The sequence below is a fragment of the Cryptomeria japonica genome, chromosome 1 (genome assembly GCF_030272615.1).
Source record: "Cryptomeria japonica chromosome 1, Sugi_1.0, whole genome shotgun sequence".
In the NCBI taxonomy this organism is placed as follows: domain Eukaryota; kingdom Viridiplantae; phylum Streptophyta; class Pinopsida; order Cupressales; family Cupressaceae; genus Cryptomeria; species Cryptomeria japonica.
This window is the reverse complement of record NC_081405.1, coordinates 482,614,254-482,686,342: the sequence shown is the minus strand read 5'-3', so window position 1 is coordinate 482,686,342 and position 72,089 is coordinate 482,614,254.

Here is a 72,089-nt window from a genome sequence, read left to right as displayed (position 1 = left end):
GCTATGGATATATTGGCATCTATACCATAGCTACAAGAATTTGAGTACTACTATGAATTCCTGGTGGAAGAGCTTCATTGTCCTTCTTATGATTCCCTTGAGTCCTAGATGGTCTGTTCTATCATTGGAAATGACTTATCTCGCTATAATCATATCTACTCTTACTTACATGACCAGATTATCCCTGATAACCTTACCCATAATGAGAAAAGAAACCTAATCTGAAACGCTTCACGGTATATCATCATTGCTAACTATTTGTATAGGCAAGGTTTAGATAGTACTTTTCTTAGGTGTCTAGAACCTGAAGAGTCCCAACATGCATTATTTGAAGTCCATGAAGATTTTGTGGATCTCACTCAAATGGTCTCACTTTAGCTCGAAAACTACTAAGGGCTAGTTACTATTGGTGAGATATGGAAAAAGATGATATAAAGTTTTCTTAAACTTGTGAGAAATGCCAGCTACATGAGCATCTCATACATGCTCCACCAAGAGAGATAATACCTTTTATCACACACTGGCCTTTTCAGCAATGGGCATTTGATCTCATCGACCAAATGTATCCTACATCCTCTAATGGACACAAGTTTATTATAGCTACCACTGAATACTTCACCAAGTGGGTTGAAATGGTTCCACTAATCAAAGTAATCGGCAAACAAATAGCTATGTTTATTCTTAACTATATCATCTACAGGTATGGAATACCTTCTTCAATTGTGACTGGCAATAGAGGGTAGTTCACAAACAAGGATCTATATGAACTCTATGAAAAGTTCAAAATCAAACAACATTGGTCTTCTATATATTACCCTCAAAGTAATGGACAAGTTGAAGCATCTAACAAAAATCTATTGACTATCTTGCATAAAATGGTCAACCAATCTGGAAAGGATTGGCATCTATAGCTCAATTCAATATTGTGGGCTTATCAAATAAGCATCAGAATACCTATAGGAGCTACACCTTTTGCTTTGGTATATGGGGATGAAGTAGTCTTGCCTATAGAAGTATAAATTCCTTCTTTGAGAGTTTCTTTGCAAGGTCTTATTACTGATGAAGATCACATAATATCTAGATTGCAAGAACTAGACTTGTTGGATGAATGTCGACAAGTGGTGTTTGATCATCTGAGAGCTTACCAGAAGAGAATGTCTAGAGGTTATAACAAGAAAGTTTGACACAAAGAATTTCAGGTTGGTGACCTTGTTTTGAGAGAAAATCCTAAAAATCAATAGTTTTGAGAACAAAAGGGGAAGTTTGAACCCAACTGGCTGGGCCCCTACATTGTTACTGTAGCCTTTGGCTCTGGCACTTATCAACTCTCAACATCAGAAGGAGAACAAATTCGTGAACCGATCAACACCATCCACTTGAAGAAATTCTACACCTAGCATTCTTTGCTCCAAAAATCTGTACAACTCAAAAGTCCTTAGAAAAATCCTAAAAATCCTAAAAATCCTAAAAAGTTCTAAAGAAAAAAAAAAAAGAGGAAAGAGAAAAGAAGCAAAAAGATCAAAATATGAAAGAAAAATGCCTTGGTGAAAACCTGGTAAACAGGCACCTTGGTAGTAAAAAAAAGAGAAAGAATCTTTTCTAAGCAGGTGAAGACCTAGTAAACAGGCACCTCTTATACAGAAGTACTCTATCTATCAATGCAACTTTGGCATTTCCTACTTTATTTCCACTTTTCTACATCTTTTCTTTAGTTTGCACATATCATTCAGTCACTTTCATGACACCTTGGCTCTTCTTTGAACCCTCATGGCTTGAAACCGATCAATATCCTAGTCTTAGGGTAATCAACTAATCAATTTAAATGTCCTAAGAAGTTTTACCAAGTCATATTTCTATTGGTAGCACCAGGTCATCCAATCTGAGTCAGTCACCTATCTCCTAACCACTACAGAGTTTTACCATTGAGTAAATACACAAAGCAAGAACACTGAACACAATCACTGAAAAAATGTTTGAACTATGATTGAAATTTTCTTTGAATTTTGTCTTTTAAATTGGTTTTCAATTATTATTCCCTCTTTGTAACTCAAGGAAGTTTATCTTGACTAAGAGGAGAAAGGACTAGGGGCATAATAGTTTTTTTTTTTTTGCTTGTAGTAGTGATTCTGATGATCTGGAAACATATCATAAGCTGGGTGTTTGTGATTAGTACCTTCACATCAAGGTGAAATCATCACACATACCTCGACTCCATTTATTTGTATGCTACAGGGAGGATGGAATCAATTCTTTGTTTGTTTTGAAAAAAATTCTTTGATATGCAATCTAGATACATGCTTAATCTGTCCTAGGATATAAACGATACAAGGATCATTGCAGACAAGATAATAAATATTGCATATAACAAGGAAGCAACTCTGCTTTGTCTGGTGTGTTTGCATGCAAGCAATATTCAAGTCATCCTGGCTCTTTATGCCTTGATGCTTATGTTTGCTTGCAATATTAAAAATGATGTGACATTCAGGTCATCTTGGCTCTTCGTGCCTTGGTGCTTATATTCCCGCTCAGTGATAAAAAACAAATTAAAATCTAGGGACTCGGTTTTAGGTTGCATTCATACTTAATTTTGTGCATTACAAGTAATTTCAGCATAATACTATTTATCTCTTTGATTCTTTGAATTAGAGCTTGAATTCGAATCAATCATCATTTCTTCACCATGTGGTCAACTAAATTTATCGACATGATTGAGTTATCAAGAATTGAAATCTAAAATCTTACATGAGATGTTAGTTGCATTCACGAGCATATAATATATAGATCCATAAGTTCATTAAGCATTCATTTGCATTTATATTATTGCATGACAAACAAAAAATATACATTTACATCATTATCTCATCATTTTTAGCATATGAAAAAGAAACAATAACATTCATATTCATCTGCATTGCATACATACTATAAAAAATGCATTCATATAGAACAAATAATATAGAAGGACATCTCACAAAACATCTCATATAAATCAACACAAGATCAATGAGATCGAATCATGTGTCATATATATATCTCATCAAACTATCACTTTCAAAGGGGTACACATGATATAATCTATCGTAAATAATGTCTATTGGGGAAAGAATTACATAAACTAAACAAATGGGGTATACAAAATAACACAAAGCCTATACAAATATAGCTCTGGCCCTCTCCCTCATCGCCTGGTGGAGGAGGAGGTTCTTGTGCTTCCTCCAATCTAGACATGTACTGTGAATAAGGGGCCACCCATCTATTTGTTGGTACTACTGCACTGCATGCTGCCACATAATAATTTGCTTGGCTAAACTGATACAAAACCTCATGCCAGGAGGAAGCTAACTCTCCTCACAATATCTGTACCTCCTAATCATGCTTTGCAACCTTGGTCTGCATGACTGCCAGCTGTGTTTGGAGATTCCTCACTCTCCCTCTCAGTGTACAAATCATATCTAATGGCATTTGTCCATGGGGTATCTCCTCCTCTCCTCCCTTAGCTGGCTCATCCCTCCACTATCACACCTATTAAGGGGAAACTCTCTCTCCCATCTCCTCCTCACCACCTATATCACCTCTAGCCTCTGCACCCCAAGCTCCACCTCCCTCACCTTTGACTATACCAAATGACTCACCCTCTCCTCTCCTCCATTGTTGATTAGCCACTGGTGCCCTACTGCTGCTCGCACCAGGATCACCTCCTGCCCGCCTTGGTGGATCTACTCTTTGTCCCTATGCCTGAGCCTGTACATCATCTCCACCCTCATCAATCTGAGGTGCTCGCTCTGCAGGATCTGTAAATCATGGGAATGGATGTCTCAAGAACTCATCCCTATACTCTAGGGTCACCCCCACATCAACAATATCCTCTAAATAGTCCCAACATTGTGGCTGGAGGGATATCAACTCCAGTGTTGTCAGGATGTAAGATAACTTCAGCTCCCATTTCTTTCTCTCCTCATCCCCAAACTGGGCGTAAGCAATAAACTCTTGTAAAATGGCCTGAACTTGCCCGTACTGCCTCATAACCCAACTAACAACAAAATGTTCAATGATAGTTTGAGATCTCCCAATGAGTGGGCATGTCATAAACATCAATCTCTGCTCTCACCTCTAGTCATCCCATTCCTCTAAACCCCTATAAGGTCTCTAGACAACTGCAGTTAGGTCATCCATGTGGCACCTCCAGATACCTGTCTTCCCCAACTGCAGATGCATCAAATAACCTAAGTACCGACACATGATGGGCTGATGTGTCTCTCTATAATCATCAACAAATGGCCTACAAACTAGGATATGCTCCCATGCCCATATCTATAATATAAGAACCCCATTGGCCATGCTCTTCCCATCTTGGTATGCGATCTCATGCACCTCATGGTACATGTTTGCTAACAACCAGGATCCCCAACCCAATCTCCTTGATTGAGAAAGTAATATCTCCAATATCCTCCCCCAGCCACACAAGAATCCCTATTGTCCTTTGTCTGGCATAACAAAGCATCCTATAAGTCCAACGAACACACAAGTGACAGGAAATCACCCTCCATATTTTCTCAGCATGTCATCCCATGAAATGGAGCGCACTATAAGACTATCATGGAATACCCTATGTAATTCTATAATCCCCACCCGATGAGAAGAATCATAGTCCACCCTATTGCCTAAAAATTAAATCCTCAAAATTCTATATACCTCCTCTGGAGTTATCGTCATCTCCCCGATAGGTAGGTGAAAAGTGTTATGCTTTGAATGGAATATTTAGACTAACGCACTAAGCAATCCGTGATTCACACAAATATATGGCATATGGAGCAACCATCCAAATCCACATGCCTCAATATGAGCCCTCTGAACATCTAAGAGCTGCCAAACTAATCTCATAGTAGGCAGATAGGTACATCAAAATTGTATGTTCGACAAGCTAATCTGCAAAATTGAATGACAACTCATCAGTATGCAATACAAATTGGGTTAGAAAGCTATCAAAAGTGCTCAAGAATCCAAATAATCAATCACGGAAATCAAGATTTCAAGTTTCAATGCTAAAAACTGCTCACTATTTTTAAAACAAGTAAACATAGAGGGGCATAAACTCTTACGAGTAAATATTTTGAGTAGTACAAGTAAACAAACTAATACGACTAACTTGTTGAGATAGAATGACTAAATAGACACTGCTAACATGTCTCGTACGACTCAAGGGTGCCCATAGAATGACAAAACTAATAGCTACATATGACAAAAGATATTTAAATAGTTTGTCATACGACAAACCTTAGTTCACCATACGACTAAATGACTGAAAATGAGATAAAACAAAATTTCAAACAAAAAATTCATGCAAAAATTTAATTTTTTTGAAATTTAACAAGTTAAAGATCGATCACTTACCCCAAGGGGATAGTTCCTAGGTTGATTATGTCATCTTTGTAGCTTGAATCAGTGGGTATGCTCAAGAATCACCATTTTGCTTTAGAGAAAGTTTTTGAAATTTTGAGCTTCGAGCGGTGAAAATGAAATGAAAATGACACATTCAACCCCTTATATAGAAAAACCTAATATTTAAACTTTCTCCGATGAATGTGAAAATTATACCCTTGACTAAATCAACCATCTTGAGTCCATTTTTGAGATCAAAATCAAAATCTGAGATCATTTTTCTAGTCAAAATCTCACAACGTTGACCACTTGGTACTCTTGTCTTCATATCACCTTTTCTCATCATTTTTCACTCAAATCACCTTTGATTTCAACTTAATTCTCCAATAAATCTTCATGCTCAAATTATCATCGCTAAATATTTTTATCATTTCAATTGCCTACAATCACTGCGACCTCACTATCTTTCGATTTCTCTCCCAAGGGGGTATAATCATTATATCATCATTATCAATGTTTGCATCATAAAAATTCAAGATTTTTTTCCTCCAAATCTTCATCGAAAGTTGAGAAGAAAATCTTTTTAATCAAATAAAACCTCATTGTTCTTCAAAATTGAATCAAATTTTAGGGGCATATCAGTTTCATTGCATCAAATCTGTTAGATTCAATGACAATCCTAAAGACACTGAGAGGGGTGAGGGGTGAATCAATTACTAACTGGTTGAATGAATATTTAAACTTATTTATAACTTTGCAACCCAAAACAGTGTACTGGTAAACAAGAATTAGTGCAGTAAACACAAATAACAGAGACAACATAGAAACACACCATAACACAAGATATTTTAACGAGGAAACTTGGTGTGGGAAAAACCTCGGTGAGATTTGTGACCCACAATATTTACTCACTGGCCAATGAATAAATACTACTTACAATAAGGGTCTGCACATGCATGAAGGCCAATTGCTTGGAGCACACTACTCAAAAGAGTCTCACTAACTACAATATGAATAATTAAATCCAATACAATGTACTACTCAAAATATCATCTCAAATGCCTAGTTTAGTACTGGTTTAAGCTTAGTTAGATACCTTAACCAAAACCTGTGTTGTCCACTATATCACCTCATACAATAATTACATTCTTCCATTATTACTTACTCAAAATGACCTATGAGATCTCGTACATATATGAGTCTATAAAATATACCAAGTCGGCTTACAAATAGTTAATTACATTTACAAAACAACTCACATAAATAACAATTTATCCCATGTCGGCCTGAGTGCTGATATACTTGATATTTAGTGTAATCTAGATGCCAGTGAAAGTGTCTGTCAGTGCTGGTGCCTGCCAGTGTATGATATCTATGATATTGGTGCATGTGTAGAAACCTATTTCCATTTGGTTGCCAGTTGGTTGCCATCAATGACAACATCAACTATTCTCATTAGAGTGTAGAATGCCAACAAAATCAAGCTGATACTGTCTTCATCTGAATCACACTTAATTCAAGTCAGTATTAAGTTTCATCACATCAAATCAAGCTTGACATTCGTATACATATAGATTAAATCCTTCATTTAGGTGTTGTCTAGTCACTGGTGTTGTATAAAGAAATCTGAGAGAAAAACTATAACTCGCATCTACTAGAAGGAAATAGGTCGCTTTTTAATGGTTTTATTATTCATTGATTATTGATTTACTAACTATGCATCTAATGACTTAATTGAAGTGTTGTGTATTTTGATATAGATACAAATCCACTTTTCACACACACAAAATGAACCAACTGGTTAATTAGTCTATTGACCAGAAAGGAAAGAAGAAGGTAGATGTGGAAGAAACCAAAAGTGAGATGCATAAGATATGGAGGAAGAAATGTGATGAGAAACCATCGAAAGAATCCAATGCTTCACATAGTGTGGAGAATCCCTCACTAAAAAACTAAGCAATTTATTAAGCTTAGGGGGAGCATATTGTCAGATACATTTTCAGACCCCCTAAATGGTGTGTGGTAAGTCAATCTAAATACTTTGATGCATAATGTTGTTATGAAGTTATTTTATGATCAAACCGATATATTGGATGTGATATATGAACTAGTAACAAGTTTTAGGGTTGAACGGTGATTAGGGTAAGTTCAATCGACATTGTATTAAATGTAGTTGAATATAAAGGTGTTTTACAAGTTTCATTTCTCACCTAGTATTTTCAAGAACACAGTTGTGGAGAGATAGAAGAACAGAAGAGCACTTGATTGCTATATTGGCAAATTCGATAGATGATTGGGAAGATTTGAGAAGAAGTGAATCAGTGAAAGTGCATACTGACTAGAAACCCTAGCTATGAAGAAGTTGAAAGGTATTTATCTGTGAATCATATTCTGTGTTTGATTTTTCACAATGGATACACCACACATTGTTGATGTTACTAAAAGGCCTCAGCTGGAATTCAAGAGGCATACTCATAAGTTAATGGAAACCGATTTAGCTGGAGCCCTATCTAGCATACCCTATGGTGTTTTGCATGTCAAAGACCTCTGATCTTACATTCATTGCAAACTAGAGGATTTGGGAACTTTTGTAATCTTTAATCAATACCAAACGCTATGTGATGAACAAGTTGTGATAAAGGATCACTTCAGAAGGGTTACCAATAAAGGTTTTCATCATGCTTTGAACTTTCTTGATAATTTTGAAGATTACATCAGATATGTTTTGAGAAGGATTTGTGATCAATTTATGTGGTTAGATAGACCACATAAGATCACAAAGGAGGCTATCCATGCAGTCACCAGATTAAGGGCAACCAGTGAAGTTCCTATTTTGAGAACAATCTCGAAGGATGAGGTTACTCGATTGACAAAGTCTAAATGGGATGGTCGTGCTATGATAGTGAATGAGATTGAAGATCCAGAGGTGAAGTTTACATCTATGGTCATCGGTTACAGGGTATATCATTCGAATAGAATAAATAACATTCCTGGAGCTCCTATCCACATAATTTACTGGATGTTGAAGGAGAATGTTGATTATGTCCTAGCAGAAGCCTTGACAACCCAAGTGGCACTAAATCTTGAATCAATCAAGAAGGATAAGCGATCAAAATTAAAATTTGGCCAGTTGATAATTGGTTTGTTTTTCTACTTCTACAATTTCTTTCCTGGTATAGGTGATATTCAATGGTTTGATGATACACCAACAATGTTGCAAATTAAGAACAATATCAAGATGATTGGTAATGAGTTTACAAAGACAATCTAGGGATATTTCAAAGATTTCCAGAAGAGAATACATGATAGAGAAAGGATATCACCACATGTTATAAAGAGGTATGGAGACTCTATCTGTTTTATGGTTGATATTGATTCTTGTCAGATGGAGGCTACAAATCCAAGAACTTCATGGGTCATGCCTATGGGGTATGAGTTAGGAGAATATATATTGATTATTTATGTTGAAGACCTCCCATCCAAACTAGTAGATCCTAGTGTAACTAGGTTTGGAACTTTTAAAGAGAAATCAATAGAGGTATATGCTAAATTAGCTAAACTGGTAATAGTCAAAAAGGTCAGAAAAGAAGTTGAGAAATTTGATGTGGAACAAGGCTTCAGAAAGAAAATGATTGATGAAGCTAGAGCAAGATTTGAGGAAAAGAAGGTAGGAACCTCTAGTGCACCTACCGATAGACAAACCAGAAGTACAATTGTTAAGGAGAATCCCCCTCCTCCTTCTAAGATACAAATCAGAAGAAAAGCTAAGGAGATTGCACCAAAAGAACCTAAGGCTACTAGTAAGAGGAATAAAGAACAAGCACATAGAGCTACTATAGAGGAAGAGGTAGAGGAAACATAATCTAAAGGTGACAAGAAGGAATTGAGGGAAAGTGGTAAGAAATCCAAAGTGGTTGGAGCACCTACTATTAAATCAGTAAAACCACAGGTAACTAAAGCCACTATACTTGAGAAATTATTGAATAATATAAGGGAGTATGGTATGTTAGTTGGTGTGCATAAGAACTATAATCATTTTGATGAGGAAGAGCAGAAAAAAATTAAAGATTCAGTTGTTGGGTACATGAATCATTATGGAAAAGCACTGATTGAGTTACAAGGACAGATACCTAATTATTTGTATAATAAATTAGAAGCTAAATGGCAGATTGCTATTAGAAAAGACAAAGAAATAATTGAGTATGTATTAATTAATTTGCAACCAGAGACATCTAAGGAAGAAGTGTAGGAAATTATTTTAAAATCTAACCTATTAGTCCAGACTAAGAAGAGGTTAACAAGATTACTTATTGGAGAATATGTTAGGATAACTGGTGGACAATTGAGAGTGGGGGGGGTTGAATCAGTTGTTAACATATTATAAAATTTTAAGCACACAAAAACATTTATCAAAATGCATAAACTAAATACCAGAATAGTAGATATAATAATTAAGTATAAACATAAATCACAGAACAATTACCAACCATCCATAACACATGACACCAAGATTTGTACATGGAAAACCTAGTAAAGGGAAAAACCACAGTGGGAAGCCTACCCACAGTCAGATAATACTTTTGTAGAAAGTATGTGATTACAATAAGAGGGTCCTACACATGCAGGAAAGGCCAACAACCTAGAGCGTACTGCTCATCACAAAAGGAGCCTCACTGACTACAAAAAAAAATCTAGACTACAATCCAGAAACATGAATGAACTGCAAGAATATCATCTCCCATGCCTGAGTATAGTTCCAATTAAGCTCAATACCAGAGGTCTTAAACCTCTTTTAAAAAACCAATTTGATCACCTATGATCAAACAAAATCTTTTCATATGATTACAACTGTATTCACACACAGATAATCCCATAGCCCATACCACATGATCTACAAAGAGATCTTACATCATATTTATACCAACTTGGGACCTAAACAATTAGGTTGGCCACCTAAAAGATAATACAATAGATCCATTATATAATCCTGCAAACCAATGATAAACTAAGTCGGCCTAAGATCGAAACAACATAAACCAAACAATAAATCCAACATGTTACATAAACTGGTCCATAACCTAACAGAATAACCACTAGACCCAAAATAAGTCGCCATAAGCCAAATGAAACACCACGAACAAATGGAACAGTAACATGATAACCATCAACATCCTGATAACCTTCTAGAATCCACACCAACACCACTTATCGGATTCACCAAAAGATATTCAACAGAGCGCTACTAGTAAAACCCTTACTGATAGCCAAAAGGATTACTAAAACATATGATAGCATCCAGATCATCAAATCCCAAACCAGCTGAATATGATACACATTAGGAACACATTAATAACCAATCCAAACAAATTCCAACATGCGGACCAAAACCAAAGACAAATCTCCATATCAACATCAAAGATCAACCACTCTACTAGAAGTTGGTAGATAGAGAAACAACTAGTGTTGACATCAATACAACACAAATCAATTCCTCCAAATTGCAAAAAATCTCCCCCTTTGGCATTGATGGCAACACTAGATGTGAAAAACATCCAAGTTCCAAGAAGTGCCAAACAAATCTCCACCAATGGAAGACATCCAAGAAACTCTCCAAGATGATATGACAATGAAGTTATGAACCAACAGACCTAACCCCCCCTGTGAATGATATCCCTATTAAGCTCTATTTTTCACATAAACATCTCTCCCCCTTTGACATCAATGCCAATAATCTGACATAAACATCAAAGAAAAATCATAAAACCTCTGAACCACATAGCTAAATACTCCCCCTGAGTAGTAGCACCACCATGTCAATCCAGAATGAATGATAGTTTTGATAATGCATGTCAGATTGATGCCAATCAACATCACTCAAGTTTCTACTGGAGGGGTAGAAACTCCCAACTTGTCTCTGAAGTACTCAAATGATTCCTATAGTAAATATTTAGTGAAGATATCTACAATCTGCTCTTTAGTGTTCACATAAACTAGTTTGACTTCATTTGCTTCCACCTTCTCCTTCATAAAATTATGCTTGATAGAAATGTGCTTAGCCTTAGAATGAAATACCTAATTCTTTGATATATCAATAGCAATAGAGTTATCATAGTGAATAACTACTAGTTCATTGCAATCTACCCTTATGTTCTTCAACATTTGCTTCATCTATGGAACTTGTGTATAGTTAGTAGCAGCAGCAACATACTCAACTTCAGTAGTAGATAAAGAAGTACATGACTGTTTCTTGCTGATCCATGAAACAAGTTTCTTTCCAAGAAAGAAAGCTCCACTGGATGTTCTCTTCCAATCATCAACATCTCTAGTCCAGTCAGCATCTGTATATGCACATAGTGTAAAGTCATCATTTTTAGGATACCACAAACCATACTCAATTGTTCCTTGCAAATACCTGAAAATCCTTTTCACCACACTCTCATGATTCTCTCTAGGATCACTCTGATATCTTGATACAATACAAATTGCATTCATTATATCTGATCTAGTCTGAGTCACATATAACAAACCTCCAATCATATATTTATACCTTGTAGGATTTATCAGAGCTGTTGCATCATTCTTTGTCAATTTCTCACTTGTGACCATAGGGGTACCAACCGGTTTAGAATTTTCCATACCAAATTTCTTCAACAACTCTATCATACTTAGTTTGAAAGATGAAAATACCTTTATCATTCTAAGTAATTTGCAAACCTAAGAATTTTTTTATCTCCCCAATCATAGACATCTCAAATTTATTCTTCATATTTTCAGAGAATTCCATACATTACTTATCCTCACCTCCAAAAATGATATCATCAACAAATACTTCAACAATCAATATGTCATCATCATTATCTTATAATATAAGCTACTATCAACATTACCTTTAGTGAAACCAAGCTTCCAAAGATATTTGTCCAATCTAGCGTACCAAGCTCTAGGGGATTGTTTCAATCCATATAAAGCTTTCCTTAACCTAAAAACCATGTTTTTGTCATCTGAAAGTGAAAATCCATCAGGTTGCTCAATGTAAACTTTCTCTTCAAGATCTCCATTAGAAAATGCACACTTAACATCCATCTGATAAACCTTGTAGTTCTTATGGGCAACATAAGCAAGAAATAATCTAATATCTTCAATCCTAGCTACCAGAGAAAAAGTTTCATCATAATCAATTCCTTCCTTCTGAGAATATCCTTTACATATCAATCTAGCCTTATTCCTCACAACTTGTCCATCCTCATTCAATTATTCCTAAAAACCCATTTAAGTCCAATAACATTATGATTTTTAGGTCAGGGAACTAAAGTCTATGTGTTGCTATTTTCTATCTGATCTAATTCCTCTTCTATAGCTTCCATCCAGCATTCATCTTTACAAGCTTCAATAACTGATGTCAGTTCAACTTGAGAAATTAAACATACCTCATCAGCTACCAACCTTCTTCTTATCATTACTCCTTTGTTCTTGTCTCCAATGATCTGATCTTCTCAATGATTTAACCTTACATACCTAGGAGTCTTTTGACATTCTATTCCTCTACTCTAATCTTCAGTTACTATTGATTTTTGTGATACTATCAGGGTAACTGGTTCAAAATTTTGTTCTGGTAGAGGTGCTACCAGTTCAGTTATGATCATCTCCACTTCTAGTTCTCTCTCATAAGTTTTGATTTGACCTTTATACAGCTCATCCACCTTGACATTATCACTCTCCATAATTCTCTGCAATCTTTTGTTATAACATCTATATGCTTTGATTTCATTAGAGTAACCAAGAAATATCCCTTCATCACATCTAGGATCAAATTTTCCAATAGAATCATCTCTTTTTATATAGAATTTACTAACAAAGATTCTGAAATACTTAACTATAGGTGTATGACCAAACCATAACTTATAAGGTGTCTTATCAATGTCTCCTTTGATATGAGCTCTTTTGAATGAATATATCATCATGCTCATAGCTTCTCTCCAATAGATATGAGGCAAATTAGCTTCCATCATCATAGTTCTGGTCACATCTAAGATAGTTTTGTTCTTTCTTTCCACAACACCATTTTGTTGAGGTGTCTAGGGTGCAGACAACTGTCTCCTTATCCCATGCTTCTCACAATAACTATTAAATTCACCGGATGTGAATTCACCACCAAGATCTGACCTTAAGCATTAAATCTTCAATCATGTCTCTATCTCAACTTTAGCTTTAAAGATCTTGAACTTTTGTAAAGCTTTAGATTTCTCCCTTAGAAAAGTAACCCACATCATTCTAGAATAGTCATTAATGATTAGCATAAAATATCTATCACCCTGAAAACTCTTTATTCTAGCAAGACCACACAAATTAGTATGAATAAGATTAAGAACATCATTAGATTTGTCTTGTATACTCTTAAAAGAAGTTCTGACGTGCTTTTCCATTTGACATTCCTTATATATCGAATTATAGGGCTTCACAATCTTAGGTATTCTCTAACAGCCTTAGTTGAACTGATCTTTATAATGCAATCAAAATTCACATGACACAACCTCTTATGCCATAGCCAACTCTCATCAACTTGTGCAATCAAACATGTCTTCTCACCAGAGTTCAAATGAAAGATGTTACCTTTAGTCTATGTACTAGTTGCAATATCCAAACCAGATCTATTAATGATCTTGCATTTTTCATCCTTGAACTGTAATTGAAACCCCTTATCCACCAACTGTCCTACACTCAAAATATTATGCCTTAAACCTTCAACATAATTAAAATTATCAGTGTTATTCTTACCATCTAATGATATAGTTCCTCTTCCTCTGATCATACATGCTTTGTCATCTCCAAATCTAACCAGACCACCATAAAATTCTTGGAATGATAAAAACTTCCTTTTATCTCCAGTCATATTATGTGAACATCCATTGTCTATCACCCATTCATCCTTGTCTTCAATTTTAGTAGCAAGGGCCTTTTCCTCATTTTGAATAATAGGTGCCGGAGCATCTTCCTTGATAGCCAAAAATACCCATTCCTTTCAACTGCCAGATCCACTAGCTAAATCTTGTGCTAGTTCATCATCAGAATCAGTCACACCTTCCTCATCTGCATAGTAAAAAATGATTTGTCTTTGCTCCTCCTGTACTTATGCATGTTTTGATAATCATGGTTAGGTCTAAAAGATCTTCTATCTTTCTCTTTAAATATTGAATTCCTCTCAGGACATCTAGATGCAAAATGACCTATCTTATTACATGCAACACATTTAATAGGTGATTTTACTTTATACTTACTTCATGTCAGACCTTTAGGTACTCTTCTATAAAATAGAGCTTCAAGTTGCTCAAACTCATCATATTATTTTCTCATTTCCTCTAGTTCCTTCTCATATAAAGCTTTCCAATCACTCTTGCCGGTTGATGATGCAGATGTGTGAAAAGCAGATTCACTCTCTACAGCTCCTTGAGGACCAAATTATTCAAGCTCAGAAAAAGATAATTTTCCAACCAAAGTATCCCTATTAACAAAAGTGTTACCCATTGTTCTCAGCTCATTAATTGTAGTAGCCTTCATCTTGTAAGCCGGTGGAAAATATCTCAATACTTTAGAAACAATCTCATCTTCACTCAGAGATCCACCACATCACTGAATTCCCATAACAATTTCATTAACTCTTTCCATAAAAAAAATTAATCCTTTCATCTTCTTCTATCTTCATATTCTCATACCTCACTCGGTAACCATCAAGTTTAGCAATTTTAGTAGTAGGGTCACCTTCATTCAGAGCCTCCAACTTATCCCATATAGCCTTCACAGATGATTGGTCAATTAATCCCATAATTTGTTGATCCGAAAGTGCACTCAAGAGTGCTTCTCTAGCTCTATAGTCATTTTTAATGTCCTTATCCAAGGTTGTCAGAGGAGGATTTCCAGATGTTGAATTATGAGGTGTATAGCATTTCTTCATGATCTCCCAAATCTCTTTCCCAATACATCTCAAATGAGTCTCCATTTGAATCTTCTATAACCTGTAATTTGTTGAATCAAGCTTAGGGGTTTCTCTCTAGAAAATAGATGTAGTTAAACTATTAGTTGCCATAGGATCTTCCTCAAGCAGTTAAGATTTTGTAGAGAGGACCAGGCTCTGATACCAATTGTTAGGATAACCGGTGGACAACTAAGAGGGGGGGTGAGTCAGTTATCAACAAATTATGAAAATTTAAGCACACAAAACCTTTTACTGGAATGCACAAACCAAATACCAGAATAACATATATAACAATTAAGCACAAACATAAATCATAGAACAATTACCTACTATCCATAGCACATGACACCATGATTTGTACGTGGAAAACTCGGTAAAGGGAAAAACCACCATGGGAAGCCTACCCACAGTCAGATAATACTTCTACAGTAAGTATGTTATCACAATAAGAGGGGCCTACACATGCAGGAAGGCCAACAACCTAGAGCACACTGCTCATCACAAAAGGAGCCTCACTAACTACAAAAAAAATCCAGACTAAAATCCAGAAAGATGAATGAATTGCAAGAATAACTTCTCCTATGCCTGAGTATAGTTTCAGTTAAGCTCAATACCAGAGGTCTTAAACCTCTTTTAGAAACCCAATTCGATCACCTATGATTGACCAAAACATCTGCATATGATTACAACTTTATTCTCACAAAAAATAATTCCATAACCCATACCACATGATCTACAAAGAGATCTTACATCATATGTATACCAATCTGGGACCTAAACAATTAGGTCAGCCACCTAAGAGATAATACAATAGATCTATTACATAATCTCACAAACCAATGATAAACCAAGTCAGCCTAAGACTGAAACAACATAAACCAAACAATAAATCCAACCGATGATGCATCGGGAGCATCAACCAACACATTACATAAAGCGGTCCATAACCTAATAGAATAACCACCAAATCCAAAATAGGTTGCCATAAGCCAAATGAAACACCACGAATAACTGGAACACAAACATGATAACCATCAACATCCTGATAACCTTCTAGAAGTTGCACCAACACCACTTATCGGATTCACCAAATGATCTTCAACAAAGCGTTGTCGGTAAAACCCCTATCAGTAACCAAAAGGCTTACTAGAACATATGATAGCATCCGAATCATCAAATCCTGAACCAATTGAATGTGATACACATCAGGAACACATGAATAACCAATCCAAACCAATTCCAATAGTCAGACCAAAACTAGAGATAAATCTCCAGATCAACATCAAAGATAAACCACTCTATCAGAAGCCGGTAAACAACAAAACAACTAATGTTGATATCAATGACAAACATCAATGCAACAAATAATCAATTCCTCCAATTTTCCAATAGAATCCCTGTCGATTCAAGATGAGATTGGGGAGACTCTGAAGAAATTTTTAGGGCAGGAGAAAGAGGAATCAGAACAGATTGTATCTTCCGAGGAAGAAGATATTCCTGATGCACCAATAATTGAAGGAGAAATAGCGGATGTATTTGAGATTGATGAGATATTTGCTCAGATGGAGAAAGAACCAGAAGGTGGAACCACCTCCATTCCTACTACTAGATCACTGCCTAATGTTCCTACTGTCACAATAGAAGAACCAGTGATATCGATTGACATTCCAACTGGTAAAGATAAAGAGGAAATAGAGACAGAAGTGAATGCACAAATGGATGATGTGCAAATCACTGAGCCACTGGAGATAGGTGAAGAGATGCAGAAAGATACTCAGGAAAGTGAACAAATTGATGTTGAGCAAACAAAAAAGTCACTGGAGAAGGCATAAGAGAAGCAAAAAGAAGAAGAGAAAGAGAAGAAAGTGACTTATCAGTCAGTTACTTCTAAGAAGATTGTTGATGATAATGAAGATGATGATACAGTATCTATTCAAGGACTGATTAATATGGATATGTTGAGTCCTACTAAACTGATGGATATTGCATCTACAATGCAATCCAAGGCCAAGAAGAAGATAATGAGAGTACAAAGGAGAGAAGCACAAACTATATAGACTTCCATTGAGATATTTTCAAGTCTATTACCGGATACTGAGACTAATAGTCTCTCAACCCCTATTGAGAAATTGGACCACTTGGTTACATCTGCAGGAGAGCAAATGAAGAGTATTGGAGAATCTACTATATATAATGTTGAGAAAGAATATGAAAAGAGAAGGATTCAAACATTGATTAAAGATATTGATAGAGACAAAGTAGGTCTTACTGTTAATATGGAGCAAATCAAGGAAGCATTATAGATCAGAGGTAAATTTTTGTCTACTATTTGAAACTTCTCATTGTTTGTTGATGATATTGATAAGAAGAGAAAGGCAGAGCAGTAGGAGCTAAAAGTTTTAAGCGGTACATTTGACCCCTTAAATGATTCAGTTACAATTTTTGGTAGAGCGGTTATAAGTATACAACATAAGCTTAAAGAATATGAAGTTGAACAGGTAAAGAGGACTACATCACTGCAGGAGTTACAGACTCACCTAGTCCCTAAGTTACAAATTTTGGAGAGAGGATATAAGGAGACAAAGGCAATTTTGGCTACACCAGAGATGAGTACACCTTATGACATGGAATAAATTGCATACCAAATCCAGATACATATAGAGATTACATCTACTCTTTTGGAGACATGGGAGAATGATTTGAAATTCGTGAAGACTAATTTTTCTGACAATTTTCTCAAAATGTAATATTGTAATGAACTCCTATACATTTGGTAATGCAATTTTGGTGTGTTGTATATGTATTTTCTTACCTTTTCCATTGCTGTCAAAGGGGGAGTAGTATAAAGTCAGTCAAAATTTGGTAATAGCATGTAATTGCTAAGGGGGAGTTTTGTGTTTGAGTTGAGTCAGTTGAGTCATAATTTTTGTAATGTGACACTTAGACAAAATATTTCCTAAGTGTTACTATCAATGCTAAAGGGGGTGATTGTTGACTTGATGATGATGTAATAGGTTGATTTATGAATTTATTTGTGTTATCATTGATGGAAACCATTTTTTGTTAGTCATATAAGTTATCTAGACCAACCGACAAAGCCTAACTAGTAGTGGAGTCAGTTAAACAACAAAACTGCTAAGTTGTTGTTAAACTGGTAAACAAGAACATAACAATGATCAGATAAATAGTACGGAAGATTGGAGAAGACTTAGATGTTGCAGTTTGGTACATATATTTATGACATTAGTATGAGTCTTTGATTGAAACCGCATTAGCATATTCAAAGTATTGAGCCAGTTATGATCAATAGAACAGTGACAGTCTTGAAGAACATAAAATGGATAAAGCATAGTTACTTTGATCAGTTACCAGTAGAGTTTATGTTATATTTTTGAGTTATATTTTGTGTAGCTAACATAACTAAAGTCTAATGAGAGGGAAAATGTTAAAGGTGAGTAGGTTCATTGAATCTAGGGAATTGCTCCAAGGTTCTTAGCTGACTTAACAAAGTTTTTATAAGGAGATAAAAATTATATGATTTTATGGATCAAGAGTGAGAATTTAATCGTGTGGTGGAAGAAGGGGTTAGATTTTGATGTTTAGTCAATGGTAGAAGTGGATCTAACCAGGTATAAAGATGCTAACAACAAATCAATCAAACTTGTTGTTCCCTAATAGTAGCAACAAGAAAAACCTCTCACAAGGTCACTTCTAAGAGGGTACGGTAGGATCCTAATAGGTTCGAAGGTTAAAATCCTCTAAAAAGGTGAAACATTAGCTTGTTTTAAAATCCCTTAGCCGGGTAGCTCCTAACAGGGTTGGGTCCTAACATGCCTTGTTGTAATAGCTCTTAACAAGGCTAAAGAACTCTTAACCGGGTGTCACTCCTAACAGGGTGTTGTATGACCTTAAGTGGTCAGATCTCTATTCTGTAGATAGTTGATCTTTGTGGGTATTAATTCCCACCATGGTTTTTCCCATTTGGGTTTCCACGTGAAAAAACATTGTGTTATGGTTTTTATGCTTTATTGGGTGTTTGTTTATGTGGTTTTATTTCTTGCATGCATATTGGTTTTCAGATTGGTAAAAGGTGTAATCAGATTAATTAAATTTTTGCTTGCTCTGATTCACCCCCTACCCCCCCATCTCAGTGCCTTATAAGTTTATCAGAAGGAAGATGAATGTAATATTAAGGCTAAGGAAGCATTGTTGAGTGCTTTGATTGATTTTGAGATGACAAATGTTATGAAATTGCAGATTGCTCATGAGATGTGGAAGAAGTTGGAAACCCTATATGAAGGTGACAGTTATGTGAAGATTGCTAAGTTGTAGAGAATAAAGGGAAAGTATGAGATGTTGAGGATGGAAGAGGATGAAAACATTACTTATTTTATGTAGAAAGGGAATGAACTTGTGTGCAATATTAGATGTCCCAATGGAAAGTTGGAAGAATCAGATATTGTTGCTAAAGTGCTTAGATCCTTATCTGCATCCTACAAACACAAAGTTTCTTCTATTGAGGAGATCCAGACCATGATTGATGTGACTAGAGACATGTTGATTGGTAAGCTTTCAACCTTTGAATTGAGTGAATATGGTGATTCCCTTCTTAAAGTAGAATCTTCTTTCAAAGCCTACAAGGATAAGCAAAGATATGATCTAGGAGAAAGTTCTTCAAGGTGGATGTCTAGATATGAAAAGGAAGAAAATAAATTGAAGAAGAAGAGCGATATCTTGAGGAGCTTGAAGCAATAATAACCAAGAGATTACCTAAAGAAGCTAGTAAGTATGAAGGAAAGTTGCCTCTTGAATTTTTTTTTCTTGCAATAAGATAGGTCATTTTTCCTCAAGGTGTCTAGAAAGAGTTCCTTAAAAAAATTTCAAGCCTAAATTTTAGAAAAGATGTTATTATACTACTAATGAAGGTATGCCAGATGTTGAATCTGATAAGGGAAATACAAGTGATAATGAGTGGGTGTTTATTACTATCAAGGAAGATGATCCAATGCCTACTAATTCTGGTAGCCACATAAATGTGGAAAGACCTTTGGCTACACAAATTGAAGAGAAAGATGAATGGGTGATAGACAACAAAGGATCTCATCATATGATAGGTGATAAGAGTAAGTTTGTGAGCTTGGAAAAGTATGAAGGTGGAGTTGTTAAGTTTGGGGATGACAAAGCTAGTATAATTTGTGGTAAAGGTTTGATTTATCTTGATGGTAAGAAAAATACTAATGATATCTTGTATGCAGAAGGCCTAAAAAATAATCTTTTGAGTGTTGGACAGATGGTTGACAAGGGATATGATCTTCAGTTCAAGAATGGAAAATGTAGAATCTTGGGTAACTCTAGAATTGAAATTGTATTAGGTACATAGACTAAAGGTAATATTTTTCACTTAAATAGTGTCAAGTTGATGAAAGTCAATATTAGGTAAAAGATGTTTGATTTCTCAAGTTGATGAAAGTTGGTTGCGGAAGAGAAGGATGTGTCATGTTAATTTTGATAACATTGTTAAGATAAGTTCCACTCAAGCTGTGAGGGATCTTTCTAAGTTGATGAAACCTACTAACCCTATGGGCAAAGCATGTCAATTGGGGAAACAAACCAAAATTTCTTTCAAAAGTAAGAAGCATTTTTCAAATGGATTATTGGATCTTGTGCATACTAATTTGTGTGGACATTCTAGAGTTAGAATCTTGCAAGAAAAAAATATTTCATGTTGCTCATTGATGATTATTCAAGGATGATGTGGGCTACTTTCTTAAGTTCAAGATTTTCAAATCTATGATTGAGACACAGATAGGTTGAAGCTGAAGTGTCTGAGATCTAACAGAGGCAGAGAATTCATTTCTAGTGAGTTTAATGCATATTGTAAAGAGCATGGGATAAGAAGACAATTGTCTTCTCCCAAAAAAATGGAGTTGTGGAAAGGAAGAACATAGCCATTCAAGAAGTTGTTGGGACAATGATGTTGCAAGGGAATTTTCTGCATGTTTATTGGAGAGAATCTATGAGTAATGTTGTTTACACTCTTAACCAGGTGCATATCAAAGGTGATACTAGTAAGATTCCTTTATGAATTATGGTTTGGTCATGTTCCTACTATTAAATATTTCAAAAAATTTGGAAGTAAATGTTATATCAAAAGGGATAAAGATCTAGAGAAATTTGATGCTAGATGTGATGAAGGAATATTTCTTGGTTATTCTACTAAAAGAAAGGCCTACCAGTGTTATAATAAGAGACTAAGAAAGATAGTTGAGAGTGAAAATGTTAGAGTTGATGAAAGCAATGAGAGAAAATATAGATCTTGCAGATATGATTTAGATGATCAAAATGACATTGCAAACAAAGGAAAGAACCTCAGATTCATATTCAAGTTTAGATCGTTCTGGTGAATCTAGTGAATCAAGAAGAAGGGACTAGTGCAAGTGCAGAAGAAAGAACTCAGAGTTTCAAAATAAAGAAAATATTAAGACTCCCAGGTATGTAAGATTGAATCATTCTAAAAATCAAATTATAGGAGATAGAAATAAAGGTGTTCGGACTACAAGAAGAATTGCAAAAGATTAGGTTGAGTATTGTTTGATTTCAAAGATTGAACCTAAAGATGTGAATGAAGCATGTAAAGATGAACATTGGGTAAAAGCAATGGAAGAATAATTAAATTAGATTACAAAGAACAATACATGGATTCTTGTTCCTAGACCTATAGACAAAAATGTAATAGGAACCAAATGGGTCTTCCAAAAAAAATTGAATGAGCAAGGTGAAGTTTTTAGGAACAAATCAGGACTTGTTAGCAAAGGATATTCTTAAATAGAAGGAATTGATTTTGAAGAGACTTTTGCTTGGATAGAAAGGATTGAAGTTGTGAGATTATTTCTTTCTTTTGCTGCTTACAAAGATTTCAGTCTATCAAATGGATGTCAAGTTAGCATTCTTAAATGGTGAATTGGAAGAAGTGTACATAGAGAAACCAGATGGATTTTAGTTGTCTGATCAAGCAGATATGGTGTGTCAATTGAAGAAAGCATTGTATGGATTGAAGTGCCAAGAACATGGTATGCCAGATTGGATAAGTATCTTTTGAAGCTAGGATTTAACAAAGGTAATATTGGTAGTAATCTATATTTCAAGACTAATCATGATAGCATTCTAATTGTTGAAGTTTTTGTTGATGACATTATTTTTGGAGGAAATTATAGTTTGTGCAAAGAGTTTTCCATGAAATGTAGAATGAATTTGAGATGTCTATTATCTGGAGAGATGACATTTTTTTGGGATTTTGCAAATCACACAGTCAGAAAAAGGGATTTTAATATCATAGTCCAAGTATGTGAAAGAGTTATTGAAGTTTGGTTTGGAGGATATAAATCCAGTTGGGACTCCTATGGTGACCGGATGTAAGTTGTATTGGAGCTCAAAATTGCAGGTTGCCTAACTCTAAGAGGATGCTGAGCCCTATGATCAAGTTAGTTAATCAATTTTGGCCAACTAACAAAATGATCAATTTGATCTCTATTCCCTTCTCTTCTAGTTCTACCAAACCAAGGTGGGTATACCTTATCACAAATTTTCTCTCTCTCTCTCTCTCTCTCTATATATATATATATATATATATATTACAACCAACCAGTGATATTAATTTAGGCAGATTATATTATAATGTTCCTTCTTTAGATCACTCTTTAACTAGCATGAAAGTTAAAATGACCTTATTTCTATATTCCTATGTTCTAATAATCTTGTCATATGCCTCCAATTTATCTTGGGCCAATGTTTCCTCCATCTTCCTAATAGTTCTAATACTTAATATAAGTATAGATCCAATAGCCAACAAGATGAGAGGGGGGGGGGGTTGAATCATACAAACTCAATCATCCATAAAAACATCAGATTCAACCTCGGTAACATATATCAGTCATATAATAAAAAATTGTCAAACATGCAAACTCAAAAGCATATGAACAATATAAACCTCATAACACTAGATTTAATGTGGAAACCCAAATAGGGAAAAACCACTATGGGATTTTGGACCCACTAAGAAATATACTCTTCTAGAGTATGCTCGGTTAAAAGCAAATCTTGTTAAAGATTACAAACACATTGCTAGATGTGACCCGGTTAAGGGATTTCCCTCAAATCTATTAGGATCTTCACTTTGTTAGAAGTGACCTTGTCAAAAGATTTCAAACACTCAATTAGAATGTCACCTTGTTAGAGGATTTACATATAAGACTGTTAAGTCCACTCGGTTAAGAGATTTCCTGTCACTTTCACAAAATAACAGTAATACAATCTATCTACAACTTCACATCTAAAATGCTAAAGCAGATTCCTATTTGTTCAATACAATCTAGACATAGAACTAATCTTGTCTATCTGCTGGCCATCAATACTCTGTTATTCTAACAGGTCTTCAAACTTCTGTGCTCGTTAATCACTATGTAGCATCCCTGTGCATACACCTGCCTGCATACATTGTTTATCAACAGTTCCTTATTTATAAAACAATCTTCTAACCGCTTAATCTCCTTGATCACATTTCCCATGATCAATCATAGCCATCAGATCTTCAATCTTTGTCTAGGTTCATTGTATCTTTTGATCTGAAAATGTTTTACCCCACCTTGGAACTTGCACGATCACCTTGGAACTTGTGTTAGGGTAATGTGGTTCAATCTAAGCTACAGATCTTCTTGCCGAGTTTCCATTGCCTTAGATTCATTTAACAAACTTCTTTTACGGATTGCCAATCATTGATCCACTCCAGCTCATCAGCATATTTCATTAAATATCACATGTAAACATTTAATGTATTCTATTATAGCTCGGTTACAACTCGGTGAATACTAAACTTCACTCGGTAGACATTCTGTCTTCATTAACCGACTGCGATAACCTTAGGGTTTACCAACTAGGTTCCTTAGGGTTTATCGAGTAGGTTATTTGCTTGATAACATAGTATAGTATTAACCTTTACATTTTACAACATATGTATGATGTTAAAACAATCTAAAACATCAAGATCTCATCATTGTCTGGCTCGGTAGAGTTACCCATTGAATAACTTATTCCCTTATTCATCATATTCTTTCCTGTGTCTTTACCGACTTCTTTATAATCTTCATATCGTATTTCTTAAGATATGGCAACATCATACTAAATTAGAAAATCGATTTCTTGACATCAATGACAAAATAATAATATCAAGATAGTAAAACATCTTTAATCAGTTATGTCCACAATCATCAACAACCTTCTCAATATCCTTGTAATATTGCCAACAATCTCCCCCTTTGGCATTGATGGCAAAACCAATTGATTTGACCTTTAAAAATTTTAGATTGTTGTGATTCTGAAATGCTGAAATGCTCTCCCCCATACATCAGACTTCTCTTTTGTTTTCAGTCTTTATTTCAATCTATAGTCTTCTCTCAGTCTTCTCAGGTCTTCTCCCCTTTTGGTAGATCTTCTCCTTCTTGGTCTTCTCCCCCTGGGTAGGTCTTCTCCTTCTTGGTCTTCTCCCCCTTTGACAACAATGCCAAAAAGAATAGAACTAAAACATAATTTCTTTCTGTAAGAAGTTATTTCCTGCTGTTGTGTATCAACTGAGTCTTGGTCAGAGCATTTGTTTACAATTCCTATTCCCTGTATCATTTTTTGTATTATACCAGTACTATTTCTAGTACACTTTCAGAAAAACATTCTAAAGTGTATCACTCCAGCATCAACTCCCCAAAAGATATTCTGTAGATTCATCAAATTGATGCTTTCACCGAACTCGGTCAGTGAGTAAAAGATAGGGGTAGGACCCCTAACTTACTTCTAAGATATTCAAAAGTGTCCTTTGGTAGTGACTTGGTGAAGATATCAGCTATTTGCTCCTTTTTGTTGACATATTCCAACACCACTTTCTTCTCTTAAGCTTCTTCTCTAAGATAATGATATTTGATAGAGATGTGCTTTGTCTTAGAGTGCATAACAGGGTTCTTTGAAATATTAATGGCACTAGTATTGTCATAGAATATAGTTACTGGCTTGGTAACTTTCTCATTTATACCTTCCAACAGTTGTTTGATCCATGCAATGTTGGTACAATTCAGTGCTGCTGCAACATATTCAACTTTGGCGGTTGACTGAGAAACACATCCTTGTTTCTTGCTAAGCCAACTCACTAGTCTTTCTCCTAAGAAGAAAGCTCCTCCACTTGTGCTTTTTTTGTCATCAATGTTGCCTACCCAATCAGCATCAGTATAAAATTTTAGATCAAAATCGTTTCCTTTCTGATATACTAAGCCATAATCTTCAGTGCCTTTCAAGTATCTGAAAATTCTTTTGATTGTTGTCATGTGTATTTCCTTAGGATCTACAGAGAATCTTGCAACAATACCTACTGCATGTGCTATATCTGGCCTACTGTGAACAACATATTGTAGTTTTCCAATCATGGATCGGTAGAGTGTCTCATTAACAGATGCAGATTCATCATTCTTTGATAGTTTGCAGTTGGTAGTCATAGGAGTACTTACTGGCTTTGAATCCTCCATTCCAAATTTCTTCAAGATTTCCTTTATGTATTTGGATTGAGTAATGAAAATCTCATTTTTCATTTGCAGTATCTGTAAGCCTATAAAATACTTTATCTCACCGATTAATGACATCTCAAATTCTTTGCTCATTTCATTTCCAAAGTTCTTGCATAAAGAGTCATTTCCACAAAATATAATATCATCAACAAATATGGCTGAGATTAGTATTCCATTTTCATCATTCTTCATGTACACGTTGTTGTTCTCACTTGTCCTTATAAAACCAATCTTAATCAAATAAGAGTGCAATCTTTCATACCATGCTCTAGGTGCTTGTTTTAGACCATATAAAGCTTTGTTCAATTTACATACCTGATCTTTATTATTGTCATCAACAAATCCTTCAGGTTGTTCGATGAAAACTTCTTCTTCTAATATTCCATTCAAAAATGTAGATTTGACATCCATTTGATATACCTTGAAGTTCTTGAAAGCAACATATGCCAACAATGTTCTAACTCCTTCAAGTCTAGCAACAGGTGCAAAAGTTTCACCATAATCAATTCCTTCTTCTTGGGCATAACCTTTGCAAACCAATCTTGCTTTGTTCTGAATGACCTTACCTTTCTCATTTAGCTTGTTTCTAAAGATCCACTTTGTACCGATTACATTTTTGTCCTTCAGTCTTGGGACTAGTGTCCATGTGTCATTCTTCTTGATTTGATCAATCTCTTCAGTCATAGCATTTATCCAATATTCACTGTTAAATGCCTCTTTCACTATTCTTGGTTCAAATTTAGATATCAAACATGTGTTCTGTCTCAGTATGTTCCTTGTCATCACTGGAACATCCTTATCTCCTATAATCTGACTTGGTGCATGGTGTCTTCTGACATACTTGGCTAATATAGGCTCAGTAGGCTCTGTATGATCTTCTTCATCACTCGGTAACTGGATATTTTCTTCATTTTCTTCAATAGTTATCTCGGTAGGACTTCTCGGTTGCACATAGACAAATTCATCATAGTCTTCCGGTTCTTTGGAATTCCTTTCATCAGTTCTTTCTTAAAATTCATCAATTTTCACATTTGCACTTTCTACTATTTTGTTAGATGATTTGATCAGACATTTAAATGCTTTGCTTCTAGAAGAATATCCTAGAAATGTTCCTTCTTCACTTTTCTGATCAAACTTACCACTTCTATCATCTTTATGAACATAGCATTTACTTCCAAAGATCTTAAAATAACTTACATTAGGTTTCTTGCCATACCAGATTTCGTAAGGTGTCTTCAAAGTACCTTTCTTCAATTGAACTCGGTTCAAGGTGTAAACAACTGTGCTTATTGCTTCTCTCCAAAATGTTTGTGGAACCTTCTTCTCAATCATCAGTGTTCTAGCACACTCCACAATAGATCTATTTCTTCTTTTAGCTATTCCATTCTGTTGTGGAGTTCTCAGTGCAGAGACTTGTCTTTTAATACCATGATCATTGCAAAATAGGTTGAACTCATCAGATGTGAACTCTCGTCCTCTATCTAATCTAAGACATTTCAGTTGTCTTCTTGTTTCATTTTCAACTCTAGCCTTGTACCACTTAAACATTTGAAAATCTTCTGATTTTTCTTTTAAAAACATTACTGACATCATCCTTGAATGGTCATCCACAAATAATATGAATTACTTATCACCATAATAACTTTGAACTTTCATAGGACCACAAAGATCAGTGTGCACAAGATCTAAAATTCCCTTAGAAGTGTAGGACTTACTTGTAAAGCTGGATCTTGTCATCTTACCCATCTGGCATCCTTGGCACATAGCATTCTTAGGTTTTTCAAGACTCGGTAGACCTCTTACTCTGTGCTTCTTGCGTATCTTGATTAGATTATCAAAATTAACATGACAAAACCTTTTATACCATAACCAAGTATTATCAATCTTTGCATGCAAACACTTATTGTGAGTTGAGTCAAGGTGAAATGTATTACCTTTTGTTTGTGTCTCGGTAGTAGCTAACTTTCCATTCTTGTCATGAACTTTGACAATTCCTTTCTGAAATTCTATTCGGTAACCTGTGTTGTTTAGCTGTGCTACACTCAACAAATTGTATTTCAAACCTTCAACCCAATAAAAATCATTGCATCTTTCTTTATCAAGAAGTGTTATGGATCCTTTACCTCTTACTGGACATGGTGCATCATTACCAAATCTAACATAGCCTCCATCATAATCTTCTAACATAACAAATTTGTGTTTATCTCCTGTCATATGATGTGAACATCCACTATCTATAATCCAAGAATCGTTAGTGTTTATGTGAGATATTAGGGCTTTTTCTTCATACCTTTCTTCATCTGATCCATCCTTGATAGCCACATAAACAACTTCCTCTGTATCAGTCTCATCTGATTTATCATCTTCAGATTCCTCATCAACAAATTAAGCATGTCTTTCTTCTTCTGAAGTCTCAGTGTCCTCTGTAATGATTATCTTTTTGTCTGTCATCTCAATAATCTCTCTTTTCAGTGAAATCTTTGTCAGGACAGTTAGAAGCCATATGTCCAATCTTATCACAATTGAAACATTTCAAAGGTAGTTTTCCTTTATACTTACCTTTGCCTCTCGGTAACCTTTTGGCCAATAGTGCTTCAAACTCTTCTTGCTTTCTGATTTCTTCATACAGTTTGTATACCTCCTCCATGTTCTTCCAAAATCTTTCACTTGCTCCACTATGATCTCCTTCAGAGTACTTATACTTTCTTTCATTGTAATAATTAGATTCATTCAGATGAAAAGAACTAAATGCAGAATCAACTTTATTTACTGATGACCCACTGTTATCAAAATTACTTAACTCAAATGCATGTAGCTTACCAATAGTAGCATCCAGGAAACTGGCATATTAGGTACAGACCTCAATTCATTGATTGCAGAGACTCGGATTGCATAGGCAGGTAATAGGGTTCTTAACAACTTACTTGTCACATCCTTTTCTTCAATAGTTCCTCCTGCTCCTTTGATTTGATTTATAATCTCCTTTACTCTTGTACTGTATTGGATTATGTTCTCACCTTCATTCATCCTCATAGATTCAAGTTGTCCTCTTAGGCTATCAACTTTTTCTCTTTGAACATGTTCATCTCCTCCATATACAGATATGAGATTAGTCCACATTGCCTTTGCATCATTGTAGCCTTCTAGATCATTAAACTCAGAATCGGTCAATGCAGATGTTATTTCAATCATTGCTTGAATATGTTCTTGCTTCACCTTTATCTCTTCCATAGTCAATGGATAGGTGCTCAGTGCAACAAAATCATTCTCTAGATAGTATACATCATATTCTCCAACTCTTGATAGATGTAGCTTCATCCTTTTCTGCCATGTAGAGAAACTTGACTTATTCAGCTTAGATGCATCCCTCTTATACATCTTTGGATCTTTAACTCAAGTGCCTTTAAACTTTCCTTTCGGAATCCAAAGCTCTGATACTTAATATAAGTAAAGATCTAATAGCCAACAAGATGAGAGGGGGGGGGGGGGTTAATCATACAAACTTAATCATCCATAAAAATATCAGATTCAACCTTGGTAACATATATCAGTCATATAATCAAAAACTGTCAAACATGCAAACTCAAAAGCATATGAACAATATAAACCTCATAACACCAGATTTAACATGGAAACCCAAATAGGGAAAAACCATTGTGGGATTTTGGACCCACTAAGAAATATACTCTTCTAGAGTATGCTCGATTAAAAGCAAATCCTGTTAAAGATTACAAACACATTGCTAGATGTGATCCGGTTAAGGGATTTCCCTTAGATCTGTTAGGATCTTCACTTTGTTAGAAGTGACCTTGTCAAAGGATTTCAAACACTCAATCAAAATGTCACCTTATTAGAGGATTTACATATAAGACTATTAAGTCCACTCAGTTAAGAGATTTCCTGTCACTTTCACAAAACAACAGTAATACAATCTATCTGCAACTTCACATCTGAAATGCTAAAGTAGATTCCTATTTGTTCAATACAATCTAGACATAGAACTAATCTTGTCTATCTGTTGGGCATCAATACTCTGTTATTCTAACAGGTCTTCAAGCTTCTATGCTTGGTAATCACTATGTAGCATCCCTGTGCATACACTTGCCCACATACATTGTTTATCAATAGTTCCTTATTTATAAACAATCTTCTAACTACTTAATCTCCTTGATCACATTTCCCATGATCAATCATAGCCATCAGATCTTCAATCTTTGTCCAGGTTCATTGTATCTTTCGATCTGAAAATGTTTTACCCTGCCTTGGAACTTGTGTTAGGGTAATGCGATTCAAGTTGAGTTGTAGATCTTCTTGTCGACTTTCCATTACCTTAGATTCGTTTAACAACCTTCTTTTACAGCTTGCCAATCATTGATCCGCTCCAGCTCATCAACATCTTTCATTAAATATCACATGTAAACATTTAATGCATTCTGTTATAGCTCGGTTACAACTCGGTGAATACTAAACTTCACTCGGTAGGCAATCTGTCTTCATTAACCAACTGTGATAACCTTAGGGTTTACCGACTAGGTTCTTTGCTTGATAACATAGTATAGTATTAACCTTTACATTTTACAACATATGTATGATGTTAAAACAATCTAAAACATCAAGATCTCATCATTGTCTGACTCGGTAGAGTTGCCCATTGAATAACTTATCCCCTTATTCATCATATTCTTTCCTGTGTCTTTACCGACTTCTTTATAATCTTCATATCATATTTCTTAAGATATGGTAACATCATACTGAATTAGAAAATCAATTTCTTGACATCAATGATAAAATAATAATATCAAGATAGTAAAACATCTTTAATCAGTTATGTCCATAATCATCAACAACCTTCTCAATATCCTTGTAATATTGCCAACAATTCCTAATTAGTTCATCCTATTCAATTGGGACATGCTCAATAGATCATAACTTCTATGACTGTCTTGCTTGGCTAATGTACTCCTCAGGGTCAAAGTTACTTATTGGCTCTCTGTATGACAAACCATAATGAGACAATTTTGATTTAATAAGAGTATACCCTTTGGTAGAGTGCACAGTAAATTCTCCAAGGCACAAATTTTTTGGCATGAAATATTGCTTTTGATGTGATCCCAAATGTATAATATTTGAGGTAGCCAATTGTCTTACAATTTCCAAATAGGTAATTCTATTTGGCACTATCCTAGGAAGTATGAGTGGGGAACCTTCAATTCCATTAACCCTAACCTTATTATAATTATTAAAAGCATACCAACCACCCCAGTTATGGTTGACAATCTACCTATCATAATACTCCTTCGGTCAGAGAATCTTCATGATTTCTAAAGAGTGCTTGCTAGCAGGGGTATCCCAAAAGCTTGAGTAGTGCTTGGAGGATTTACTGTGCACTCTGCCAAAGGGTATACTCTTATTAAATCAAAACTTGTGAATAACTCTTCAAAGTATGAGTACTAAGCCCATGGATATAGGTAATCCCAGATGGGTGTCCACATTTGTATGGGCTTCCTCATTCCATTTCTATCATACTCTTAATCTCTCTTAAATCATTAGTCCAAAGGCCTATTATTTGACTGATATGTAACAACATATGCATGAGCAGAGAGTAGTGTTTGAATTATATTTCATTGGAGTTATTCTTGATGACTCCCAAATTGTGATTAATCCCATCTACAACCCAGGACACAAAGTTGAAAGGGCAAGCATCAAGTGTTTGAATTCTGCAGAAAGCACCATTGGTGCAATCTCCATGAGATGCTAGGCCTCCATACCCAAGACCAAACATATTGAATAGTAGGTATTTTTGAAATACTCCTCAAATTGGTCTACATCAAATGGGGGTATTTCATCAAATATCTGCAGGTTATCTTCTTTCCTTGGCCTATGAATTGACAGTTTCCATCTTCTATACACATCCTCAAGTTTGTTGTATTCATTGTTTAGATGAACATGATCTATCGAAGTATCACAAGTGAGGTCTAGGTCAAATATTATAGATACATAATCTCTTGTTATTGGTAATAAGGGTTGTCTAGAGGCATCACATATAGTCTCCATTTGAGGATTGTAGTCCTTTACCACTGCAAGGATCAAATCCATACTGATAAAAACATTAAGAACCTCTAATTTTCCTAGATTATGCATCCATGGGTTACAAATTGGCTATGTTCTATTTCTCCTCCTAAAATGATATGAAAATAACTCATAGCCTCGTTGTGGAGTCCATATATCTCCCAAGCCCTCATATCTATCCACTAGTTTTTCTTCATCAAGTTTCAACTAAGAAGCTCTTCTAGATCTTGGGATGGATTCAGGGAATTGATCAATCAAGTCTTGGTTTAAATGTCGACCCTCCCTCTTTTGTTTTTTTAGTTTGGATTCTTGTGATATTTCTACCTCTGTCTCCTTTTCTTTTTTGTTTCTTTACCCTAGGTTTTTTAGATGATCCTTCCATTCTAAGAACAAAAACACCACACTTGTATAAAATTTAATGGGATATAGCACTTGGACTTTGAAGGCCAATTCAGAATCACTGCCTCTAGATGACCTCTGAATATTATTGCCCTCACTCCAACAATTTTCATAGTTGCTTGCCACAATTACTTCTTCATTGTATTTCTCTTTAAAATTCTCACTAAGAAGTTTGTGTCATTTTACAAAATGGTCATTTATTATCCTAGTTTGAATTTGTGCGAGCACGACACTTATTTGGCATGACATAAATATTTATGCCTCAGAGATATTGAAAGTTTTCTCTTACTGATATCTTAGTTTTGCCGTGACATCGCTTATCGTCAAGATCAATTACTCCTCATTTATATCTTTATTGTCACACCAAAATTATCATCTCATTGTGACCCCAAAACATCTCCTTCCAACAAGTTGTTCTTTAGTGGGACACTGGCTTTTGATTACACACCCTTGACTTTTGGTAGATTCTTACTGTCATACCAAAACTAAGAATTTGGCAAGACCCACCATCTATTTTGTTGACAAAATATGTTTCTCTTTGATATCTTCTTTGTCTCGCTGATGACATATGGTTTTCACTGTGACTTTGATTTTTGGCCAGACACCATTCATGCTCCAAATACATTATAGTATTTTGTCGATATAGTTTTTTCTTGTTGATGTGACTTATGGGAGGTCTAAACAAAATGTTATAGAAACTCTTATTTAGAAGTAATTCTCATCCATTTGATGCTAATTATTGCTCTTCACATGTCAATGCTCCCTCTAACATATATTAGCTCCTTTTTTGAAACTATATGTTGGACTATACCCTTATGGGAGACACATTTACCCCACATATAGCATTCACCTCTTTATGTAAACATGTCTTTATAGTTGATGCAATTTTATGATTTTTATCAAAAATTGCTTGTTTTTAGATATCCCTTGGCTTGATTCAACAAAGTATTATCAATGATTCTGACTTTCTTGCTATTTATGTCTTTCATTAATGATCTTGTAACAATAATAAACTCATCTAGTGACTAAATAAACCATTCTTCTCAAACCAATATCCATAGATTGGAAAAAATTGGTGTCAGCAAAGAAAACTTCGGTAAAGAAATTTTGTCCTTGATTAATCAAATACAAAAACTTGATGTTGACATGTGCACAAAGTCTTGAGAATTGACTATTTGAAGGATTTATATTTTAGGAAACACTATTTTTTTCCAAAAAGTTAGGGTTCCAACAACATCTTTTTCTAGGGATGTATGCCCCCCATGGGCATAGCAAGAATGCAGTTTTCTCTGGGATAGGGACTAGAAAATTCAGTATTAAAAGGAATGGTATAGTACATGGGAATGAAACCTAAACTAATGCACATGAAAAATTATCAAGAGAAAAATCTCTTTAGGAACTATCCATGTGCTGGTAGTTCCATATTTTGTAAAAAATATGAATTTGCTCCATTTCTTCTAGCGATGATAAAAGGATTAATCCACAATGCCTCAAATTTGTCATGTTCCCTTTATCCTAAGCCCTGGCATTCCACATGAGAACTAATTCACCCTCTTGGTGTTAGTACTTATCAAATTACCATTAGTTTCATATCCAAAGTCATACTATATATTCTAGTTGGTTAGTATTACCGAATCATGCAGTCGGTACACACAGAGAAGTCGGTATGAACAGTCTAGTCGGTTATTGAAGAAAGCAGTCACAGAGCGTAGTATTCACTGAGCTGTTTACTGAGTAAAGTTTCATGGCTACTGAGTGGTAAAGTTAACTCACCGAGTTGATATTCACCGAGTGAAACATTTTACCAGATACATTGAACCTGGACATGCACATGAAAACATTTTACAACATCGAGGCACACCTAACCATTTTTGCATTGGGAATTGCACTATGAGATTGTGTATGATTACAAGGTCAATCTAACCAATGAGATATTTTGTTTAGTTATTCATTCGAAGAATCTTTTGTAAGATCGAAGTAATGAATCAGATCACTGTTGTAAGAGATCTATTTATACAACATGATTCTAGGGTTAGATATATGAGATGTAATAAGAGATAATAGAGTGTATGCATGAAGGAAGACTGTTACAGAGACATAGAGAGGTCACCGAGAAGGTTATCAGTGAACAGTCAAAGAACAGAGTAAACAGAAGGGTTTATCGAGTCTCATTATGGGTTGCTGAGGTATGCTACAAGCTAGGTAATCTTATTCAGAGCACATGGAATCTTCTTTAGCATTTCAGATGTAAAGTTGTAGATATTTGTAATGATTTTATTGTAATATTTTGAAGTTGTAAAGAAACCTTTAACAGGGTAAAAGACTCTAACCAAGTTTGTAAATTGTAAATCCTTTAACCAGGTGCTACACTTATATAGTGCTATAAAAAACCTTTAGTAAGGTAGATCTAAATGATCTTCATACTCCTAATAGGGTTAGCTATCAGAAATAGCTAAATGTAGCTCTAACTGAGCATTCTTTACTATTGTAGTAGTGAGGTTGTGGGTGCCATCCCCACCACAGTTTTTCTCTCTAACCAAGAGTTTTTGCGTGACCAAAATATATGTGTTATGGAGTGAATCATGTATGATTGTTATCTGTTGATTTTAGTTTTATTTTATGTTACTACATTATTCTGTTTATGCATAACAGTAAGGTTATTATCAGACAAAAGTTTTGGAGTACTGATTCACCCCTCCCCTCTTAGTACATTAGCTTTCTATATTGGGCCTAACACTTGGAACTTCCTATCCTTGGCTCTTTTATCAAACACATATTTTTCCTTTTGTTGTTCCTTAATATTTTTATTTTGTGCTTCTAGTCTTACTTCATCTAGTTCTACAAGTTGTTCCATTCTTTCTTCCATTAGTTTGGGGACATCTAGGCCTTCCTTGATTATAAATATATGTATGGGTAAGAGATTTCGCATGGGCATCCTTTCTTGTGTTCCATAAACTAATTCAAATAGAGACTTTCCTATAGCCTTCTTGATTGTGATCCTATTTTCCCAAAGTGCAAGCCTTAGTTTTACATCCCATACTATTTTGTTTTCACCTAAGGTCTTCTTTATTATTTTCAAAAGATTCTTGTTGCTAGATTCAACTTGCCCATTTGCTTGAGGGTGGTATGGTGAAGAATACAAAATTTTGATGCCATAACTACCATAAAATGAAAAAAAAATTATTAGAATGAAAACACATACCATCATCAATAGTGATCCTAGTGGGTACTCCAAATCTTGTTATGATGTTATCTTCTAATAAATTTATCACCATCTTACTAGTAGCTTGCTTAGTGGGGATAGCTTCAACCCATTTAGTGAAATAATCAGTGGCAACCAGATCCATATGTGTCCCCCCTCTCAACTTTTTAGATATTTCTCCTATAAAGTCTATACCCGATTGGCTAAAAGGTGCTTTTGTATGTACTGGACTCAAAGGTAAAGCTCCCTAGTTTTTGAGTTTTCTTGAATTTTTTTTACAAGGCTCATATCTCCTTACATAATCATTAGCATCATTGAAAATGCTAGGCCAATACTATCTTGATCTGAGTATTTTATGAACAATGATCTTTGCCGAGAAATGTCCCCCACATACACCTGAATGCAACTCCTCCAGGATCTTCTTAGATTGGCATTCATCCAAGAAAAGAAATAACACTCCATCCCTATTTTTCCAATACAAATCCCCATATAGTATGACATATTTAGATGCTCATAATTTCAAGGTCCTTTTTTGGTTTTCATTCATCTCCTTAGGGAACTTCATATTTTCTAGGTAGTATATTATGTCAGTATACCATGAGGTGTTTTCAAGGTTAAGATAAGTATTCTCCCATTCCACATTATTCACTTGTACTGCTTCCAAATTTGGTTCTACCATTAGTTTAGGCAGACCCTATCCCCTGACTAAATTCCCCTGACTAACTTAGTGATCTGAATGTCTATGTTGAACTCTTGGATCTGATTTATCCATCTGCACCCCCTTCCAGTTACCTCTGTTTATCTAAAAATATCTTTCACTGTTACATTAGAACATATGCCACCACTTTTGCACCAACTAAATATGGTCTAAATTTTTTTACAACTTTGAATAGATAATATGCCTTCTTCTCATTGATGTCATATTTTAACTTGGCTTCCTAGAGTGACTTACTAAAGAAGGATATTGGCTGCTCATGTCCCTCATCATTCTTTTGTAACATACCAACACTAATACTATGAAAAGATACAAAGGAAATTTTTTGGAATGGCTTACTTAAATCTGGTTATTTCAAGATTGGAGCCTCCTTGATTGCCCTTTTAATAGCTACAAATGCATCTATTTCTTCTCAAGTCCAATTGAGTTTTTCCCCCTTCTTTAACATCTTAGATATTGGGTTAACAATTTCTACAAAATTTGAAATGAACCTCCTAACAAAATTAATTTTCCCAAAGAATGATTGAACAAATTTTACTATTTTTGGGTTAGGAATCTTATCAATAGTTGCTACTTGGTCAAGATCTATCCCTATTCCTTCCTTGGATACTATGTGTCCCAAGAGCTTTCCCTTTGTGACTGTAAATTGATACTTCTTAGGATTTAGAGATATTCCATATTCTATTACTCTGAGGAATATCTTCTCTAGGTGAAAGTAGTGCTCTTCTTCCTTTTTTGAATAGGTAGTTAGATCATCTTAGTAAGCCACTAGGATAGTATTAATCAAGTCTATAAATGCCACATCCATGACCTACTGAAATGTTTCTCTTGCATTTGTGAATCGAAATGACATCCTGTCATAAACATATTTGCCCCATGGAGTTGTGAAGGAAGTCTTATATTGTTCTGATTCCTTGACTTTGTCTTGATTATAACCTGAAAATCAATCCATCATGGGTAATAACTCACAACCTATAACCATCTACAATAATGCATCCATATTTGTCTTTAAGGGATGAAATATTTAAATTCCTAAAATCCATGCAAAGACTTATATATCCATGTTTATTCCTTACCAATACTAGGTTTGAAACCCAAGTAGAGTGTCTAATTTGTTTGATTATTCCCCCATCTCTTAACTTCATGAGTTCCTCCTACATCTTGGGTACTAGAGTTGGGTTTATGGGACTTTTATTTTGTCTAAAATGTTTGGCATCATGCTTTAGTGGGATCTCATGCTGGAAAAGGTCCTCCCTATTGGCCTTCAAATCTTCATAGCACCATGCAAACATATTCCTATATTTCCTTGACAAAGCTATCAACATATCTCTAACCTTGGGAATTATCTTTTTCCAAATGTACACCTTCTTTGGGGAATTCTCTGTTCCTAAATTTACTTCTTCCAAGTTATCACTCTCAACTGTCATAGTTTTTATTGGGGCATCATTTCCATCAAAAGCACTTTCCAAAGCAACCAATCCTCTTGGGATTTTATTTGTTTTTAGTTGCACCACTTCTTTCCCAAAGACCATATCCTTTCCATCGATGTTCTCAATAAAAGCATTTAAGTCTATCTTCTGGGCTTCATATTTATCAACGTATTGTAAGAATTTTACTAGGTCATCATCATCTTCAAACACCTGCCAACGACAAATATTATTCAATATAGATGGCCTAGTTTTTATTTCAATTTCTGATATGTTAGCTATAGTAAGGTCATCCTGTCTTAATGCTATATTGGCAAGAAAATCTGTTGTCATATTCTTAGATCTTTCTATCCAATTGATAGAGAAGGCGTAAAAAATTTCAATGTAGTCCCATACTGCATTCCGATATTGTTTGTCTTTTATTCTTTGACAAATATTTAAACCTTATTTGTGAGATAACCAACTCTGAATCTCCAAAGACACTTAAGAGATTTATTCCATGTTTGATAGCCAAATTCAATCCAATCAGAAGGGCCTCATATTTTGCAACATCATTAGTGCATTCAAAAGATAGTAGGAAAGAATACCTGAATGTTTTTCCTTCAGGGGAGACAAAAATTACTCTTGCCCCATTTCCTCCCTTACTACATGCTCCATCGAAAAAAAATTGCCACACATCATCAACATGTTTCTCGCTGTGGGCTATAATTGGATCACTATTTTTCAATTCAGGCTGTTTGATTTACATAGTGAAGCTCCCTACCTCTTTGTTGCAAAAATTTTCCATTGGGTTGGCCCAGGTGTTCTCAACAATGTAAGATGATCTAGGCTCCCTTTCAATTCATACTTCCTTCCCATTCACTGGCACTAAAGCATTTGATAAATCTAACAGAATGCTTCCTCCTACTAGTCCAATTGATTACCTTGAGAGCAACATTCCATAGCTAGGGGTTACATCTATGTCTGTAATATCTATCTTATAAGTGGCTTCTAGACATGAGGCTATTTTTATTTCTACATCTTTTATGACTCCTACAACAGGGATAGACTAGTTGTCTATAGCATAACATGTGCCATAGTGATCATCAACCTCCAACCCAAGTTCCTTCATAACTCCTAAAAGGAATTATATTTATCACTGCTCTAGAATTGATCATATATTTTTTCATCAATTTGTTATTTATCAATAATTTCAAATAGAACAAATCAACCTAGGATGGATCACCATGAACAATAGTTCCTAGGTATATTTTAGGAATGTTTTTATCATTTCCCCATGAATCTGTTGATTTTCCATTCTTGGTTGGTCTGGTTTCATTCAACCCATAGGGAAATTTTAAAATCAAAGCTAAGGTGTTGTCTTTTTATTTTTGGATCCTCATCATTTCGAGAAGGGGTACTAATATCTTCATTTGGGATAGTGCATTTGTAATATCAAATGAAGTTGTGAGTGGTGCTACTGATTTTGGAATTTCTATCGGTTGAGTGTCTTTCTTTTGAGGCTCTTGAGCTCTATATGTGTCATGATTTGGTTTAGTTATTGTCACCTTCTATTCCCCTTTGTTCTTTAGCTCCTTTCCATCAAGACCTTTTGAGTCATTCTCTTTTATAAAAAAGCTAGCTAGTTTCCCATACTACTTTGTTTTGAAGGTTGTAATTACTCTTTACTTGTTTCACAACAACAACATTAAGGGAATTGATTTCCTCTTCATAAGGTCTCCTTAATGATATCACATCATTCCTTCCCCAAGTTTTTATGTCATAGTTATCATCATTGTCCGAAAACATCTCTTGTTGATGCCATTGTTTGTTTTATCTTTGGTAGGCAACATCATATTCATATACATTGTCATTAGATGATTCAGATTCTCCCACTACAGACAAAATATTTATGGTTTGACTATCATCATATTATTCACTGTCATGGTACTCTTCTCCATCATATTGTAATTTTTGAGGCACAATACACTGCATTGGGGAATGTGGTAGATTACAAGCCATAAAATAAGGAGTTTCTTCCACAAAATGATTGTTTTTCTTCTTAAATGGACCGGGGATCTATTTCTTGTCATCTATGGGTCTACCATCTTTCCACTTAGTTTTGTATGGCATATCATGTAGTCTTGGCCTATCATTCTGATGCAAAGCATCATGAAAAACCAACCATGAACCCCAAATCAACCGTGGAGTCCCAATCCTAGGGTGCTCAATGACACAAAATAATCATCAATTTGCAACCTTGATATGTTTGAGGCATCTAAAAAATATTAATATCAACAAAAAAATCCAATATAAAATCTTTCATATCATTTATAACCCTTTAAACATTATTCAAGACCCAAACAATGCATTATGTTGTCCCAGTTAATGATAATGATAGACCCGTACTCTGTTATTAATAACTTTCAAACCCGACAATATTTTGAAGATCTCTTTCATGAGGCTGTATAAAACAAGGTTTCTAAAACCATATCCAAAATTGTGAACAATCCAATAGTGGAGTTAAGAGTTATGGTCTCTGCATCGAGACCGTTTTGACTGTTACAAAAAAAAACAAGAAACCTACATTCCTAGTCTACCTAGGGCATCAAAAATCTCATAAAATACTTAACTAATCACATTGAAAATTAATTAATTTGAAATATAATTCAACCCTATATAAAACACCAAAGTTACAACAATTTCTAATGGTGCAATCAAATTTTTTAGTGAAACTCTCCACAAACCCCAATTTGGGGGGTTTTATTGACAATTTTCACCAAAACTTGCATAACTTGCTTCAATGTGATTTAATTTAAATGAAACCAAAGGGAAAACAAATTCAAATCATTCAATTATCATATCCAATTATTTAAAATGGAGAAAAAATGATTTTTCATAAAGAAAAACATGAATGACCAGACTGCAATACCCAGAAAACAATGTGGAGTGTGTAAAAACTTCAAATGTTATTCATTTCCTTCCTCCAATCATACACACACCCATTGGATTCGAAAAAATGATGGATTTTATAACCTCCAAATATCCATATGGAAGTTACAACTTCCCAAGACCAATTACATCCTTGGTTTTCAACTTTTAGAACATGGTTTGTTGCTTGACATCACTTTACATCATTGACAACTTTCACATTTTAGAAAAAATGACCTCTAAACTTCACTTAGACACTTTGAACACCTTATAATGGACTCAAAACAAAATTTTACATCATTGTTACCCTTTCATGGCTCTTTTACACAATATTAACCTCCTTGACCATATTAGGACCCAAATACTCAACTTGAGGAACTTGTTACAAATGAGTGACATTGCCTTACAAAATGACTCATCATGCCTTGAATTACATCCAAATGACCTTAAAGACAATCATAGACTCAAAACCTTATGAATTTAATCATGACATATTGGTGACAAGGTGCTCCTGCACCATACTGCTGACCTTAAAATCTTTCCAAGTCTCTTGGAAACAACCTGCAAGAAAATTTTGTGTCTTGGACTGAAACTTTGTCTTTGTCTTCATCTTTATCTTTGCCTCTTCCTTTCATCATTCTCTCAATATCCTGATGATGCTGCTACCAAATTCAAAAAGGTAATCATCCTCTCAAATACTCACATCCATGGAGTATCCAATGGCTGCAACTCAAGGTGTTCCTTAGGCATCCACCTCTCCTACTGCACACACACAAACTCATACTTCCTTTGCCTCACCTAGGAGTATCTTTTTCCTCTCTCCCTAGTCTTTTGGCAACCACAACTAGGTTCTCTCCTCAACCTATTCCTCTACAACTAGGTGGATCCAACACCTACAACCAAACACAACATAAACAACTTTCCTAGCTCAGATCTTTTGTTGGACTTTGATGCCAATTTGATGCAGAGCATCATGAAAAACCAACCAAGAACCCGAAATCAACCATGGAGTCCCAATCCTAGGGTGCTAAATGACCCAAAATAATCATCAATATGAAAACTTAATATGTTTGAGGAATCTAACAATATTACTATCAACCAACAAATCCAATATCAAATATTTCATATTATTTATAACCCTTTAAACATTATTCAAGACCCAAACAATGCATTATGTTGTCCCAGTTAATGACAATCTGATAGACCCGTACTATGTTATTAAAAAAATTCAAACCTGATAATATTTTGAAGCTCACTTTAGTGAGGATATAGAAAAATAGGTTTCTAAAACCATATCCAAAATTGAGAACAATCTAACAGTGGAGTTAAAAGTAATGGCCTATGTACCAAGACCATTTTGACTGTTACAAAAAAAAAAAAAAACCTGCATTCCTAGTTCACCTGGGGCATCAAATATCTCATAAAATACTTAACCAATCACATTGAAACTGAATTCATTTGAAAGATAATTCAACCCTATAGAAAAAAACAAAGTTACAACAATTTCCAATGGTACAATCAAAGATTTTAGTGAAACTCTCCACAAACCCCAATTTGGAGGGGTTTTTTGACAATTTTCACCAAAACTTGCATAACTTGCTTTAAAGTGATTGAAATTAAATGAAATTGTTGACTCTAAGTTTTGCTTTGGGAACAAACAGCCTTATGGGAAATTTAGTGTTGGGGGACCAAATTGGGCAGGGAGCACTGAATGACCTCCGGGATTGAGAAGTTGACTCTTCCTTGGGTTTTGAGGAAAGGGAAAGGAAACAAATATTTTTTAAAAGTAACACTAAACTACTAGGGCGATAGGCTAGACTATTAAGAGACAATGAACCAACATAAATTAAGAAAAATATAATTTCTAGAAGTCCATTCAACAATCTACAAGTTTGGATCAAGAACATAATCAAAAGCCACAACCAGATTTACTTGAAAAACATATAGAAATATTCATCACACATTCATCAGATAACAAGTGTAAAAAATAGTTTAATCAGTGAAGTCTTGGATAGAAATATTTCCAAAGTTATCAGAATTTTCAACAACAATAGCATAGAAAACACCATTAATAGTAGGCCAAAAGAGTCATCATAAAGGCCGCAAGCACAATCTGAATAATCTTCTTCTAGCAAAACCAAAATAGTTTTTTAAGGCTAGAAACAAAAGAAACTCCTACTTACCAAACTGGATTGTTCTTTTCCATTTTTTGTTTTGAAACCCCCATTCCTCTTGGCAAGGAAAAAAAAACACCTCATTTAAAGGGGGCACCGCCTCTAAAAATAGCTTCCCCAAAAATGCCAAAATGGCACAACCCCTTCCGAACATAAAACATGCAGTGTCACTATGGAGGTCGCACCCAACAAAACAAACCTTGAAATTCAACTTTTCACCCGCAACGGTCTGTAGGTTACCATGAACTGAAAAGATTCTGCCAACTATGAACGGATTGCAGAAAAGGGCACGCCGCAAGAAACCACTTGCATACTGCGTTAACAAGGGGGCCCACCAAAAAAAAAGTTAGCATGCATTTCCATTTGTCACCCCTGTGCTTCTTCAAAAACTAGATGCCAAAGATGAACTGAGGGAGCAACGTCATGCCACCAAGTGTCCTACGTGCTCTGCCTTGCTAGCAAAAAAGCGATAACAACCAGGCCGGTCGAAAACCTAAACTGGGGGAAAATAAAGTGAACATTTCCTGGTGACTAACAGGGGAAATTCTACCTGCGAAATAGAAGAACCCAAAATTACTGGTTTCACAGACCAAACTTCAAGCCACAACGGGATGGAAAAGATCAAAAGTTTGTTGCAAAGGCAGCCACTCATCCTCAAAGAGCATAACTTGCACTTCTAAATCTTGGAGATATTGTTCTAGACAAATTACTTCATCAAAGGGTAGAGGTACAGGCTCTTCTTGGACCTAGTTTAGGAGAGCGAAGAGTTGGGCTAGAGGATGCAAGAGACATTCCACCTCATTTACCAAAATGGGGCTTCCTAGCTGTGATAGGAAAACTCTATCTTGTTGCACATTTTTGACCTACTGCAATACTTGCTCAATCCGTAGCATAGAACCATCCATAGGGAAAGGAGAAGGTAAGCCTAGAGAAACAAATTTCTCGACACGCTGTTTAATGTCTGGTACTGAAAATTGTAAAGGTGCCAGAGTAGTTGACACCTGCATAATTATCTTGTGTCAATTTATGAAGACATTAGTCTTTTTGATTAATTGTCAGTGATCTGCAATCCCTTTCTCCCTAAGATCCTCCTCTTGAGCGGAATAAAGTAGCTAAATTAAATTCTAGGCTATTGGGAACTTCGAACTGATGATAAGCATAGAATTATTAATAAGGTGCCAAGCCTCGACATAGAGGGACTGCGCGTCACTAAGAAATATTAACACCAAATGCAAGGATGGGTAGTACTACTTTACCTTTTCCCAATGGGAAACATACAACTCTATTAGCATGGTAGAGAAGTATGGAGCAATCTGCTATGGGGGTGGGAGACTTAGCAATCGAGATATCTCATTGTCTTTTCCAATCGTCTCTTGCTGGAGCTGCTAGTTTTTGCTTTGCTCAATAGCCACTTGATTTTCCAAGGCTAAGATTTTTGCCTTCCCAGTCCTGATGGCCTGTTGCAATTGCAATGTATGATTCTGCTCCTACTGCAAAAGAGTCTCTAATTTTGAAACATGTTTGTCAGATTGTTTGAGGCTAGTTTCTCTCATCTTCAGTTTGGCCTCGAAATTTGTCTTCTCCTCCGACCGTGATACTTGGGCCTCACTTAGTTGATGGGTATAACCTTCTTTGAGAAGGATTTCTTTGTGTAATTGCATCTGAACCTAAGCAACATCCTCGGAAGCAGTTTTCAATCGTTGTATCTCAGAGTCTTTATCTTGCAATTCCTTCAGGGTCACATTTCTTGTCACTTCTTGACCTTTTAGCTGAGAACCTATGCTGTTGAGAGCCGACAACAACTTTATTTTTTCTGAATTAGCTTGAGTTAGCAGGCTCTGCAGACAATTGATCTCTGATACCCGAGCCTTATCTTTCTTCCTTTGCCGGGAAAGAGAATCACGGAGGCTAACATTTTCTGCTTGGAGTTTTTCTAAATGATGACTCTTCTTGATAAATTTTGTGGACACTGCTTTGGAAGTCTCTTCCATCATTCTGACCTTGTCAGATGCTGTGGCACTTTGGAGACTAATGCCCATTGCCTATAGTTCATAATCATCAGGCCTCTTCTGAGATTTTGGCTTGTCAACCTTAGGGACTAGATTTGCAAAGTAAAGGCAATCCCTTTGCTTGCTGAAATGGGTTTGCAAGCGAGGGCGAGCACGACGAGCACCTTCATTCTCTTTTTGCTTAATGGTTTTATTCAAACTAACGGTTCTATCATAAACAACCTGCTGCTAGAAACTATCTGGATGATCGATGGTTTGACCTGCAAAAGCTGTGCCAGGAGTGACAGCGAAAGGGAAATGTGAAAAAGGGGTAGTGAAAGAAGATTGGACTGGATGAGTCACTGCCAATGGGGAAAATAATAAGACAAAAGGGGAGGTCACTAATGGAAAAGAACTGGTAGATGCCGCGACCATACCCTAGGGGGAAGACTCTTCAAAACCTAGCCTACATGACATAGGGGCTACTTCTGATGTGGGCGACTCAAAAGTTGTAGATATGGGAATCACGCTCGAGAAAGGAACAAAAGATTGCATGAGCACATCTTGGGGATTAACCGTCATACCCACTGGGGCCAAAGTAAGAGTAGTAGGGACTGAGGTTTGCATTATGGGTGCGAGGGCAGTTGTAAGAACATCCGAAGAATGGGAAGAGGGGAAAAGAGGGTGTACCTGATCAACAGAAGGATGCATCGATTGAAGATCTGTAAATGTTGTCATTGATGTATTAGATGCAACCCATTCTGACCCACTAAGATATGGCTTCTTCTTTAGGGGGCCCTCAGAAGACTACTTCACAGACCACCTCTTACTAGATTGCGAACAAGGTTTGCGAGTTGCACTATCTAAAGAAAGAGGGATCTCGAGCTCCGGCTCCTGCCCTTCGATATTTATAACCCCAACTTCTTGCTCAGTAGCTATCTCGACAAATGTGTCTCCGTGTGAGGAACTATCACCTGTCTCATCATCAGATTTATTTACCTTACTCCATTCCTGCTCAAAACACTCATCCAGATGTGCATTCCCAAGGCTAGCTCTAGGCTGATTTACTTCTTGACAATAGACCCAAAAATTTTCCCTTTTCTTTCTAGGCTAGGATAGGGTTTTCATGCCCTCTAACAACACCCAAGGAATAGGCTTTGTGGGGTTGAACCTTTGTACTGGGGAATAAAATTTTAACCATGGGGGTGATCCAAAATAGGAAAATCATCAGAACCCACATATTTGTTTGGGTCATCAACTCGGGGGTTTGTACGTTCCGCCCATGAGTCCCGAGGCTCATGCCTCATAGCATTTTTCCTTTTGCTTAAGCAACCATCAGGGTCATAACTTCAAGAGTCATCAATTACCATGAAACCCAGTTGCACCATCTTTGAAGTCTGGGTTTCCTCAACTATTTTTTTCTTACTAGGGTAATTGGGCCAATGGCTTTGTTATCCTTTGTAATGGAGGTATCGTGCTTCCCAGCGCCAATCGCTTGCTTGACTCTTGCCAGCTGTCTTGCCATTTCCAAAGCTAGGGTTTGGTTAGTCACGTAAGTGGGTAGCTGGAAAGGCTCTTCAGAGAAACCATGCATGCAAATGAAAGAGAAATCAGGGCCCACGAGCTAATCACAAGCAGGGCATTCATTCTGCATCTAGTTCATTTGAATCTGTGAGAAATAGGCTAGAGGTTCATTGGGAAACACTCCAAAATATTTAAGCACAGGAGCTAAGAACGAATCTGAAAACTGGTAGGAATCATAAGAGGCCAACAACAGAGGTGTCCAACAAGACACCGACATTACATTTCCCACCTCATCGAAAGTGGCCAAGCACATGAACTGCTCGAAGAAAGCTTCATTTTGATGCAGAAGCAAATGCATCAACATTGAAGAGAATCTGAAATGTTGCAACTATTGAAACTCGGATAACTGCTTAACAATGGCCTTAGTGATAGTCATGGAGAAGTTGAAGTGGAAAGACTCTCTTTGTTTCCCGCATTTAAAAAGAAAGCCCATCATGGAAGCTGTGATATCCCAGTTGTTATCATGACCACATAGCCATGCTAGGGTAGATGAGATATCTCTGAGGTCATCTTGCTTCAGATCACTGTAAGACAAAGGGAACTTTGGAAGGCCCACCGACAAACTCCGGTTGAGGGCGTTTTGACAGAAAGTTAACGCATCTCTCTTGGTGCTCCAGAATTCTTCCATGGATTTTTTGAGAAAAGCTCAGTATTTTCAAAGACTGGGGAGCATAACATTTCCCTAATGGCTTTTGGAGATATGATCAATTTCAGGTGCGAGCTATTGACAGAACATGAGGCAGGGTCAAAAACCTTTGCACAAGCGGCAACAAGCTCAGGGCAGTAAGGAACTGTAGGGACCAAACATTGGGGAGCACCACTCTTCCAGAAATGCACCGCTATGGAATGAGGATCATTTCTGTGATGCAGTATCCTCGAACAAGCGGCCTCTCTAAGGCTTTTGGGCTTCTTTTGGACCTTAGGGCTTATAGATATTCTCTAAGGAATCTAGAACAACCGATGAGTTTCGGGTCGTCATTTTCCTTTTGGCCTTCATCTTTGGATACTCCTTCTTTAAGGGAACGACGTGCAAGGAGTAAGATAGTTCCTCAAAAACATTAACCCAGAAACCTCTGGGAGTAGCCTTCATGGACGAAGCCTCAGAATCCATCTAGGTAGACAAATTTCCTTTCCTTTTTGCTAGCAAACCAGAGATGAGAGATGGAAACCTACACGTCTTCCTCTAGCCTCACTCTTTGGCAACAAAATGAACAGATTGATGACCAAGAGAACCTTTGAACTTTAAATGCATGACATGCCTTGTTTTTCGTGAAAGCTAAGGGTCAGCTTACACGCATGCCAACTAAAAATGTTGTTGCGATCAACCTCCATGAATGAGGGGAGCCGTCATTCCTACTTTCCTAAAAAACTACTTGGTTGATTTGACGTTCCTCGAGAAAAGTTTCTTAGGCAAAAATCTTTCTTTGATCGAGAGGATCCGTTAGGAATAATGGTCGCGTGAGCTGAAACAGGCTGGCAGAGTTTTTGCATTTAAAGGCGACGTACCTAAAAGTATGTATGGCTCTTTGTTTCCATCCATTCCTCCTTTCAAGGTGACTGACGAGACACCAATATCTTGAAAATAATCCCATTCACATGACGCAAATTAATAGGGGTGTGATAGAGACATTGGAAATGGGAAATGGGTAAGCTCTAGTTGTTGGCTGCTTACCTGCCAATTTTTGCTATAACTATGTCTTTTCAAACATTCTTTCATCACAATGCGAGCTATAATGGTGAGGCTTCTGAAGAAATGGATACTCCAGTTCGGCTCATCAGCAGAAGGGTGCAAGTCACTTTCGTAGGGAAAATATTAGACCAGAGGCTGCAAGGGATGATGTGAAGGAAAAACCCATTAATAATTGCTGCCATCAAATGGATACTTGAGGAGGATTTCATTGGTAATCTAGATCGATACCAGCTAAATATGGATATTTGCTCACACTTTGTGGCTTCTCTGCTAGATTGCAGTCAGTCTGGGTTGCTGACAATGTAGCTGACTCAAGCGCTTTTTCCTTTAGACTACCTAGGAGGCCTCGAAGATGTAATCGCGTATCATGTACCTTTCCTAAGACTCCTTATGGCATCTGACTTGGAGTGTTTCATCTTATAGAATGAAGAATTGAAGTGGCATCCACTTATCAATGGATTGAAAACCATGTCATTGTCTTCCCATAGGTACCACATCGAGCTAGCTACAAAATTTCTCCTGCGAGTACACATGATAGTCCCCATTCCAGAAGGCACGGACTGGTATACTAGGTTCAGGGACTACATTTTCCCAATAGTCCTAATGTTGGATAAGCCTCCTGACCTAGTGGTTATATTCATGCACGGGGAGCCTGAGAGTTCTTCTGATTCAAAATGGCCAGGGGAAGAAGGGGACTCTGACACTGAGGAGGAAGATACTGAAGATAGCCTCTAAAAAGAGTGACAAAACATGACCTGCGCCTGAAACTACAAGATGTAAACAAAAGAGAGGCCGAGAGCCCACACATTTTGTAACAAAATATGAGAAAGACTTAATATAATGATTTTACTTTTCTCTTTATCTAATCTCTCTCTCTTGATGCTTGCTGAGCTGGAAATAATTAAAATAAATACACACCACACATATGCACATAGTATACATTATTTACTTGAAAAGGGAAGGGGACCCTTAATAATAAGGCTTGAGATGAAAACTGTTAACCGAGATGGAGAGGGAGTCTCCATTCATATCCTCTAACTTGAAAGAATTGAAACCCTTACATCCTATGATACGGAAAGGACCCTCCCATAGGCAGTCGAACTTGGTGTGCTGACCTAGTTTTGCCATCCTCTCATTGTACTTTAGAACAAGGTCTTTGAGGGTGAAGATCACATTAGAACTTTTTTTCTATCAAACCACCTTTTACGACTTCTTGCCTGCCTTGGAGAAATATGAAGGTGACCTCCCTTGCTTCCTCTAACTCCATAATCTCCGCTAGCCTTATGACCATTGGACCATTTTCGGCGATATCAATAGATTTTAGCAACTGCAACAACAAAATTTCTAGTGACAGAGGAAAAAGTGCATCTTTCCTATATACCAGCTTGTACGGGGAGGTTTTGTGAATCTGTTTGGGTGTTATGCGGTCAACCCATAATGCGCTCCTTAGGTGATGGTGCCACTCTCTCTTATATTCCATGCCTATCCTCTTGATAAGTCGGATCAGGTTCTTGTTAGTAGATTTCGCTAGACCATTCCCTTGGGGGTAGTAGTTAGAGGAGGTTTTGAGATAAATACCTCTGCTAAGAGCGAACTGTGTGATTCGCAAGCCTGTGAAGGCAGGTGTGTTATCTGATATAACAGTTTTTTGGGGGCCGTACCGACAAGTCAGTTCATCTAGGAAAGCCAACACTTCATTTTCAGATGAGTTCCACAGAGGAGCGACTTCAGACCATCTAATGAAATAGTCGGTGGTAGTCAGGATCCATTTATGTTTGGCTGAACTTGGAGGATTGATCATCCCGACAAAATCGAGGCCCCATTGAGCAAAGGGCTCTTCCACTGACATAGGCCTAAGCGGCATGGCCGCTTTCTTACCCCTCCTCGTATAATATTAGCATTCTTTACATCCTCTTACTAGAACATGTGCATCTTTGAACATGAACAACCAAAAGTTACCAGCTTGGGTAATTTTGATCATGGTCGTGGGTGTGGAGAAATGGCCTCTTGAGGGGCCGTAGTGAAATTCTTGGAGGATTTTATCAGCTTGGCTTCGGTCCACACATCAAAGTAGAACTCCATCGAAATTTATTTAAAAAAGAATTTCATTTATTAGATGAAAACCACTATTTTGGAGTCGATAGAATCTCCTCTTAGCTGGAGGAAGATTTTTGGGAAAGGTCCCTATCCTCATGAAAATTTTCCTTTTGTGAATCCAACTGTCACTGGGGGTGTCAGGCATAAACATAACCATTTCTTCTGAGATGGCTTCAAAACCACGTGGTTCACTGTCCTGCACTATTTACTCACATAGGCCCCTCCCATGGACCAGCTTTGTAGGCTTGATATCAACATCACATTTTAGGATCTTAGTGATCCAATTCACTCTTTTTTCTATGATGTCACCCTCCATGATGTACTCTCTTACTACGGGATGAGCTACATACACCGTGGCCTTGTTGCAGGCAATGAAATGTTTGAATTTCTTCAGTCCTTTTACGATAGCTAAGGCTTGCTTTTCCACAAAGTTATAGTGGAGCTCATAATCTTTGAGAGTTTTTGAATAGAAAGCTATAGGGTGCTCTCCTCCCTTTTGAGTTAACACCATGGTGATACTATGCTGACCGGAATAGACATACATTATGAAATCCTTTGACATGTCTGGATTAGATAACACTAGAGTGGAACAGATGGCATGCTTTATTTGGTCGAAGGCATTTTTGGCTTCAACAGTCCATTTAAAATGTATATCTTTCTTAAGCATGAGGGTGATGGGTCTTATTATTCCAACAAAGTCAGAGATGAAACGACTGACAAAATTGACCTTTCTGAGGAATGATTGCACTCCCTTTTTATTGACTGGAAAAGGGGAGCTCTTTAATAGCCTTGACCTAGTCTAGGTCAATAGAAACTCCCTCTTTAGAAACTATATGCCCCAACAACTTCCCTTGAGGAACCCCAAAGATACATTTTTTTTGGTTCAAGGAGATCCCAAATTCAAGACATTTTTGCAGGACTAACTCAAGATGATCAAAATGATCCTCCCGGTGTTTGGAAAACACGGTCAGGTCATCTAAATATATCAAGATAATCTTATTAATTGTCTCTTTGAAAGCCAAATCCATGACCCTTTGGAAAGTGGCCCCAGTGTTTGACAAGCCAAAAGGCATCTTTTGATATGCAAACATTCCCCACTTGGTGGTGAAAGTTGTCTTGTGTTGATCCTCCATTTTGACACTTACCTGGTTATATCCTGAGAAACCATCGAGCATAGAGAACATTTCTGACCTAGCTACAGTGCTTAATAATTGCTCCATCAACGACAAGGGATAATGATCCTTAAGCGATGCTCGATTTAGGTCTTAGAAGTCCACATAGAGTCGAATATCTCCATTCTTTTTTCTTACAGGGACCATATTTGACACCCATGTACTATGCTTTATAGGGTAAATAATCCTTGATTCAATCAGTTTCTTCAACTCCTGAGCTATGAGGGATTCAATCTTGGGATTAACAGGTCTCTGCTTTTGTTGGACTGGCTTAGCTTCATTTGTGAGTTCAATGGTATGCTGGATGATACTAGGATTGTAACCTTTTAAATCATCATAAGACCAAGCCATGACACCTTCATATTTATCATAGTGTCGAGCCAACTTCTTCCTGTCTTTGGAGGAAACACCTTTGCCCACTTTGAGGATCCTTCCACTTCTGACTGATATTTCAGCGTAATCTCCTTTGTCTGTTGTGAGCTTCCGCTTATCCTTCTTAACATCCTCATGATCAAACAAGTTCTCTAAGGTAATCAAACCATTAGGGAGCTTGTTGGATTTTAACTAAATAATCTATTTTTTGTAAGCTTCTTTAATCCTAGGTTGCAGCTGATCGGCAAACTCTCTTGAGCTTTGAATAAACAGAGCAATCTGCTTATCACTTTAAAAAACAAGAGGGATATCGATGACCACTACTTCTTGAGATATTGTTATACTTGGACATGCAAATAAATTCAATGGGAGGCTTTTGATGAGACCTATCATCTAGACTTTATTCCCATCGAGCTGCATTACCCCCTTACTTAAAGAGTCATACTTAATGTTTAATACTTCGACAATTTGCTTGGGCATGACCATGGTACTAGCACTAGAATCTATCATGGAGCTATGTAAAAGTTTATCTCCAACTATAAGGGTAAGGTAAAAAAGATTCGGCTTATGTTTACCTTCTCCTTGTGCAGTGGAGGGTGAGCCTTCATTCATCAAAGCAGCAAGGGGACATGCCTTGATAACTGCTAGGTGGCGATCCATTCCATTCATCTGAAAGAGCGGCGGAGCTACCACACTTGTATCCTTTTGATCATGGGACAATGCCTCCCTTAGCCTGCTTTTCTATTCTGGGATACTTAGGAGGTCCCAGAGAGAGACATGAGTTGGAGCTTTCTTCAACTGCTCTACTACATCTAGCACTGGGGGCATGAAAACCTTAGGCTCTTTTAGTTTGTAAGGGATGAACTCTTTCCTGGGATAGGCGAAACCGATGACTAGTGGTTCCGGGGGCCTATTTACGGGCACTGATCTCATATTTCTAGTGTCTTCCCCAATCAAATACCTTTTAGAGTGAAGGCTGTAATCTGAATGCACCATAGGGGCTCCATCTTTTGGAGTTCCTCCATCAATAGTTAGTACTATGTCGTCATCCTCCATCCATGAAAAAAGCACGTGATCAGGGGCGATTTCCACTTCTTGTTGTAATGACATTCCTTGCATCTAAGAAACAAAAGTCGCATTATCCATGCCCGGGGATGTATATGCAGATTCATCTGGTATTATACCTAAGTTCCTTTGTTCTACGACCTTTTGTTGCAAATTCCCCCTTGGGCAATTCCTTGGGGCATGAGCATTGTTGCATGGAAAACACCAAGAATTGGTGTCGTCCGCCAAATTATTCTAACCTACAGTCAATTCTCTACCACCGTTTGGGTGGATGGCCTATAATGGATTAGGAACAAGGACTATTTGGCCATTTGGTGGGAGAGATTTGTGAGCTAGATAATTAGGATGTTGATAGGGAGGTCGGTTTCCTTGAAAGTTTTGCTGAAAAGGAGGCTTGATAGGAGAGACCTGGGCCCTTTTTAGGTTGACAATTTCTTTAGAGAAGGATCTTAAGAGATTTTTCACATCGTTGACCTCAGCAGCCAGAGAGGCAGTTTGGGGATTAGCTTGAGGAGTGGGGAATGAGTACATAGACTACAGAGCAGAGGTGCTTGGGGCGGTTTCCTCAATGACTTGGATAGATATTTCAGGGAACACTGGCATTATAGGGTGAGGTGTGAGCTTTCCAGTGTCGATAAGGTTATTTTCAGCTTGAACCGCTAAGTCAAAATCCCGTGAAAGAGTGTTACCCCCTAAGGATTGAATCATTACTGATATGTCAGAATTGAAAGCTTTTAGATAAAATACAAAAGCCATATCTGTCAGGGGGCTGGCGGACAACGGTATCCTTTGCTAGGTTCGCTGGAATCTCAGGTTGAAATCAGTTAATGCCTCTGTAGGAGCCCTTTTGATCGTAATGAGTTGGTGCATTAGGGATGATCTATCAGCTTTGTCTAAGAATCTCTGAAAGAAGCGGTCTCCCAACTGATCCCAGTTCCCTATAGTACTAGGTCCTAGAGATCTAAACCAATCCAAAGCTTTTCCTTTGAAAGATGCTACAAGCAACTGCAAAGCCACATTTTGCTCGATGATGCCATGTACAGTACAGACAATAGCCACATCCTACAGATGTTCTCCAGGGGTTTTATGACATTCTCCCATGAATTTGGGAATGACCTTTAGCACGGCTACCGGAATGGATCCCCAAACTATAGGTGGAACTAGCGGAATAAGGGGGCTACCATTGTCCCATTTCACAAAATTTTGGGGAGGGACTTGCGCCATTACAACGTGTATGATAGTGGGGAGACCCTATGGAGGTGAAACTATGGTAGAATGGATGGTTACCAATGGAGGAAAAAGAAGATGAGGATGTAGGGCCGTTTGACTCCTGGTGATGGGCCTATGACTCATAAACTAGTTGGGATGTGGTTTTTTTTTTTAATATCCGTCCCACCGGGCGTGCCAGAAAAAGAACTGTTGACTCTAAATTTTACTTTGGGAACAAATAGCCTTATGGAAAATTCAGTGCTGGGGGACCAAATTGAGCGGGGAACACTAAATGACCTTCGAGATTGAGAAGTCAGCTCTTCCTTGGGTTTTGAGGAAAGGGAAAGGAAACAAATATTTTTTTTAAGTAACACTAAACTACTGGGGCGTTATGGCAAACTATTAAGAGACAATGAACCAACAGAAATTAAGAAACATATAACTTCTAGAAGTCCATTCAAAAATCTACAAGTTCGGATCAAGAACATAATCAAAAGCCACAACCAGATCTACTTGAAAAACATATGGAAATATTCATCATGCATTCATCAGATAACAAGTGTACAAAACATAGTTTAATTATTGAAGTCTTGGATAGAAATATTCCCAAAGTTATCAGAATTTTCAACAATAATAGCATAGAAAACACCATTAATAGTAGGCCAAAAGAGTCATCATAAAGGCCGTAGGCACAATCTAAATAATATTCTTCTAGCAAGACCAAAATAGTTTTTAAAGGCTGGAAACAAAAGAAACTCCTACTTAGCAAACTAGATTGTTCTTTTTCCTTTTTTGTTCTGAAACCCCCATTCCTCTTGGCAAGGGAAAAAAACACTGCATTTAAAGGGGGCACCGCCTCTAAAAATGGCACAACCCCTTCCAAATAGAAAACATGGTGTGTCGCTACAGAGCCCACACCCAGCAAAACAAACCTTGAAATTTGGCTTTTCACCCACAACGGTCTGTAGGTTACCATGAACTGAAAAGATTCTGCCAACTGCGAACGGACTGCAGAAAAGGGCACGCCACAGGAAACTGCTCGCATACTTCGCTAACGAGTGGGCCCACCAAAAAAAAAGTCAGCATGCATTGCCATTTGTCACCCCCATGCTTCTTCAAAAACTAGATGCCAAAGATGAACTAAGGGAGCAACACCGTGCCACCAAGTGTCCTACGTGCTCTGCCCTACTGGCAAAAAGGCGATAACAATGAGGTTCATTGAAAACCTAAACCAAGGGAAAATAAAGTGAAAAGAAACCAAAGGGAAAACAAAGTTAACTCATTCCATTATGATATCCAATATATTTCCAATGAAGACAAATTATTTTTCATAAATAAAAATGTGAATGATCAGACTGCAATACCCAGAAAATAATGTGGAGTGTGTAAAAACTTCAAATGTTATTCATTTCCTTCCTCCAATCATACACACACCCATTGGATTCAACCAAATGATTGATTTTATAACCTCCACACATCCATATGGTAGTTACAACTTCCCAAGACCAATTATATCCTTGGTTTTCAACTTTTAGAACATGGTTTGTTGTTTGACATCACTTTACATCATTGACAACTTTCACATTTTAGAAAAAGTGACCTCTAAACTTCACTTAGACACTTTGAACACCTTATAATGGACTAAATCAAACCTTTTCCATCATTTTTACCCTTTCATGGCTCTTTTACACAAGATTTACCTCCTTGACCATATTAGGACCCAAATACTCAACTTGAGCAACTTGTTACAAATGAGTGACATTGCCTTACAAAATGACTCATCATGCCTTGAATTACATCCAAATGACCTTAAAGACAATCATAGAATCAAAACCTTATGAAATTAATCATGACATAACTAGTGACAAGGTGCTCCTGCACCATATTCCTCTAAAATTGTGGTTTCTCATTTCTTGTGACTTTATAAGTAAGGTCCTTCAAGGCATTTATGACCCTATCCATTTTATCTTCATCCTTGGTCTACTTATTTTGTGCTTTAGGATTGTATAATCTTGCATCATCTCTCCTACTTGTCTCACCAGAATCTTTTCTATTGCTTTCAAAAATAATTGTCTTTAAAGGCCTTCTCAAGATTAGGAGGATTCCTAGTCCTCAATTCATACCCTATCTTGGGATCAAATGCATCAATGTAAAATGCTTGAATAATTAGGTTTCAAATTAGGAGATAATTTATTTAGTAAATTTGTGAATCTATTATTGAAAGTGGATATTGATTCATTGTATCCCTTCTGGATATTTGTAATTTTATGTAAGGAAAAAATTGGATTTTCCTGGCTCCCATATTGTTCAATGAAAAACTTTTAAACTCATCCTAGCTAGGGATAGATGCATTTGGCAGGCCCTTATACCAATCCCTGACATCCTCAATGATGGACTGCATGAATAGTCTCATGAAGACATCTGCATCTCACACATCAAAATCATATAAATTTTTTTGGAAGCTTCTTATATGATCTTCTCCTAAAACCTCTTCATTTTTTGAAAACTTGGGTATTGCCTTTTTGAGTTCATCATTGATAGGGTTTGGGTATCCCAATATCCCTATGAAATCTATTTTCATGTATCTGTCTACATTCATGGGACCCTTGGTAAACACGTTTTGCTGATATTGATATTGAGGTTGGGCTTGATAATTTTGATACTGGTTCATATAATTCTAATAATTTCTAGTATAATTATAAGGATTGTAGAATCTAGTTTCATGAGAGTTATAGCCTATCCCACCTTGGTTCGTGGCTACACTAGTTCCTAAAGGTATTGATGTAGCAGTGGAGTGGATGGGATTACTTATAAAAGAAGATGTCATTGTCATGGTATACTGGGTGTATTGTGAGGTATTTACTGCTTAGGTGGTCATTAATGAATGTGAAAAATTGCTAGCCATGGGCATGGTCTGATGCAATTGGGTGGACACATGGGGTACATGTTGTGCTGATAGTTGAGCGACTTCTTGAGCTATCACATCCCTTCTTTGTTGTAACATCAATCTTCTCTTTTCCTTTTCAAGCATAAGTGTTTAATTATGTAAATCTTGATCCACAAATTCTTATGTTTGATTCTTGATGAAGATGACTTATTACTAGGTGTGGAGAAACATAGGGGAGATTTAAAGAATTTTGGTATGTTCTTGTCCTTCCTTTAATGTTGATGTGCCATATTTACTTGTTACTGATTCAATATCATCTCATTGTATTTGTTCTGAATGTTTCTTTCTGCCTCTATTTGGAAATCATCGTCATTAGCAATGGGATTCCTATATTAAGTAAACTATTTTCCATTATTGCCTTTATGAAGCTCCATCTCTTATTGATTTTCTTCTTGTTTCCTTTGGTCATTGTTCTTTTTTTCTATTTTTTTTCTTTGCTTTCAATTCTTTATGATTTATAGGATGGTACTTATGTAATTATCTTCTACCTCATATTCAAGGTTGTGTATGTTTGAGATTTATATCAAACAAAGTTAGAGTCGCCACCCTTTTCAGGGAATTAGTCATTTTCCACATAAGAGTCACTTGATGATTTCAGTCTATTATAACTTCTCTTAGGATATAATCTTTTTTTGTTTTTTCCCCAACATAGTTGCCAATTGTTGGAGCTCAAAATTGCAAGTTGCCTAACTCTAAGAGGATGCCAAGCCCTATAATCAAGTTAGGTAAACAATATTGGCCAACTAACAAAATGATCAATTTGATCTCCGTTCCCTTCTCTTCCGGTTCTGCCAAACTAAGGCAGCTATACCTTATCACTAGCTTTTCTATATATATATATATATATATATATTACAATCAACTAGTGATATTTAGGCATATTATGTTACAATGTTCCTTCTTTAGATCACTCTTTAATTGATACGAAAGTTAAAATGACCTTGTTTATCTATTCCTGCACTCTAATAATCTTGTCATATTCCTCTTATTTATCTTGGGCTGATATTTTCTCCATATTCCTAATGAGGTCATTCTGTTCAAATGGGATATGCTCAATAGCTCATAACTTTAGTTACTATCATGCTTGGCTAATGTACTCCTGAAGGTCAAAGTTACATCTTGGCTCTCCATGTGGCAAACTATAATGAGCCAATTTTGATTCAATATGAGCATACCCTTTGGTAGAGTGTACGATAAATTATCCAAAGCACAAATTTCCTAGCATTGAATATTGCTTTCCATGTGATCCCAAATGTATAGTATTTGAGGCAATTCTATTTTGCACTGTCCTTGGAAGTAAGAGTGGGGCACCTTCAAATACATAAACATTGACCTTAGTATAATTCTTAAAATAATACTAGTCACCCCAGTTATGGTTGACAACCTGCCTTTCATCATACTCCTTTGGCTGGAGAAACTTCTTGATTTCTAAAGATTGTTTGGTGGGAGGGGTATCCTAAAAGCTTGAGTAGCACTTGGACAAAGAACTCTTCAAAGTATGAGTACTGAGCCCATGGATATAGGTAATACCAGATCGATGTCCACATTTGTATGGGCTTCCTCATTCTATTTCTATCATACTCTTGAAATCTTAAATCATCCGTCCAAAGGCCTATTATTTGACTGACATGTAACAACATATGCATGAGCAGACAGTAGTGTTTGAAGTATATTTCATTGGATTTATTCTTGATAACTCCCAAAGTGTGATTAATCCCATCTACAACCCACGACACAAAGTCAAAAGGGTGAGCATCAAGTATTTGAATGTCTACGGTAAGCACCATTGGTGAAATATCCATGAGAGGCTTAGCCTCCATACTCAAGACCTAACATATTGCATAGTAGGTATTTTTGAAATACTCCTCAAATTTGTCTACATCAAATGGGGGTTTTTCATCAAATATTTGCAGGTTAACTTCTTTCCTGGACCTATGAATTGGTAGTTTCCATCTTCTATACACATCCCCGAGTTTGTTGTATTCAATATTTAGATGAAAAGGATCTATAGAAGTATCATAAGTGAGGTCTAGGTCAAATATTATAGATATATAATCTCTTGTTATTGGTAACAAGGGTTGTCCAAAGGCATCACATATAGTCTTTATTTGAGGTTTGTAGTTCTTTACCACTACTCAGATCAAATCCACATTGATAAAAACATTACGAACCACCAATTTTCCTAGATTATATATCCATGGGTTACAAATTGGCTCTGGTCTATTTCTCCTCCTGAAATGATATAAAAATAACTCATAGCCTCATTGTCGAGTCCATATATCCCCCAAGCCCTCATATCTATCCCCTATTTTTTCTTTATTAGGTTTAAAATGAGTAGCTCTTCTAGATCTTGGTCCATATTTAGGGAATTGATCAATCAAGTCTTGGTTTAAATGTCGACCCTCCCTCTTTTGTTTTTTTGGCTTGGATTCTTATGATATTTCTACCTCTATCTCATTTTCTCTCCATTTATTTTCCCAAGATTTTTCAAATGAACCTTCCATTCTGAGAACAAAAACACCATGCTTGTATAAAATTTAATGGGATATAGTACTTATTTGGACTTTGATGGCCAATTTAGAATCACTGCCTCTCATTGACCTCTTAATATTGTTACCCTCACTCCAATAATTTTCATAGTTGCTTGACATAATTACTTCACTGTATTGCTCTTTAAATTTCTCAATAAGTAGTTTGTTTCATTTTACAGAATGATCATTTATTATCCTGGTTTGAATTCATGTGGACACAACGCTTATTTGGCATGACATAAATGTTTATGCCTTGGGGATACTAAAAGTTTTCTCTTGATGATATCTTAGTTTCGACGTGACATCATTTATCATCAAGACCAATTACTTCTCTCTTAGATCTTTATTGTCACACCGAAAATTATCATTTTGGTGTGACCCCAAAACATCTCCTTGCAACGAGTTGTTGTTCAGTGAGACATTGAATTTTGGTAGATTCTCTCCATCATACTGAAACTGAGACTTCGAGAAGACCGACCACCTGTTCTTTCAACAAAATATGTTTCGCCTTGATATCTGGTTGTCTTGCCGATGACATATGGTTTTCACTGCAACTTTGATTTTTGGCTAAACACCATTCATGCCCAAAGACATTATAGTCTTTTGCCGATATAGTTTTTTCTTGTCGTTGTGACTTGTGGGAGGTCTAGGCAAAATGTTACAAAAACTCTTGTTTAGAAGTAATTCTCATCCCTTTTGATGCTAATTATTGCTCTTCACATGTCAACACTCATTATAACATATATTAGCTCATTTTTTGAGACTATATGTTGGGTTGTACCATTATGGGAGCCACATTTACCCCACATATAGCATTCACCTATGTATGCAAACATGTCTTTCAGTTGATGCAATTTTAAAGCTTTAATCAACAATTGTTTATTTTTAGATAACCTTGGTTTGATTCAACAAAGTACTATCAATGATTCTGACTTCCTTGATATTTATGTCTTTCATTAATGAACTTGTAACAATAATAACCTCATCGGTGACTAAATAAACCATTCTTCTCAAACCAATATCCATAGATTAGAAAAGTTTGGTGTCAACAAAGAAAAATTCGGTAAAGAGATTTTCTCCTTGGGTAATCAAATACAAAAACTTGATGATGACACATGCACAAAGTCTTGGGAAGTGACTATTTGAAGGATTTATATTTTAGGAAACACTAAATTTTTCCAAAAAGTTAGGGTTCCAACAAGTTGACTAAGGATGATGATTCCCCTAAAGCAAATCAGACCAGATACAAATCTATGATTGGTGGATTACTTTATTTGACTCAGACTAGACCAAATATCATGAATATCGTTTGTCTTGTTGCTATATTTCGACTTGATCCTAAGGAATCTCATGTTGTAGCTGTTAAATTTTTTTTTAGATATTTGAAAGGAATCATTGATTTTGGTTTATGGTATCCTAAAGATCATGATTTTACTTTGAATGATTTTATTGATGCTGATTGGGTAGGAGATGTGGATGACCAAAAGAGTACTAGTGGTGGTGCATTTTTCTTGGGAAAAATGTTGGTTTCTTGGTTGTTCAAAAAGAAATTTTTTATTTCTCTATCTACTATAGAGGCAAAATATATTGCTATTGCTAACAATTGTACTTAGGTGGTATGGATGAAGCAAATGTTGAAAGATATCATAGTAGTGTATGATAATCCTATAGCTATCTACTATAAAAATTCAAGTGTAATTAACATTTCTATTAATTCAGTGTTGCATTCCAAGAGTAAGCATATATAAATCAAGTTTCACATTTTGAGAGATAAGGTAAATGAGAAGGAAGTCAGATTCGAGTATGTGCCTACAAAGGAACATATTATAGATATTTTCATGAATATTTTTCTTAAAGATAGTTTTGAGTATCTCAAAGGTAAGTTAGGGGTGATTTCCCCTCCTGATCAGAACTAAGGTGCATTGGTATGCATCAGTCCAATGCATTTTACAATCATATCTTGTGATCCAGATTGATGAGTGGAGGTTGCTACTCAGGGTGAGTAGTCAGTGAATCAGTTTTTGAGTTTTGTGATGCAAATATGTGTCTTTATCATTGATGTCAAGGGGGGAAAGAATTATGTGAAAAATTGTGTAGTGATCTAAGGGGGAGAGAGTTATTTGTATACTGGGAGAGAGTAATATGAGAGAATTGTTGATTTCTTTGTCATTGGTTATTTTTCACATCATATGTTGCCATCAATGTCAAAGGGGGAGATTGTTGAAGATTGTTGTAAGTATGCTACAAATATGTGCTTGAGAGATATATGAGAGATGTGTTGTCATTGATGTCAACATATTTATTTGTTTGTGACAATGTTGCAATGAAGTTCAATTAGTGAGTTTGTTCAACATGTTGATGATCAAAGTTTGCGGATTAAAGGGTTTGTAGAGGATTGTGTTAAGTTGATTCAGTGCAATTTTCAGAGGTCCGCATCAATATTTGAGTGAGGTATGGATATCTATGTTGTGGTTGGTTTTTCAATTGTTCAGTGATGGCACAATGTTAGTATTTTGATCTATATTGCTCCACACTTTAATATCTTGATATTTGGATTTGGAGGAATTTTTGGGATGTTGATGTGTAACTCTAATTCAAGTGGTTCATGGTTTGGAGCTCCGCAAGTGATTTTTCCAGGTTGTCGGTGATTGCAGTTAGTGTTCTTGAAGTTCGATATAATGGGGTAAGTGCACCAAGATGGTGAAAAAAAAGGGGGGTATAAGTGGCCACTTTTTTTCTTCTGAAAATAGATAAACTTGAACTTCAAAGAGATATTTTAAGGTCATGCACTCAAAACTAGGAGTTGTGAAAATAATAAGAATTGTAGTACTCTGAATCTAGTTTCTAAACTAATAAATATTTTTAAAATTGGATAATATTAAGAGGGTCAAACCTCTCACACACAAAAAATTGTTCTTGATTTTTTTCAGAAAAAACATAGCATATCTATTTTCATGCACTACACAAAATATATAGTTAGATTTAGTATTTTGCAAAACCCTTTGGTAGGATGATAGGTAAGAGTGAGATATAGAAGTTGTGTATTTTTTTGTAATTTTCCGTTGAGTATTTTTTTTAATGATTTTTTGAAGTGACCTCATCCTCAAAATTTGGTACCTGTTCGTGTGTTGGGCATAACTTGCATCAAAATAATAAAAAATGCAAACTTATTTTTTTTAAAGTGTATAAAATCTAGTGTAAAACAATAATATGTAATTTATTTTGATTTTGGTCAAGTATATCAAAAGTTATTAAAACAATGGTAGACATATGTCTATGAGGACTGTCAAGGCACTGGTAAAGAAAATTAAAGTTTACTATGCTAATGTTGTCCAAAAATAAAAAAAAATTATATGGTCAGAAAACTAAGAAGACGTGTGAGATTATGGTAGTAATTTTAGAGATACCCACTTGATCATTTGTAAAGTTGATGATGAAAAAGTATAGAAATCATGTTGGAAGATGAAAAAATGTGTAAAGGGACAAAAATGGGGGGAAAATGGGTTTGCAAGCCTTAGGGTCATTTTCCAGCCCTCTTACCAAGCCAAAACTTGCACGGGTTTTGAAAAACAAAAAGTAATATTCACAGTTCTACATAACCCATACGGGTTATGTAGAACTAAAACCATTATTTTGTGTTTCACAAAACCCGTACAGGTTATGAAGACATTATAATGTATGCTTGTAAACTTAGCATTTACTACACATATTTATAGACATACACATATAATATGTGTTTATGTATGTATATATGGATATCTATAGTTACATTTACATATATTTATATAGATATATGTATATATGTTTGTATACATGCATGTCTCTCTTCCTTTCCTCTCTCTCTCTCATCTTCCTTCCCCCATCAACGTCTCTTTCTATTCTGAGCCCTAATTATCCTCCTTGAGTTCTATCTCACATCTCTTCCCCTCACACTTCTCTCTCTGTCAAGTCTCTCATCCTTTTCTCCTTCTCATTCTCTCTCTACCTCATGTCTCTCACCCTCTCCTCTTTCTCCTACTCTCTCTCCCTATCCCATTCTCTCTCTCTCTCTCTCTCTCTCTCTCTCTCTCTTTGTCTCTCTCTGTCTCTATCTCTCTCTGTCTCTTTGTTTCTCTATCTCTTCAATATCACTCTCTCTCCCTCTCCCACTCCCCTTTTCCCAATCTCTCTCTCTCTCTCTCTCTCTCTCTCTCTCTCTCTCTCTCTCTCCTTTTACCAATCTCCCTCTCTCTCCCTCCCTCTCCCTCTCTCCCTCTCCTTTTCCTAATCTCCATCTCTCTCCCTCTCCATCCATCCCCCTCTCCTTATCCTACTCTCTCTCTCTCTCTCTCTCTCTCTCTCTCTCTCTCTCTCTCTCTCTCTTTCCATCTCCCTCTCTCTCCCTCTCATTTTACCAATCTCCCTCTCTCTCCTTCTCCCTCTCCCTCTCCTTTTCCTAATCTCCATCTCTCTCTCTCCTTCTCCATCCATCCCCCTCTCCTTATCTCTCTCTCTCTCTCTCTCTCTCTCTCTCTCTCTCTCTCTCCTCACTTCCTATTTGGTTCCTAGTTCTACATAACCCATACAGGTTATGAGAAATTGTGAACGTCCACATTAGGTTTCCATAACCCGTACGACTTATGGGTAAATCTTAATATAATTTTAGTCCCTAAAAACCAGCATTGCAAGTTGTTTGAAGGCCCCACTTCTTTTGCACATGATTTTTTGGGACAATAACAGTTAGGTTTTCATATTTTTTTGTCACTTTTGCTTTAAAATGATTGATTTGTCTAGTATGTTGGATTGTTTTTGAAGTTATTTTATCATTGTTACTTTAGATTATAAAAAAATTATGATCATTTGTTTCTTTTTTTCTTTGATCGTGATTGATTTGTCTTGTATTTTGGTTTTTTTAAAGTTATTTTATTATTGTTACTTTAGATTATAACAAAATGATGATCATTTGTTGTTTTTTTCTATTTTATTGTGGATTGTCATCATGATGTTATGTGTGGACAATGGGAAAGAACAAGAGAGGAATGAATGAACAAAGAGAGGCAACAAAGGAAAGACAAAGGGAGAGTATGAGGAGATTACATGAAGGTACGCCATCTAATGAACCTAATGAAAGTGATTAACATTCAACAATTGAAATTAATATGATGAATGCACCAAATCAAAATTATCAACATACACCAATTCAAATGCATATGATGAAGCACCTAATGAATGCAATGAACATACACCATTTTAAAATGATTCGGTGAATGCACATGTTAATGAAATTTAAGATGATATACCATTTGAATTTAATGTGATCAATTCACATAATGCAACTAATGAAAATGAAGAGCATGCACCAATCTTAACACCTCTTAGAATAATTCGTAGAAATTCCCTCTCCCTCTCTCCCTCTCCTTTTCCTAATCTCCCTCTCTATCCCTCTCCATCCATCCCCCCTCCTCTCTCTCTCTCTCTCCCCACTTCCTATTTGGTTCCTAGGTCTACATAACCCATACGAGTTATGAGAAATTGTGAATGTTCACATTAGGTTTCCATAACCGGTAAGGGTTATGGGAAAATCTTAATATATTTTAGTCCCAATGGCCTAAAAACTAGCATTGCGAGTTGTTTGAAGGCCCCACTACTTTTGCACATGATTTTATGGGATAGTAACAATCAGGTTTTCATATTTTTTTGTCACTTTTGCTTTAAAATGATTGATTTGTCTCGTATATTGGATTGTTTTGGAAGTTATTTTATCATTGTTACTTTATATTATAACAAAATGATGATCATTTGTTTCTTTTTTTCTTTGATCATGATTGATTTGTCTTGTATTTTGGTTTTGTTTAAGTTATTTTATTATTATTACTTTAGATTATAACAAAATGATGATCATTTGTTTTTTTTTACTATTTGATTGTGGATTGTCATCATGATGTTATGTGTAGGACAATGGGAAAGAACAAGAGAGGAACAAATGAACAAAGGGAGCGTATGAGGAGATTACGTGAAGGTACGTCATCTAATGCACCTAATGAAAGTGATGAACATTCAACAATTGAAATTAATATGATGAATGCATCAAATCAAAATGATCAACATACATCAATTCCATCCATCCATCCCCCTCTCCTTATCCTACTCTCTCTCTCTCTCTCTCTCTCTCTCTCTCTCTACACATGATTTTCTGGGATAGTAACAATCAAGTTTTCATATTTTTTGTCACTTTGGCTTTAAAATGATTGATTTATCTTGTATATTGGATTTTTTTTTGAATTTATTTTATCATTGTTACTTTAGATTATAAAAAAATGATGATCATTTGTTGCTTTTTCACTTTGATCATGATTGATTTGTCTTGTATTTTGGTTTTTTTAAAGTTATTTTATTATTGTTACTTTAGATTATAACAAAATGATGATCATTTTTTGTTTTTTTCTATTTGATTATGGATTCTCATCATGATGTTATGTGTAGGACAATGGGAAAGAAAAAGAGAGGAACAAATGAACAAAGAGAGGTAACAAAGGAAAGACAAAGGGAGCGTATGAGGAGATTACGTGAAGGTACGTCATCTAATGCACCTAATGAAAATGATGAACATTCAACAATTGAAATTAATATGATGAATGCACCAAATTAAAATGATCAACATACACCAATTCAAATGTATATGATGAATGCACCTAATAAATGTTATAAACACACCATTTGAAAATGATTCGGTGAATGCACATGTCAATGAAATTGAAGATGATATACCATTTAAATTTGATGTGATCAATGCACAGAATGCATCTCATGAAAATGAAGAGCATGCACCAATCTTAACACCTCTTATAATAATTCATAGAAAACCAAAGTTCCTAATAGACATTGATAAAAATATTATGAAGCCAATGCATGCTAAAATTTCCAAAAGAACTTGTAGAAGAATTTGGAATAACTATTTTAAAAACTTAAATCAAAGTGGAAGATGCCAATTAGTTCTTGAAATGATTAAAAATTTGAAGTTTAGAGAGACAACAAAAATTTTGGGGTTAAGAACATCCAAAAATAATAATGAAAGAACCATTGTGAGAAATATTTTTAATGCATACCAAGCCATTGGTTCGAAATCACGCACTAAAGATGCTAATGTTACTCATCATGCCCTCACATCAACCATAATGGAAAAGGAAATGAAAAAATCTTGTTTAATAAGCAAAACAAACAATTCATTAAGGATAAGTAGAACCACATTACACTATGCCTTAGAGAGTCGAGAGAAAGTCAAGGATCCTAAAAATATTTCTCTTTGGGTATTCTCGGGTAGACTCCCACATAAGCACAAGGTTGTTGTTGATGCACTAAGAACGTTGATTGAGAAATATTGGCATGACAACACAAGAGTTTCACCCAACCAAAGAGATGTTGTTAGAAGGTGAATTGGAATTAGAAATGGTGAGACACATCCAAAACACTACTTAGATATAACTCAAACGCAATTTTATGAAAGGTTTCTTCAAAGTGTTCCTCAAATTAAAATTAGTCAAAGATTTTTTGAGATGACAAAACCATTTTATGTTAAGATTTATCATGCACATACTACATGTTCTGATTAATTGAGAAAAATAGGTTTTAAGGACCTGAAACCTTTAACAAAAGAGAGTAATATAAAACATTAAGAGTCAAGAGCATAAGAACTACTAATAGAACAACTAGAAAAAAGGCTAGAAAACCAAAATGCTAGCTAAGAAAAACAACAAGGAAACAAAGAAAGCACTACACAACTATAGTCTTCAACAGATCCTTTGCCTTCTTCACCAGTTGGTCATAGGTGGCCCTTGTTAGGTCTCGGGGACAACTGAGAGGGGGGGTGAATCAGTTGTCTAATAAATTCAAACCAAAACAACTTAACCAACTTAATGCTTAATACCGGTAAACCAGTTTAATAAGCCAGTAGACAATTTTAATAGTTAATTTCTATACTGGTAAGGATTAGTGCATGAAACATAAAGACAAAGTCATCCACAACACATAACACCAATATTTGTATGTGGAAACCTTGTAAGGGGAAAAACCATGGTGGGAAACCTTACCCACAATCAGATGATACTACTGCAGATAGTAAGTGTAAATAAATGTGGTCTGCACATGCAAAAAGGCCAAGCACCTAGAGCTCACTGCTCAATCACAAAATGTGAGTCACACTAACTATAGTTGGATGGTTAAATCCAATAAGAATGTACTACACAAAATAGCATCTTCATATGCTAGATTCAGTACTGGTGTAGTTCTGATTATCTTCACAAAAACCCTCCTTCAATCTTCAAATGATGTTTGTGTGTATAGCTCTGCTTATTCTTGGATATACCTTCACACAATCCTTTTTCGCATTCCACACTTGATCTTACAAATAAGATCTTACATTTATACCATAAACTAAGACCAATTTTAGTAGGTCGGCTCTACAAGATATTACAATAAAAACATTTTACAAACAAAACAATATCCTATGCAATAACCGATTCAACATGGCAGCTTAATGAATTTACAACAATAATTAATCATCTCCTTAGTGTGTCATGCTGATCTGGAAAAGATAAATCTGCTAGTGTAACATGGACCTATTTGCCGGTAACAAAAAATATGCAAATGCTAATGTACCAATAAACAAAACTCCAAAACAAAGTGTCCACATGATGTCTTCGACATAACCAAGTGTTTTCCATATTGTTCCAAGTGTCATTGATCATTATATCTTGCCGGTGTACTAGGTACCAGTGACTGTGCATGAGTCACTTGCTTGCCGGTGAATGTTGTTGATTCTCCAAAGTGCCAGAGTTGATAAGTGTTTAGTAGGTGTTGACATCAATGACAAAACCATACCAAAATACCAACAATCTCCCCCTTTGGCATTGATGAAAATAAAAGATAGAAAAACCATCAAAGTGCCAAAACAAAAATGTCAAATACCAAAAACCAACAATCTCCAAAAAGATATCATAACTAGAAATCAAAATACAGATACAAAGAGTAATAATCTCTCCCAAACAACAATCTCTCTCCCTAGGAGCAACATGTTTTTTCCTTGTGTTTTTCCATACCAATCTCTCCCCCTTTGACATCAATTGCCAAAGTTCTTACCAAAAGCATCTTACCAAGCCAAGTTCATATACAAAATACCAATCAATTTAGTATACCAACTACTCCCCTTGAGAAGTAGCTTCCCATCAAAGCCAGAATAAAAGATTTCTCTGTTAATTCTGTCGGTTGATGACAATCATCAACTTCCTAAGTCTCTACCAGTGGGGGTATGACCTCAAGCTGATCTCTGAGATATTCAAAGGTCTCCTTAGGCAGAGATTTAGTAAAGATATATGCAATCTGCTCTTTAGTATTCACATAAACCAGTTTTATTTCCTTTGCTTCAACATTTTCCCTTAGAAAATTCAGTTTGATAGAAACATGTTTGGTTTTAGAATGTAATACCGGATTCTTAGATATATCAATTGCTGCAGTGTTATCACAATAGATAGTAATACGTTCCTTGCATTTTACCTTTATGTCTTTTAACATTTGCTTAAGCCATAGTACCTGTGTATAGTTAGTTGCTGCTACAACATATTCTGCTTCTGTTGTTGATAAAGATGTACAACTTTGTTTCTTACTCAACCAAGAAACTAATCTGTTTCCAAGAAAGAATGCTCTGCCGGTGGTGCTTTTTCTATCATCCACATCTCCTGCCCAATTTGCATCTGTGTATGCACATAAATCAAACTTTTCATCTCTAGGATACCATAATCCAAGATTTATAGTGCCTTGTAAGTACTGAAATATCCTTTTTATTGTTGACTCATGATTTTCTCTAGGATTACTTTGAAATCATGAAACAATACATACTGCATTCATAATATCAGGTCTAGTTTGTGTTAAATATAGTAAACCTCCTATCATAGTGTAGACACCCAAAAATGGTCAATGCTTGCGAGGTCATACTTTAACATTTGCGCATTGCCTCATTTTAGGTTTTTGCATCGCATTAACATTTCTCCTATGTTACGCACTTGGTCTTTATCATTTGTGAACATTGAGTCATTCTTCTACATTCTTCAATCATCTCGTCCTCAAATTTGGTCTTGTCGACAACATTATCCAGTCATGATTTTGATCGATCTTATCTTGTTGCATCAATGTGCATGCTAATTTGTCATCATTTTGGACATCGTCAATCCTAATTAGGGTTTTGTCCTCTTTTCAATCTTGTCGTCTTGCAATCTATTTTATCATCGATCCTCGTCCTCTTGTCAATTTTGTCATTTTGCGATTATTTCGCTATCTATCATTGTCTGTCTCAATTATGTCAATTTGGATCAATTTGTCATTGTTCCTTGTCAATTGGCGCATTCATCAATCAAATCATTTTGTCGCATTGGTCATTTATCAAAATCAAATCATGACATTAATTATCCTCAATCAAGACCTAATTGTCATTTTCGCATTTCTAATTCATCTTCTAGGGTTTTATGATTTAGTCATTGAACCTAATGTGTCATTTCTTCCTCTAGGATTACTAAATTATTTATTAATCCTAAGTCTTCTCATTACAATTAAATCATTATTTAATTGGCTAATTATTCCTCTTTGTGAATTGATTAATAAATGAAAAATTATTAATTAATTCACTAATTCCTAAATCCTATTTTTCATCAATTTTTAATTCCAATTTCCTAATTTGTCATCAATTTCATTTTCCTAATTTTCAAATTTCTAATTCCTTTTCCCTCCTAATTCATCTCCTAATTCTATGGGAGTGGCATTTCAATTTGTCATGAAATTGTCATAATTGATTAATCAATCAATTTTGACATGAAATATGTCATAATCAATCAATCAAATTGTGCATGGAAATGCATAATTTGTCATAATTGACATATTGATTTGCAATTTCCATTTGAATTGCATCATGCCAATTTTGTCATTTATCCAATTTCTCTATAAATTGGATAATTTTCTTCGAGACCCTTCGAAACCTTCATGAATCCCGAATTTTTGTCAAACTACCGAACTTACGTTTCTAGTACTCTTGAGCTTTTTGCTTTCAATTGTGTGAGCACTTGTAGGTGAGATCCACAAACTCATTGAAGAGGAAAGAACAACAATGGAGCCGCATGGAAGAAGCATCCGAATTGTTATATGGTTTGCATGATATTTTCTTTTAGATGCTTTGTTTTCATACCTCTATTGAATGTGCTTTGGAATTAGGTTCATTTCAATGAGTGTTCTTTTGATTGAGCTAGCATGTCTTGTGTTTTGATTGATTGATCTACTTGTTTTGATGATTCCTAATTTCTACGCTACACATAGATTTGTATCTAGTTGGATTAACCGGTGTAGATTCATCCCTTAGTGATAATTTGTCATTTCTTGTCATAGGTGTGCTTACCGGTTTAGAGTTCTCCATCCCAAATTTCTTTAGTAATTGTTTTAAGTGCTTGGATTGACTCAAGAATATACCTTTATCAGTCTGTGAAATCTACAATCCTAAAAAGAATTTTATTTCTCCAATCATAGACATTTGAAATTCTTGCTGCATTTTAATAGAAAATTCTTTACATAATCCATCTTCTCTTCCAAAGATTATATCATCAACAAATACTTCTATAACCAAGATGTCATCATTAGTCACTTTATAGTATAAATTGTTGTTTGCATTTCCTTTAGAAAAACCAATCTTCAAAAGATACTTATCCAATCTTGCATACCAAGCTCTTGGAGCTTGTTTTATTCCATACATAGTTTTTCTTAACCTGCAAACCATATCTTTGTTATCTGTCAAAGAAAATCCATCAGGTTGTTCAATGTAAACTTCTTCTTCAAGATCTCCATTCAAAAATGTACATTTAATATCCATTTGATATACTTTGTAGTTCTTATGTGCTGCAAAAGCCAAGAATAATCTGATTGCCTCAATTCTAGCTACCGGTGCAAAGGTTTCATTATAATCAATTCCTTCTTTCTGAGAATATCCCTTACACACTAGTCTTGCTTTATTCATGATAACCTTACCATCTTCATTAAGTTTGTTTCTAAATACCCATTTGGTTCCAATTACATTTTTATCTTTAGGCCAGGGAACTAAGGTGCAAGTGTTATTTTTCTCAATTTGTTCTAATTCTTCTTCCATAGCTTTAATCCAAAATTTATCTTCACATGCCTCATTAACTGATGATGGTTCAATTTGAGAAATAAGACATACCTCTTCATTAGCCAATCTTCATCTTGTCATAACTTCTTTAAACTTCTTTCCAATTATCTGATCTTCTGAATAATTCAGTCTTACATACCGGGGTGTCTTTGTTTGTTGTTGTTCCTCAGTTACTATGGAATCATCAGATGATACTGGGGTAACTGGATCTTCATTCTATACCAGTGGATTTAGTGTAGGTTCATTTGTCAAAATTTATGTTGCCGGTTCGGAGTCTATATACCTTGAAGTTCTTCTGAATTGTTCATCAATCTTTACATTTGTACTTTCAACAATTTTTTGCAATCTTTTGTTATAACATCTATATGCCTTTCTTTTAGATGAATAACCAAGAAATATTCCTTCATCACTTC